The 60948-nt window shown below is 40.2% G+C and overlaps 1 protein-coding gene across 1 annotated transcript; it reads right to left on the bottom strand.

The window, feature by feature from the left end:
* Positions 1–978: 978 nt before the first annotated feature.
* On the bottom strand, positions 979–54020 carry slc30a7 (solute carrier family 30 member 7). Its single transcript, XM_048538832.2, has 11 exons — positions 53883–54020; positions 53603–53704; positions 45908–46021; positions 44936–45023; positions 37087–37213; positions 30150–30296; positions 28108–28164; positions 27767–27902; positions 6580–6670; positions 6324–6473; positions 979–3665 (listed from the first exon to the last, which is right to left on the bottom strand). The coding sequence occupies exons 1-11, from the start codon at positions 53960–53962 to the stop codon at positions 3618–3620; spliced, it is 1140 nt and encodes a 379-aa protein (XP_048394789.1). The 5' UTR covers positions 53963–54020; the 3' UTR covers positions 979–3617.
* Between the last annotated feature and the right edge of the window lie 6928 nt (positions 54021–60948).

Here is a 60948-nt window from a genome sequence, read left to right as displayed (position 1 = left end):
TGGAGGAGGTGGAGGGCATGGGTGGCGTCCCGGACATAGGTGGGGTGTTCCTGGACTAGGGGGGAGAAAACAGAATGGTTTGAGAGAAGATGTTTTGGTGGTCAGGGGTGGTGGGATCATGATCGAGGAGCAGGTGTCAGAGAGTTGGCACATGGCCTCAGCTATATAAAAGGTCAATGCGCCATACCATTACTGCGACCCTTGATCTGCAGGTTTGATAGTGAAGTTAGGGTTGGAGCAGAGGGCAGTGCTTTTCATTGGGGAAGAGGTTGAATTGAGTTGAGTTCAGTTCCGGCTGCAATTTGGACTTCTGTTTATTTTGGTGCAAGTACACTATGCTTTCAACCTTGCCTTTTCCCTTTCTTATTTTAAACTGAGTGCGACAATGCTGCAGTCATGACCCCTGCATTGGAGCTCACTTACTCCATTTTATTATCTCAAATCAAGTCTGCCCCCTTCCTTAGAACATCAATATTCATCTCAGCACTCCCTTCACCGGTGTCCCAATAATTACAAAAGATGGAAATAAATGAGAAGTATGAATAAATTTATCTACAGATTGTACCTTCGTATTTATTTTTCCTTGAACAACTTGAGAGAGAACTGCTGTCTCAGTACAGGCACATTGGACAGTCATAAGAGGTATGTTCATTTTTATAAAAAACAATTTTTAAAGTGGAGATGGGACAATTTGTTTAACTGACAATGGAAACAACGCATACTTTTTCAAAAATACTTGCATGGTAATAGATTTATGGCGCTTAACTACATTATGTTACACTTCCTGAGCTCACAAAGTGGTCACAAGTTATTGTCCTAACGTTAAGAACAGTGATCCCAGAATTTCAGTAAAAGTATGCGATGAAATAATAGGGAGTAATGTTCTGTCACTTAGCATTAGATCAGGAGGAGCTGGTTAATGCTGATCATTCCTGAAAGGGAAAATAAAATGAAAGCTTTAAAAACTTGCACAAGATGTTGTTGTCAAAATATTTATTATGCATATTTCCATAAGTCTGACAAGTTGATTGAAAAGACAGTTTACTGTAGAGACTTCACTTCATAGTTGTGCGTACTTCAAATCGCTTTGGTGAAATTTACAAGTCTTTCAAATTATCAAAATACTGTACTGAACCTCTTCAGACCTTCAAGAGATTTATGATATTTAAAATCAATCGAAAAACTACTGAACAGCTCAAGACCTCCAGGTGGGATTTCAGACAGTCCTAGGTTCAAAGCTGAGAAACTGAAAAAAAAAGTCTGACAACCCTTCTTTCAAATAAAATAATACAACTCTCTTCTCTCCTCAAATGCCCAATTAACTTATGGGTAGAGGCAAAGGCTTAGTACAAAACAAAGACCCCTCTGATTTAACATTGGAAATGTTCCCAGAAGCAGCAACAATGCATTCTACACCCAACAGAGTAGCTATTTTGTATAAAGAGAACAGCGACAATTCCCTCTCGAAACAATATAAAATACTTTTGCTTTGATGCAGAAGTATTTATTTATTGACGTTTATCAGATAATGTTACCCTGTATAGGAGTTATTCACATTTTGGGAAGTGAACACTCAACTTGCAGTTTGTAAATTGAGAGAGACAGACCCGCAATGACGTGAACCTCAGCAAATCACATAATTGTTTTACAGATAAAGTCTGGGCAAGGGAGGGAGAAGGGAATATCTGTGCAGTACCATTAATTTATCCTGCACAGACATACAGGAAGTGATTACAGCTTGTGTGTAAACAGTTAAATCATTACCAAGGTTTCTAAGCTGTAAACATTTACCTTGAACAATGCAATTTGGTAACTGGTGCAAGATACCGCTTCATATTCCAAATTCATTTCCTTATGCAGCTGACTTCACCAAACAGTTTAATTGCCGGATGAATTTGAATAATTTACAGTAGATTTCGCTCACGGTTGAAACCGCTAAAACAAAAAAAAACAAACAGTCTGGTTTCTAGATTGCAAGCAGACTGCAGTTTTTTGCTTTGCAACTCACTATCACTCACTTGTGGAATTCTGACATACTCCAAGTCAGTGATACAGGGGCAACACAATTCTGGGCAATTTCTCCTGATGGACCACTGGGCACTGATTTTTCATTAGTCTTCTCATCATTACTTTGCAACTTAACCCCTAAGTTCCATTACAACCACAGTGCTCCCACTGCCTCTTTACAGTTACAATCTATTGAAAAAGAAACCAGAGATTATCCAATCTCTTGCTGAGACCAAAGAAATCTACACTTGGTTAGTCTGCAATACCTGTTTAAAGTAGACCAGCACAAACATCAAGAAACCATTCACTAAATACATCAACTCACAACATACCCATTCCTTCTGGCAAGTGTCTGGCATAATAAAAAAGTTCCCTCTTTTAATCTAAAGTTAGCTAAGCAATTTATAAATGTGAACAGAAAAGGCTGGAAATACTGAGCAGGTCAGGCAGCATCTTTCTCAGTTTCTAAAGGTCACCAGCTGAAAGCATTCATTGTTTCTTAATGCACAGAAGCCATCTGGTCTGTTGAGTACTTCCAGTACTTTATCTGTTTAGATTTCAGATTTCCAGCATCTGCAGAATTTTGCCTTGTACAGCTAGTTAACAAAGCCTCCCCCCTTAAGAGTTCAAAACCATAGTTTTACTGAATTTTACGCAAGAGCAGATCACCTGCAAACAAACAGTCCAAATAGGAGCAGAGGACTTTTTTTTTTAAAATCTTAACATTTTACGACAGGAATATTTGTTTTCTGATAAAATCCACTGTGCATGGATCCTCTGCCACACTGTACATTTTCAACCCCAGCCCAATCCAGGATGAATACACAATCATACATGTGTAAAACTGCCACGATGCAAGTGGAATTTATTTTATCCATCAGCATATAATGAATAGCATGAGTATGAATGGTGTTGAAAATATTACCGGTATCCAACCACTACAAAAAAAGGATAAGGTTGCTCACATCCCAACATCCCCTCATTTCAAAAGAAGAACTTAAAATCCGTGAGAACCATGCTGATCACCATGATGCTCACTACTGGTCAATGATTATAAAATATGTCCCAATGAGTCCAGCATCCACTCTCTATTCTTCCAATATTAATTCATGTCCACTGGAAAAAAGGCACTTCAGAAACTGAATATGGTTCATCTCATTCAACATGTATAGTGTACAACAAATTAGAAAATAATCGTCATGGAGTAGAATGACAGTCAGGACAACAATATTTACAAGAACAGGAATAGAAGGAATTGTGGGAACATATCTGCCAAACGGAATGCAGGATTGTGCGAACACGATGCTTGGCTCATCATATACCAGAATGCTGACTGGGCTATTACTCCTTGAAAAAGTCAAGATAAAATAAGACACTTCAGGTCTAGACATAAAAGGTGGCTCCAGATCTAGTGGGTAGTGATTATGCAGATTACTTCACTGTTTCTCAACTCTTTTAGAGAAGAACCTTCCACAATTGCAAATAAATAGTTCTCGGTTTTGATATCAAGCACACTGTATGGTGGTGTTTCAATCCAGCAACCCAACAGCAGTTAAATCCATTCCTTGATCCCGGCACCAAGGGCTTGCACTCAAGTTTTTAAGACAATCTTACAGAGCTGCAAAGTCAATCTGGACGTAAAGCTGTCTTACTCCTGCCTGCAGGGGAGAAAAAGGGAATAAAAATGTTTGTTTACTCACCCATCAAAATGAGCTAAAAGTGTTTTTATTCTCATCAACATTTCTCAACATCAGTAGATTACTCAATGCTTCCTTTTTCATTTAAACAAACACAATTTCATAAAATCATAACCAGAGTGCTGTGAATGTAAGTTTCTATGCTAAAAATTTTACACTACAGCATGTTCTAGTACACGACTGGTATTGTACACAGTATGTTGCGGCAGCATGATCCTGTGTACTTGCTTTGGAAACGTTCCACTCAAACACAGTCAATATCTGTGCATCGGAGAAGACAGCGAGTGGAAGACAGCATTAAAAGAACCTTCTTATGCACTGCCTAACACTACCAGCCAACAAAAGCACAGCAGAGAATAAGCTAGAGTTATCCATTCCATTTAGAAAAAAAAACAGAATTCATAAAGGAAAGAAAGAAAGTTAAACACTGCAGCCAAATCATTTTATCTAGTTAAAATCTATATAAAATCAAGATATTATTTTCTTCATCATTGCCACTGATCGCACCATGGCATCCAGTGGACAACAAAACTGGTCTCATTAATGGTGATCCATCGTGATTCTTGTAGAAGCTAATTTGTTCACTTGTGTTCTTTACAGATACAAATCTACCATCCTTACCAGATCTGGCTGATATCTGGACTCTAGACCAGCATAATGTGATTGCCTCTTAACTACCCTCTGAAATGGCCTACCACGCCAATCAGTTCAACAGGAAAGAACTAAATTCACATCAGCCTATCAAGATTTAAAACATTACTGTCAATAATTTGACGCAAGTACCAGTTTGTAAGGGGGGCCTCCATTCACAACATAAATGGACTTAAGTCAAGTTACTTGGGAAGCCCATTAGACATGGACAATTGCAGCTGCATTTAAACAAATACTTCCAAAACTAGGTATATGCTTAAAGGAATTATATGGAAATGTAAGCTACTCTGAAGATTATAAAAGCAGTTATAAGATTGTCGAAGGAACAATTGAAAGGATGATACAGTGATGATAAAGTCTTTAACAGTTAGCTTGCAACCAAGAGAACCATCAAATACTGATGGACGTGTTTAGTAAAGCTTAAGACGTGATCAAACTTTTAAATGGTACACTACACTGATCTTCACTACTTAGTAATGAGTCACGTTAGACAGAAGTAAGGCTATGACTGAGTGAGTAGACATGTATGTAGAATGGTCCAGCCAGAATTAGGGTTCTTAAAATCAGTCCTTGGACCATGTGGTCTTCACATATTTTGAGACTGTGCTAAATTGGAGATTGGTTTGTGTAGCTAAATCCATGGCATTTATACTGGTTTGCACAGACCAAAGAGATGCGTGGGCTTAATTTTAAGAAGCCAAAACCCGGAAAGTATAGATTCATTAGTTTAAATTTACTTAAAAAGTAAGGTGCTGAGAGAACTTTTGGAAACATTTGTGATAACTGAGAAAAAGCAAACGTTATTAATCAATACGAGCATAATTCCTGGAAAGGAGATCCGAACTCAAAGCAAGTGCAATCTCCTTGAAGAAAAATTCAAAGCTTGTGAATGGTGAAAGTTTGGTACACCACAAAATGCCATCAAAAATGCTGATGAAAAATGATATTCCTTCTTGAGAAATTAGTGGCCAGTTTTCGGATCTCAAGTACTTCAAAGATGCCTACAGAAGAGTTAATCAATTAATTCTGCTTAAAAGCAGGTCATCGCCAGGACATGCTTGAGGAATGTAGAAGATTGTGTGGTCATACTTGTGGTTTTTAAAATAATGAACACATCAGAATCTTTCCACAGCCAGTTGGGTGAATTGATGGTGTGTGTAGGCTACATTATGTTGTGGTGGAAGAATTGGGATTTTGTCCTTTCTCATCTACATAAAAGAACAGCTACCAGTGTTACTGATATGGACATTATCACAACTTGCACCAACACCTGCACTCAGTCATTTCCTACTTGACCTCACTAACTAAAACCAGCCCAAATCTCCAAACATGTCAAACATAAGAAACTGGTGATATTTTTCCTCGCCCTTTGTTGTGCACTATGCCCATTAAACTAGGTTTAAACACATCAGGTGTTGAATAGCCACCCAACACAAAGACCCTGCAGAATCAGTGAATATCACAGAAGATCATTAGCACATTTTAACATTCTACTGTAACAAACCATAAACTAATATCTGTTTTAAAGAAATACTCCACGATAATAGGTTTGAAGCAATGTTATTATTACTCTATATAACTGACTCATTAAAAGCTGTGTCAAATCCAAACAGCAACCCCATTCTCCTAAATAAACCCTCAACATTCTTTTCTGCTATGCTATAGAATGGCTACTTCCAATGAATTTCAAATGAACATTCAATTGTGAGTTTATGTCAGTCTCCACAGCCAGAGACTCCAAGCAAAACTAAGTTTAATATACATTCCCTTGGTCGTACAAATGACAGAAAATTGTGTACAATGTCAGTAAGAAGAGTTTCCCAAACAAGTAGTTTACATTTTATGAGAACCTTAAAAATTTTGCATAATAGAAATAATTATTAAATAGTCACTGGCAATTTCTGAACCTTGTAAATTGGTAAAGAGAAACATTCATGATAGAACAGCAGAAATAACCTCTTTACGTACCTGAGTGAAAATATTGTGTGTTTGACTCAAAATCCATCGTGCATCTGCATCAGGTGCTACCAGGAGCTTTACTGTGCCGATGTAGACTTCACTACACAAGGTCCAAAAGTGAGGATCAATTATACTATAAACTCCTTGCAGGTGTTGAACCTGGAAGAATAAATGAGAAAGAAAGATCAAGAGTTCCAGTTTAGTCTAATACTAAATGCACTTTTTCCCCCCGAAAATACTGCACATATAAAGGTCTTCTACCTACCCGCTGATAGCACTGGGGCAGTACGTGATCCAAAGCTGGAGGAGTACGTTGCATTAAAATCCCAATGGATTGCTTTAAGAGTGGAATAACACTATCAGAAAAAGAAATATTATCAGAAGAACGATCTTGTACAACAGCAAGAAATTTTACTTAGTACATCACTGACTTAAAATGCATCATTACACATGAACTTCCACAACAATTTGCTTTTATTAATGTGGTTCCAGCACTTCCTCCTATCCTGAAATTTGGCAATAGAGAAAATTAATGACAAGGGAAAACCACAGACTAACATGCATTTAATGAACTTTAACACTCAACCTGATCTAAGGATGGATTCATTGTCACTGTTTCATTCCCTACAAACTTTCAGTTGATGTCTATTCACTTAAAGCAGTGCTGAACTCTCCTGGCCACAATACACATGGACTTTATTAAAATTATAGATATGTGTAAATTATAGATTTATGCAACGCCACTGGTATCAATGCAAGATCATGAAATTATTATAGGATACAACTTCTTTTCTGAGGATTAATTAGTGCCCAATAAAAGCCCTCAGAAATAATAAAAAGCCCTCATTATCTGGCCCGAATTGCAAGGATTCATTTGGAGGTCTATATTTCTTCCGTCTTGTAAAATCATCTAATTGAAACTGGTTGAAATTTCAGGCACTGTAATCTGGAAGAATACAAATGTATCAGCTCTCAACTAGGTGCACTATGCCTTAAAAAAAAAGCAAAGCCAAAGAAAACCAGTCTCTTTAGAGGTTCAAAGCAGTTAGCAGGAAGACACAATTTAAGAGGCTTAGAGTCACCAAGCATTTTGAATTTGATGTGCTAATCACAGAGGTGGCAGACAGAAGATTATTAATAGATTTTGATAAGGTTTCACACAAATTGTTACCAATAAAATTGAGATGAATGGACATTGAGGCAACTTGTGGGGCAGTTAAGAAACTAGTTGGGAGGAAGGCTGTAGAGATTTTAGGCATAGGACATTTTGAAATTGACAGATGCTGAGAAATGATGTCACCACTGTTTGGTACTGGGAGTCCACCTTAAAAAATGTCAAAGACAAAGACAGAATGTAAAATACACAAAAAATAACCAGGATTTGGATAGAGAGATGTTGCCCATTTTTGCAGAGCATATTCAGCTACAAAGTATGGTAAAAGGGGAAAGATCAAGAGGAAATAATGTAAAAATATCTAAACAGAATGACTGGACTTGTGTGATGCAGTGGTAGTGACCCTAGTTCAGGTTCCACCTGCTCCAGAAATATGTAATAAACATCTCTGAATATATGGATTCAAAACATTTCTAAGTAGAATGTCAACATTTCAGGTGTGGTGGTGCTCACCTTAGATGCAAGAATATTAAATCAGAAGGATTTTAAAAAACTGGTGCAGGGATTCTAGCAATCCAAGCTATTAAAATCGTATCCAGATTTGAAAGTGTGAAAAGCCAATAAAAGAATATTACATATTTAATTCCTTGAGTACATAAAATGCTACTGTCAAAGTCATGCAGCACAGAAACAGACCTTTCAGTCCAACTTGTCCAGGCAGACCAAATCAGACCAATCTGATCTAGTCCTATTTGCTAGCATTTGGCCCATATCCCTCTAAGCCCTTCATATTCATATACCCATCCAACTATCTTTCAAATGTTGTCATTACATCCACCTCCACCACACCCTCTGGCAGCTCAATCCATATACAATCACCCACTGCATGAAAATGTTACCCCTCAGGTCACTTAAATCTTCCCCCTCTCACCTTAAACCTATGCCCGTTAGTTCTGGACTTGCCCCAGCCCTTGGCTAATGACCTTATCCTTGCCCCTCATGATTTCATAAACCTCTATAAAAGTCACCCCTCAGCCTCCGACGCTCCAGGGAACAAAGCCCCAGCCCATTCAGTCTCTCTCCTTCACTCAAACCTCCAGTCCCAGCAAAACCCTTTTGTAGCTCATTTCTGCAACCTCTCAAATTTCACACTATCATTCCTATAGAAGGCCAACTAGAGTTGTACGCGGTATTCTAAAATAGCCTGTCCAATGCCCTGCACAGCCACCGCATGACACCTCAACTCCTGTACTCGATATTCTCATCAATGAAGGCAACTGTGCCAAATGACTTCTTCACCACCCTGTCTACCTGCGATGCCACTTTCAAGGAAATATGTACCTGCGCCCCTAGATCTCTTTGTTCAGCAACACTCTACAGGGCCCTCCTATTAACAGTGTAGGTCCTGTCCTGGTTTGCCTTACTAAAATGCAACACCTCACATTTATCTAAACTCCATCTCCACTCCTTGGCCCAGTGGGCCATCTGCACAAGGTCCCATTATACTCAGATAATCTGCGTTACACTACCAATTTTGGTGTCATTTGCAAACTTACTAACCACACAAAGTTCCTATATTCACATCCAATTATAATCTAATAGCATAAAATATATACTTTGAACTTTCTCTGCAGTAGCATCAAATTGAGAGTCTACGAAAATTTCCAATTTGTTTTCAACTTGGGAATTGGAATTATTATTAAAGGGGCAGGTAAAAAATCTCTCAAAATGTTCCTTGGGCTTTATCTGAGTTCCATACAGAACAAGCAAAGGTTTGGTCCCTAGCGTCAAGACAGAATTTTTGCCTTAATAATATTGTAAAAACAGAATATGCAGACATCAAATTGCTGTTTGGTGGTGGTATGTAGATGCATGCAAATTGGCTGAAGCATTTTCTACATTATAACTGTGATTATACTTTAGAAGTTCTGACTTAGCTATAATGTGCTTGGAGTTGTCCCAAAGCTGTCAAAGCACAGACTTTGATTAAGCGAAGGGTTATTGATTTCAGCTTTAAAATTACCAAGTGATCTAGCAACGATAATCGTTTATGGAAAATGTTTCTAAACTTCTATCACTCACCTTGATTAGAATATTTCCTAATTTCAGTTGAAAGATTTGCTGTAACGTTTAAACTACAGCCTCTAGTCCTAGACAACCCAAGCAGGAGAAAAAAAAACACGTAGTACCAACTGGGTGGATTAGAACAACTTATTATCATGAAATTTCAAATCAGGTCTAGGGTAAACAATCTCATTCATGCAATCTCTCTCTTAACCATTAGGATCCAGTGATCATTCTGTTAAATCTACCTTACACTCCCATTATGGCCAACATATCCATCACAAGGAGATCTTTAAGGTCTGACTAGGTTGAAGCAAAAGTTCCACTGCTTTTATTCATTCTTTACAAAATCACAGAATAAATGGGACTGAATTGAAACTTATAAAACACCTTTAGATTGGAATGAAAATTTATTGTAAAGTTTCATCTCAAATTTAAAGACCAAATCTCCTTTTCAACGGTAATCTGTGATCTTTAGATCCCTTTATAAGTACAGACTGGATAAAAAGCTGGAATATCAGCCTCTCTACAAGTAGGCATTATATCCAACTCTCTCATCTACAGATTTAAAAGCAACACTAGTGGTCTCTATACATGCCATGAACCACGCAGGTCAGAAGCTCAAATGCTTCACATTCCATAAAAACAAACTGAAATTTATTCTTAGTTCTAATTTGCACTTTATATCTGCTAGATGTTTTGCTCAATTACTTCTATTTTGCAATAGATTCTCATCTTGTAAAACAGGAACTTTAAGCAGCCAGTCAGCAGAAAATATCTTTAAATTATTTGTTGGATTTGATCCAAAGCTTAAGCTTAATATCATAAATAAAAAATATATAAAGAATATAATTGTTTCGCATACAAGTGTCAGACATATTTATAACCAAATGGAATTAAAATTAATTTCTCCCATGCTCATTAAAATCTATTGTGAAACAAGGATACAGTCTTATATGTTGCTCCTATCTATCTAAACAGAGTAAAAACATTCCATTCTTACATATTTTGTTTTCCCATAATTCTTCATGGGTGAATTAAAGCCAATGCTTAATTTACTGATACATACATAAATTTCACAATGTGATAAATGAGTGCCATTGAATCGACACTTGTTCCAATCGTATTGCTGTAAATATTTAACGGCAAGTGTTCAGTGCTATTTGATCAGGCAACTAACAGTCAGTGCCCTATTGCACTTAAGATCCAGTCTACGTTCTTTGCATCAATCTTATGGGAAAACTTGCATTACTGGTAACGATGAGTACATTGCAAGTGGAAAGACAGCCGAGTTTGAATCATGACTGAATCGACTGATTTTAGTTTAGTTTTGACCTGATATCATAATTTGTCTAATAATTTGTTAATGCTATTAAAATTCTGATCAGTTCAATTATTTACGACTATAAGACTAAGTTATATAGCTGAAAGAAGTGTGAAATACAGGGGTAAGTATTACATTTTCATGCAAATCTGGTGGTGGTGGTGATGGGAAAACGGCATTGAGATAGAGGAGTAGCCATGATTATGTGAATGGCAGAGAGTGGCTTACTCACACTCCTGTTTTCTAGGTTTTAGAACCACCGGGCTCCATTTCCTTTTAAAGCAGGCAGGTTGACTCAGGTATTGGGAAAGTCAATTGCCTATTTGAAGGCACTGTGTGTGTATGTGTGTTCTGCTGTGAAATTAAAGCTGTAAAAAGTTAGTACACAGGACCTTGTTCATTACCAACAGATAAGACATATGCAGTATGTCCAAGTATGTTATTTTCATGGTGACATCTCAGCCAACTTCCTATAACCTTATACTGTCTAATTTTTTTCCTCTAAACGTTTCTCTAATCCTTTTACTTTTACTGGGAGTAGATCTCTGGTAGTCTTCCTCCCCATCTTTCTCCTATCTACTGTGCATGAAGCTTCTGCTTATCAATGAAATGACCAGAGATGAGCAAAGGAACCTCTGCATGGACACTGAATGCACTGTTTGAATTTGGCTTTACCATGTAACTACACCACTGGGAACACTTGCTTGCTTCTCCCCAGATTTACAGTTAATCTTTATATGGAACTCCTGATTTATACCTTTTGCTGTGTAATATAAAACAGGACCACTGTACAACTTACAAGCATCTAAAGAATTCCATTACAAGTTCAAGAATTGCAGGATTGATTGAATATTTCCTGTTACCTTAGAGTTATTTTTAGTGCCACAGAGATCACAGAGGAAATTATGCACCAATATCAGAATACATTTAAAAACAAATCCAAAAATGCCACATTGTTGTCAAAATGTACTTGACCTCAGTAATGGTTCCAGAGATGAGATGGTGAACTTCTTTGTGTCCACGGTGGGTTTACTGTACACTTAATGTAGGATCTCCAAGTTGACTTACTTGAATTTTGCTATTTGCCAAAGAATACAAACTTGGGAAAAAGCTCCTCACAGATCTGGGATACTTCTGCATTTTTCAATTTCTGCTTAGGAGATAGTGATGAAAGCTGATGCCATTAGATTTATATGGTTGAAGCTCAAACCTGTTGACAGAAATCTTCTGCACTACCTAATATACAGAAGTTAGTTTGCTGCAGTGTCTCAAACACAATTACGAAAGGACACAATATTCAGAATTCTTAAGAAATAGGAATTTTTCTTACGACAATATCTTGTGGTTTCCAAGTCGGCAATGCCAGTTTAACTCATTTACCGCATTTGGCCACACATCTTGTACAAATCTCATGACAATAACACAGACTGATCAGAGAAATTAGAAAATTCAGTCCTTCTGTTGACAAGCTGTACTGCAAAGTAAATCACTGTTATCAGACATCTAATGTTACGTCAAAGCTTTCTTCATGAGTTTTTTTTTTGAAAAGTCAGTTGTTTTGAAATGCTGGGCTGTTACTAATTAGCAAATATACAACTTTAGTATACATTGTGAAGCTAATGATGCACATACAAGCATAGATTAAATGTGGGAGTGTGCCCTTATGCCTACTCTGTCATAGCTAATCTAAATTTCTTTTTATTCACTCATGGATTGTGGGCTTTGTTGACTGGACCAGCATGTATTGCCTGTATCTAGTTGCCTTTGAGGGTGGTGGTGAATGCCATCTTTGACAGCTGCAGTCAGTGTGCTGTAGATAGACCCACAATGCTATTAGAGAAGGAATGCCTGAATTTCGATCCAACACCACCGAAGGAATGGCAGTGTATTTCAAAGTCAGGATAGTGAGTAGACTGGAGGTTTTTCACATGTCTACTGCTCTTGTCCTTCAAGAAGGAAGGTGGTGGTTTTGGAGGCTGCTAAGGAGACTTGCTGAATTTCTATAGCTCATCCTATAGATAGCACAACACTGCTGCTTCTCAACCATAGTGCTTCAGAGAGTGAATGTTTGGTTGCGGTGCCAATCAAATGGGCTGCTTTGTTCTGGATGATGTCAAGCTTCTTGACTGTTGTTCAAACAACATTCATCCAGGCAAGCGGGTAGTATTTCACCATACTCCTGACTTGTAGATGGACAGACTTTGGGGAAATCGAGGTGAATTACTTGATGCAGTGTTCCTAGCCTCTGACCTGCACTTACAGGGTCATTATTTATATGCTGAGTCAGTTGAGTTTTGCTAACCCCCAATGGTTGCTCCCCTTGTCCTTCTAGATGGTTGAGGTTGTGGGTTTGGTAGGTGCAGTCTACGGATCGTTGGTGGTGAATTTCTGCAGTGCATCATGTAGCTAGTACACACTGCTGCAACCGAGTGTCATTGGTAGTGGAAGTGGAGTTTTGTGGATAGGGTGCCAATCGGCGGGGGGGGGGTGGTATTGCATCATACTCTTGACCTGTACCCTATAGATCGTGGATAGGCTTTGTGGAGTCAGGAAGCCACTTACTTGCCACTGTATTCCTAGCCTTTGACCTGCTCTTATAATCTACTGATATGCAAGGTCTATTTGAAATTTTGGAGCAAATGGTAACTACCAGGACTTTGATAATAGGGGATTCAGTAATGGCAACAACATTAACTGTCAAGGGGGTGTGGTTAGATTGCTTCACGGAGGTGGTCATTGCCTGGCACTTGTGGTGTGAATGTTATTTTCCACTAGTCAGCTCATCTAGATCTAGTTGATTTTTAACTTTGACTGCTTCAGTATCCGAGGAGTTGCAAATGGTGCCGAACGTTGTGTAATGACTGGAAAATACACCCAAGTCTGATCTTATGATGGAGCAAAGTAGCTGAAGATGGTTGGGCCTAGGACACAACCTTTAGGAACTCCTGCAGAGATGTTCTGGAGCGAAGATGACCGACCTTCAACAACTACGACTGTCTTTCAAAGTGCTAGGCATGACTCCAACCAGCAGGGTTTGTCCCCCTGATTCCAGTTTTGCTCGGGATCCTTAAATGCTACTCTCAGTTAAATGTAGCTTAGAAGTCACCTCACTTTTGGAATTCGAGATAATGGGAACTGCAGATGCTGGAGAATCCAAGATAACAAAGTGTGGAGCTGGATGAACACAGCAGGCCAAGCAGCATCTTAGGAGCACAAAAGCTGACGTTTCGGGCCCAGACCCTTCAGCTGAAGAAGGGTCTGGGCCCGAAACGTCAGCTTTTGTGCTCCTAAGATGCTGCTTGGCCTGCTGTGTTCATCCAGCTCCACACTTTGTTATCACTTTTGGAATTCAGCTCTTTTATCTATGTTTGAACCAAGGCTACGAGATCAGGAGCTGAGTGGCCCTGGCAGGACTCAAACTGAGCATCACTCAGCAGGGTATTGATGAGCAGCGTTGATAACAACTTCCATCACTTTACTGATGATTAAGAGTGCACTGACTGGACTGTAATTGGCTGGGTTTTGTGTACAGAACATACATGGGCAATTTTCTACATCATCAGGTAGATACCAGTGTTGTAACCGTACTGGAAGAACTTGGTTAGGTGGGCAGCAAGTTCTGGAGCACAAGTCTTCCACAGCATTGCTGGAATGTTGTCAGGACCCATAGCCTTTGCAAGGTCTGCTATCTTCAACTGTTTCTTGATATCAAGTGGAGTGAATACAATTGTCTGAAGACTGTTATCTATAATGCTGGGAGGGAGCGAGAGGGGGAGGTGAAATCATTCACTCGGCACTAATGATGAAGACTGTTGCAAAAGCTAAGCCTGGTCTTTTGCACTGATATATTGGACTCTTCCACCTCAAGACGATGGAACATTCGTAGATCCTTCTCCACCAGTGAGTTATTTAATGGTCCACCATCATTCATGACTGGATGCAACAGGGCTGCAGGGCTTAGATCTTTTTGGTTGGCTGTGGGATCATTTAACGCTGTCTATCACTTGCTGTTTGGCATGCACGTGTCCCGTTTGGTAGCTTCATCAGGTTGACACCCCATCTTCAAGTTTCCTGGTGCTGCTCCTGGCACGTCCTCTTGCACTCTCCACTGAACCAGGGTTGATCCCCCCCCCCCCACCAAAGGCTGGACAGCAAGGATTGAGTGAGGGATACGCTGGGCTATGACACTGCAGATTGTGTTGGAGTACAATCCTGCTGCTGTTGATGGCCCACAGCGCCTCATGGATGCCCAGTCTTGAGTTGCTAGACCTGTGCGTAGTACCACACAACATCGTAGAGTATTCTCAATGTGAAGGTAGGACTTGGGATTCCACAAGGACTATGTAGTTGTCAATCTTACCGATATGGTCATGGACAAACACATATGAAGCCATCATCAGATTGGTAAGGATGAGGTCAAGATTGTTTTATTCTCTTGCTGGTTCTCTGTCCAACTGCCACAGACCCAGTTGAGTAGTTGTGTCCTTTAGGAGAGGAGCCAAGCCGCTCCTGGCGGTGAACACTGAAATCACCCACCCAGAGTACAGTTTGTGCCCTTGCTGCCCTTAGTGCTTTCTCTAAGTGTTGTACAAAATTAAGGAGTACCAATTCATCAACTGTGGGAGGACAGTACATGATTATCAGCAGTAAGTTTTCTTACCCATGTTGAACTGATGCCATGAGATTTCATTGTGTCTGGAGACACTGTTGAAGACTACCACGGCAACTTCCTCTCACCGTGCTGATAGGACAGGATACATCCAGGGATGGTGACAGTGGTATCTTGGACATTGTTATCCTCTCAGAATCCTCCCTTCTCGGAATGTTTTCGCTGCTGTCTTTTCCAGTTCCTCGGCCAATGCTGGGTGGTCTGTCCAGTTTCATTCCTTTGTTGAGACTTCATTGCGATTGATACTTCCGAAAGGCTTCAGAGCCATCTCAGGTGCAGCTAAGAGTCAACCACACAGCTGTGGCTCAGGAGTCAAATGTAGGCCAGACCAAGTTAGGATGGCAAATATGTCTCTAAAGGACATCAATGAACCAGTGGGTCTTTCTGACAATTGACAATGGCTTCATGGTCATCAGCAGATTTATAATACAGATTTTTTTCCGCACTGTGGCAGGATTCAAACCTAGTTCAGAACATCAGCTGAGTTTCTGGATTCATGGTCTAGTGATAACAATCACTAAAAAGTCATCTTCCCTTAAAAATCCCTCTAAATCACCTTGATGCTTCTTTACATCCTCTGCATCACTTGCAAACCCACCAAGGTTATTTCCATTTACTCTGGAATTCTTGTGAATATCCTAAGGAATGTACACTGTAGGGATTCTATTATTCCAACATTCTATGAGTGCAACATGAAAAGCTTTCACAAAATTTGCCCTTTATCAGCAATGCTCATGTTCTGCACTACCAGGTTTACCAACACCACTGGCCCAAATCACAAACTTTCTTGGGCCAGTGAACATGAGAAACCTGATAAGACAATGATCGTCAGTTATTTTCTGTGAACTGGCCATACATGATGTAGTCTCTTGAAACGTTGTCAGTGTTGCCTCTATATGGCCATTTTCACAACATCAAGCTGCACACAAGCTTGTCAATTCTATACGTATTCATTATTCCCTTTTCCACTAACATATTAAATGTTAAGATTATTAGTTTGCTTGCTTTAGCATTTTCACTGAATTGACTAAGCAGTTGTGTCTTACTGTTCAGGGGTACATTTACAGTGCATCCTTTCAATAACATTTATTTCCTTTAAGTCTTTATAGATCTCTGTCCCATGCAACCTGATTATTATTTCTACATTTTGCTTTACTCTCTCTCTCTACCACACACCTCCTGCCCACCGTGATGTCAGAGCAATGTGATCAAACCAGTACTGGCCACCATAGTGTTGAAACACGCAAGACTTTTTGATTACCAAATTGCAGTCTCCTCTGTTAAGATTTAAATGCAAATCTCAGAATAGAGTCTGTGAATAAACCTTACTTTGGTCAAAAATGCTTCAACATATTGAAAGTGTGAAATTCAAAGACATTTTAACACCAAAGGCTTAGCATTGCAATAATTCCAATATCAGTAAATATCAAAGTTCACATGTAAACTTCAGGAGTTTTAAAGAAGAATTCGAACATACTTTGGGAAAATAATCAAAATGATTACATGAGTTTCACTTTACCATTTCTGTGAATGTACTGACACCAGATGGCTGTTAATTTTCTTGTACATCAATACTTTTTTGAAAAGGAACATAAATTATGCAACAACAATTTTAAAAAGTAGCTAATATTACTAAAAGGCATAACTGCTGTAAACTGTGTACTTATAACAATTTGTTAAACATTAATCTTTAGCCAACTGTTAAAGATAAATAACGCGGTCATTTATTCCAAACTGCAAAAACACCGATATTTTTCTCACATTGAAAAAGCCTATTGCCATATAGCACAGGCTACAGACAAAAAAAAACTTGCAAATCTGAGAAACTGGGTGTTGCCCAACCACTAAACCACAAAAGGAAGTGTTTTTAAAATTTGTGTATTGTAGTTAAAGTTCGGGAAGTCACAAGTAAGCTTGCAGTTATGAAACTTATAATTCTGTAAAACAAATGAAGTTCTTCACAACAGTGCAAATGCAATGACTGAAATTTGGTACCATTATAGATTTTTATTTTGAAATACAATTTCTCTTGCCTTCTAGAATCAACAAAGTCCAGCAATAAAAACCTAAATTACTGAGCTTTAACTGAAATCAAGACCTTTATCAAAATGTATAGGTAACATCACAATCAGTGTGAACTACACAATCAACTCTGCCTGCAGTTAGAAATGCATTTACAAAACTGCAGCCCCTCTGATACTAAAATATTTTGCATTTATACAATAATTAGGACTATAAAGTAATAATTTACAGAAAAGGATTCATTCGGTTCATCGTGTCCAGCAATTCACAAGTTGGACTGTCTACATTCCAGTTTAAAAAAAGCCCATCTTTCATACTAATTCTATTCCAAACAATACTAGGGTAACTGAAATTCCCCTGTTTTTGTATTTTCTCAGACTTTGTTATGGTCTTTTTCACAGAATCCCTGGAATGTGGAAACAAGCCCTTTAGCCCAACAAGTCCACACCGACCCTCAGAGGATCCTACCCAGACCCATGCCCCTATAACCTAATCCACACACCCCTGAACACTACGGACAATTTAGCATGGTCAATGCACCTAGCCCGCATGTCTTTGGACTATGGGACGAAACCAGAGCACCCAGAGGAAACCTACACAGGCACGGGGAGAACATGCAAACTCCACACACCATTGCCCGGGGGTGGGATTGAACCCAAGTCCCTGGTACTGTGAGGCAACAGTCCGAACCACTGAGCCACATCATGCTGTCCCCTTAAAAGGTTTGACTGAGTGGGTGCTGGGTATAAGTTTCTCTTGGCTAGGGAGACTGGAATTCGGGGTCTGAGTGCCATGGGCCCAGTTACTGAGTATTCAAGACAGGTGAATAGATTTTTGGTATAAAGTAGAAATAATGTGAATTATGTGGGGGTGAAAGAGAGTAGCTTACTGAAGAGCAGAACATACTTGAAGGGATTAATATCTTTGATCTCAATTATGTATGAAATTCATTCAAAGCCAAATAATATTAATCCTTAGCCTTCTATACTTTTCTAGATCATGTAGATTAGGTGACTTATAGGGGGAATAGGTCTGGGTGGGATGCTCTGGAGGGTCAGTGTGAACTTGTTGGGCCAAAGGGCCTGTTTCCACACTGTAGGGATTCTATGAATTTTGTATATCAAGGAGATCACTGGCATTCTTCTCACTTCAACTCTATACCCCTCATAGTACTAATTGCCCAACTCTGAATCAATCTATTGGCCTTCAATGCACTCACTCTCTCTCAAAAGGCGAACACAATTACTTAATTACAATACTCCAGGTCTAATTTTACTAGACCCTACCTAATTGTGATAAAACATTTTCATTGATGCTGTTATCATATTATGATTTATAGAAAAGTCAACACATCAACTGCCTTCCTAAATGCTTGCTGTACTGGCACGTAAAAACTTTGAGATTAATGAACAAGGATGCCAATAAGTCTGGGTCTGACCATTTAAAAAGTATTCTGTATTTCTATTCATCCTACCAGACTGAACAATTTAACACAGTATAAACAATGTTCCACCTGCCGCATCTTCCCCCTCATTTAGTTTATTTAAATCCTTTGCAGCCATCTTGTGTTCTCCTCACAGCTTACTTATCACCTAGCTTTGCATCAACAAACTTGAATGTGCTGCATTTTATAAAAGAGCACTTTCAATGAATAGGTCATACAGGATTCATCACTTCGGTCTGTACTCAACGCCAAAACTGCTAAGGGAACATTAGTATCTAATTCTTACATCATTTGGGTCTCTACCTCTGACAAAGGCATTTGAGTCAATTTGAAAACAGTTGGACATATTTCCCACAACGTTGTTCCAACCTACTTCACATGACAGACAGCTTCAAATCCGTGTTGCACGAGCAGTGCTTCTTACCATTCAGGCACCAGGTGCCCAGGAATTTCACTGACTTTGTTTATATTGGTTTGACTTCCCCAGATACATGTGCAATCAACTCTTAGCAGAGGAACTACAAGTTTCATTCCAAATCAAGACCACAGTATGATGTGAAACTGCATAACATTTAGAACAATGCTAATTTATAGCATTAGTAGAAATAGCACTTTGTGTTCCACTTTTTCCAGTCTTCAAACTCAGAATTTGAATCTGGAATTACATTTTCTTATTGCTTTTACATTTAAAAAGAACTTTTAAGACTGGAAAGCTTTTCTAAATTTTGCAAAGTTAAAGACAAAAAGAAACAGACAATGCAATAACTGTCAAATGGCTATTAAAACTGGCAAATACATAACATATTAAAAAATGATGCTGGGCTGGCAGCATCATAACCAAAAAGTTGATCATGTATCACAATGAGGTTGGATGTGTTTTCAACTTCGACTTCTTCTCTTTAAAAAAAAGCCAGAATGTTTCAGAGATACATAATTCAAATAACGAACACCGAGTTAAAGGAGATCTGAATCGGTTCTTGAATGTGGAGGGTTTAGGAGGGATATCGGCCAAATGCTGGCAAAAGGACTGGATTAATTTAGGATATCTGACCAAGATGGATGAGTTGGACCAAAGCATCGGTTTCCGTGCTGTACATTAACGTGGCTTTGAGACATTAGGATGTACGTTCAATTGGTTGGTTAAGTGGGAACTTCAAAAGTCTTAAAAGGAGATGGAGACAGAGGTAGGAGAGAAATTTATAGCCTGGGACCTATGAAACTGAAAGGATGGCCAGCATTTGTGGAGTGGAGGGAAGGTAGACACACAATATGTTAAAGTAACAAATTCTGGAATTCACAGAAATAAGGAGAAAAGAAGAAACAGTAGAGTTTAAACTCCACTGCATAATCAATATACTTTATAACCATTTAAGTACTTTTGCAGTGTAGCCTGTTGCAATGTAGGTACACAGCTGTGAACATAAGCATGGCAAGGATCCAAAATAGATGTAATCAGTTAGTCAGTGATAATGGGAACTGCAGATGCTGGAGAATCCAAGATAACAAAGTGTGGAGCCCGATGAACACAGCAGGCCAAGCAGCATCTCAGGAGCTCTCCTGAGATGCTGCTGGGCCTGCTGTGTTCATCCAACTCCACACTTTGTTATCTTTAATCAGTTAGTCAATTTTCCATTGTACTGGCTGAGGGATAAAATGTTGACCAGGTGAGAATTTTAAAAACTTAGAAGTGCGAGTGCCAGGAACTAAGTCATGACAATGGATACATGGCTGTGGTCACATTATAATGTAAATATTATAGTTTTTGATGTACAAAGGTTACAGATAAATGGTTACTTGAACTGCCCATGAATTTGGCCTATCAATGAGTGACACTTTGCAGAAGCAATGTTGTCTGACCCAAACTTCAGAGGCAGGATCTTTTTAAACTGTAGCAAAAACACATATGGACCAAAAGTCTTGTTTATATTGATGTGATTCAACTGTATCTGTACTATAGGAATCAAATAAATATTCATACCTTAAATTTATGTTCCAAATAATACCATAGGCTGCTCAATTATGACTAGAATACAGGTTTAAACAAGAAAAATGTGCCAAACTGAAGTTTTCATAGAGCCAACATAGAATAATCTCTCTTTTATGCAAGGAGACTTTCAACACCATACATGATAATGGAAAAAAATTTAAAAAAACATGAAATTTCAAAGGTTTGAATCAGCATTCTGGCTAATGCCTCACACCATGTCATTTCTCACTTCACATTATAGATTTCTATACATTCAAGTCATTGACTATTTGGAAAATCTGTAAGTAGCTACAAAATTAAACATTTCGTGCCCCCACCTCTGAGCCAGCAGGTGTGGGTTCAAGTCTCACCTGCTCCTGTGGAGTGTAATAAGTAAATTTATCATTCTCTTCCTTTCTCCATTATCTCCTGTTATATATCTACCTTTCACTCAAACAATAATGATCACCTTAACCATAGTGAGTTCCACATTTGAACCATTTTGAGTAAAAAGGGTTGCAATCTGAGTTCCTTACAAAAAAAATGCAAGAAATAAAATAATAAAATTTAACTGCCAAATTTTCCTAAAATGCAAGAGGCTGGGTTTGAAGCTCAGTTGCCTATTAGCTGGTTATTTTCATTAAACTTCACAAGAGGTTTAAAAATTCTAATGAGCATTTTAGTTGGCTAAATTGAGTATTTCTGAGAATAATGTCATTTTCTTTGCTTATTCCAGTTGCTAAGCTCTCTGTAGCCCCTTCAAGAAATAAAAATGCTGGAAAGCAGCACAAGAAAAATTGGATGCTACACCAAAGAAACAAAGGCTTACAACTTTACAAGGCTTTGTGAGGGGTAGGTCATGCCTTACAAACCTTATCGAGTTTTTTGAGGATGTGACTAGAAAGGTTGATGAGGGTCGAGCTGTGGATGTGGTGTATATGGACTTCAGTAAGGCATTTGATAAGGTTCCCCATGGAAGGCTCATTCAGAAGGTCAGGAGGAATGGGATACAGGGGAACTTAGCTGCTTGGATACAGAATTGGCTGGCCAACAGAAGACAGCGAGTGGTAGTAGAAGGAAAATATTCTGCCTGGAAGTCAGTGGTGAGTGGGGTTCCACAGGGCTCTGTCCTTGGGCCTCTACTGTTTGTAATTTTTATTAATGACTTGGACGAGGGAATTGAAGGATGGGTCAGCAAGTTTGCAGACGACACAAAGGTCGGAGGTGTCGTTGACAGTGTAGAGGGCTGTTGTAGGCTGCAGCGGGACATTGACAGGATGCAGAAATGGGCTGAGAGGTGGCAGATGGAGTTCAACCTGGATAAATGCGAGGTGATGCATTTTGGAAGGTCGAATTTGAAAGCTGAGTACAGGATTAAGGATAGGATTCTTGGCAGCGTGGAGGAACAGAGGGATCTTGGTGTGCAGATACATAGATCCCTTAAAATGGCCACCCAAGTGGACAGGGTTGTTAAGAAAGCATATGGTGTTTTGGCTTTCATTAACAGGGGGATTGAGTTTAAGAGTCGTGAGATCTTGTTGCAGCTCTATAAAACTTTGGTTAGACCGCACTTGGAATACTGCGTCCAGTTCTGGGCGCCCTATTATAGGAAAGATGTGGATGCTTTGGAGAGGGTTCAGAGGAGGTTTACCAGGATGCTGCCTGGACTGGAGGGCTTATCTTATGAAGAGAGGTTGACTGAGCTCGGTCTCTTTTCATTGGAGAAAAGGAGGAGGAGAGGTGACTTAATTGAGGTATACAAGATAATGAGAGGCATAGATAGAGTTGATAGCCAGAGACTATTTCCCAGGGCAGAAATGGCTAGCACGAGGGGTCATAGTTTTAAGCTGGTTGGTGGAAAGTATAGAGGGGATGTCAGAGGCAGGTTCTTTACGCAGAGAGTTGTGAGAGCATGGAATGCGTTGCCAGCAGCAGTTGTGGAAGCAAGGTCATTGGGGTCATTTAAGAGACTGCTGGACATGCATATGGTCACAGAAATTTGAGGGTGCATACATGAGGATCAATGGTCGGCACAACATTGTGGGCTGAAGGGCCTGTTCTGTGCTGTACTGTTCTATGTTCTATGTCTATGTTCTAACTTAATGTAACAGGTAGAGGCTTAGATAACAAATGAACATTGTTTAATTTGTTCATAAAATTAACCTGCACTGGTACCGTCTTTCTGGTTCCTTGATTCTCACTCTTCACCCAACATCCTTAAAAGGGATTTACTCCAACATTGGTTATTACAAAACTGCCAACATTTCACAACCCTATCAACGGCATTCACAAGGAGTGCATAAAGAAAGAAGATCCAAATTACAGCACTCTGCTCCTTTGTGCAATAATTGCTGCCCACTCATACAAACATGCCCACAATTTTACAGGAAAATTCTTTACACTATCACATCATATCCTAATTAGCCAAGTTGGGAACTGCTGCCCTCTATGCAGGAGAACACTGGAAAGATACAGCCACTGCACTGTGGAACAGCTGAAAGTCATTTGTGTTTTGAATCAGGCCTTACTCCGCGTATGGATTTTAGTTTGGCTGCGAACAGGAAAAAAATTGCAGTTGGAATGTTGAGGAGGGGTGAGAAGAAGGTGGGAGGATTATTTGGTCAACACTTGCTAATGAATTAATTTTTAAGGTAGAAAACTATACATTACAAGCAAATATCAGCTTCTTAAAATAGTTTTTACTTCAAATTAAAAGAAATATTTCTTTTCAGAATCCAATTACAGATGGCTCTGATGGCTGAGCAAAGGGGAAGAATTGTATGGAAATTAGGTCTCCCCTATGTGTTATTCCTGTTTCAGAATCTGCTCTAAAAAATTAATCAGATTGATTTATTTATTTGACAGCGAGCGCAGGCCTGCCTGTTTGCATGAATGTGTGCCTAAGGGGTTGGGGGGTGGGGGGGTGCAGACAAATTGCTTAATTAATTCCAGGTCATGAGGTGGAGTACAAATTTGATTACTTTAAATTTTACCCTGATTTTAAACAACTCAACAAATCAACATAAAGGCAACCCTAACTTCATATGAGTTGCTCATGCTAGAAAAAGAAAAGACACCTGTACAACAAGGCAGAAAATACATTAGATGCGCACAGAATTCGGGAGAATACGGTTTCTGCCAAGAAACAGTAGCAGTGGGAATCATGCATTCATGAATTTCTTAAATTTAAAGTGAGGCAGTTTCAGTCTAATATTTATTTTTAAATTTCAACAGGAGTACTAGTGTTGTTTATAGGGTTTCAGCTAATTAGTTGAATATTAAGGATTTTTGATGTTTGTTTGTACTGAAAATCATCTGGAAGTACAATTAAAATATTCTGGCTCTTTCAAACTTTTCCAAAGATGGTTTTGATTTATATAACATGAGTATGACGAACTGGTCAACAATGACTTTGGCATTGCACATTAAATGAACTTGACTTGTTTAAAATTCTTACAATGTTATGTATGCAACACAAGAAGGCTGGGTGACATTACTAAATTCCAGGCACACGATGGGGATACATCAAGTTAAATGCAACAAGTTAAATTTAAAAAACAACAGCCTTATTTTTATTGGAAAATAAACAGTCAAAAAGTTATCTGAAATCTAATGGTTTTTGAACAAGTTTCTGATAATTCAGTAAAGTTCAACTTATAACTCTCAATTTCCTAAGAATTTGCAAAGTATTTCACACCAATTAATTTATTTGGAAGTTTTTCCCATTCATAATAGTACAGCAACCAATTTCTGTACAGTATGAGCCTACAAATAGTTAAGTAATTAACTTTAGTTCTACTTTAGGCAATCTTGGTCAAAAGGATGAATCTTGGCCAAGCCACCAATGACTGCATACTGTTCAGATTATTCAGAGATCTTACATGGCTACCTTCATAGCGTGTTTGGGCTTCAGTTTAACATCTCCTTGAAACAATTTCTGAAAGTACTGCATTATAGTGTTGAAACAGTGCAGCATCAACCTAGACACATGCTTAATTCTAGGAAAGGAAAATGAACAACATCCTTCATCATCTGCATGAAATCATAGTACAGGTTCAACCTACTTTAGAAGGCAAGAGATTGGAATAGTAGACATGTAGCCTGATCCACCATTCTGAATGACATGGGCTTTAACTCCATGTTCCTGCCTGCTCTCCATATTGATTAATTTCCTGTAACATCAGGAGGTCTGTCTGTATCAAGATTAAATGTATTTAACAGAACATCCACAACCCTCTGGAATTTTGAAGTCTGAAGGTTCACAACCGTTTGAATGAAGTGATTTCTCACTGCTCTGAAATGATCAGCCCCTATCCTCTAATTGTGCATCCAGGTTTTAGATTCCCTGACATGAATAATTAATCCACTGGTGACCCCTGACAACTTGTAGGAGTCTAAATGTGGCACCTGTTAATCTCTCCTCTATCCATGCTAGTGTATTAAACTAACCATGTTGCCTTACCTTGCTAATTAACTTTCTATTTGGCATCTTACCAGGTATATTACTTCCACTGGTGGTTCTTTATTTACACTTCTTGATGCATGCTCAAAAGAAAACTAAAATCTGTGAAGCAGAGTTCCCTTTTGTACAATCATACCAACTTGTTCTAATCTTATTACGTTTTCTAAATGTATTAAGACAATCTTAAAAATTTCCAACTGAGCTGAAGTGTCACAAAGAGGTTTAAAGTTCAATGGTTTAAATTTAATCATTGCACAGACATGGCTACAAGGTGATCAAAGTTGGGAAATAAATATTCCAAGGTACATGATATTTCAGAAACATTACAGAATAAAAAGGAAGGGTAGCATCTTGATAGTAAAAGGATGGCATAATAACATGGGAGAAAAAAAAAGAGATTTGGTCTCAGAATGCTATTAAGTAGAATTGGTATGCATGCAACTCAGGAACAGCAAGGGTCAAAAGGAGTCAAACAGTACAAATTAGGCTGTTCCCAGAGCAGAACAACTGCCAGCAACAGACCAGCAAAAGATTGACTATGTCAATACTTTCGAATAGACCTCAAATCTAAGCATTTCAGTCTAAGCAGTAAAATATCCCCACAATTCTAAAAATCAAAATATTATTCTCCCTTCTCTATACAGATGGAATGGATCAGCGGTGTGTTTTAAAAGCTTTGCTTTTATTTTGACAAGCCTTAACCTGAGCACCTCCTAGTGGTAATAGCCATTTTTGCCATTACAACATTGCTTTCCTGCAGTTCTTTGCGTATAACTTAAATGCAGGAACAGAGAATTGCAGTTTGTGGTAAATAATAGAATTGGAATGTGTTTATACTTTATACGGTCATGATAAAAATGAATCAAGGAACTAAGATTGGATACAATATATAAACAGTTTCAGCGAGAAGTGTCGCAGAGGTGAGGAGTATGTCAGAAACTGGAAGCGTCATGGGAAGGAGAACTGTAAATCCTGGATCAATGAGGAAGGCAGCCCTCACTATCTCAAGAGAAATGATTCAGACATTGGGAATACTGTTTAAAACGTGGGTGGAATATAAAGAACTATCGGAGAAAAAAGGTTGCTAACATTTGGGAATACTTCGAAGTTTGAGGCCTGACAGTAACAGCAGGCAGTTTACAAGGTTAAGTTTATGTACTTAGTACAGCTATGGGAAACCTCTAGATCTGGAAGCATTGGGGCAGGAATCACAATACCAAAGTAATGATTTGCCTTAATGGCTGTGGGTAACAGAAGCTGCTGGATAGAGAAGCAGAAGAATGGCTCGAACAGGGTTAGAAAAACAGAATTTTATCCCAGCTTCATTTGGCCTCCTTCAAATCCTTAATATGGCCTTAGTGTTATCCTTCCACATGAACTGAAAAGGAGCTTTAAAAGGATTTTCTGTGTTTGCAGAAAATTGACAAATGGAATAAAAGTTCCAAATTACTTGAAGTAAATTAACATAGTGGCCAGCACGTCAGGAGGAAAGCTATTTCTTGGTCTGAGGTGAGAATGTTGATGGCATGAAATTTGCTGGGAGGCCTATAGGCCGGGTGGTGGTGAGGAATGCTCAAGGTTTCACAACAAAACAAGCAAGGAACACAAACCAATTGGAAATCATGAAACTGATGTAGAGGAAATCATAATTAAACATTTCTGGAAATCAAGGAAAGCACACACACAAGTTAAAATTCATTGTGAAATACATAAGGTTTAATAGCTTTCTCAGCACATAAATTTTAGATACTGACAAACACCATTCAACAAATGGTTATTAAAAATGAAATAAACAATAGAAAAATCAGTGATTAAACAAAATAGCTGGAACAAGCAAATCAATATTCCTTCCTACTACTGTCTCTGCCCTTATAACTGTTTACTGACTTTGACTTCTACAACAATTTACTTTTCAAAAAGTTTTGCGCAACGTTTAATACAAGTTAAACAAAAAAGTAATGGAAGTTGAAGGTCAAATATCAAACGTGGATGGGAATAGAGGGCAGAAGAAAAGAAGGGCAGTATGGAGGGCAATCCAACTGATTTACATGGGAAGATTCGAGGATCTTGGACAGCAAAAGTGTAGGGCAATAAGATTCAGTATCTTTTACTCAGTGCTAGAAAACATGCTATGGTGATGGAAAGAAGTGCTTTGTGCATGAATCTCATGGCAATAATAAAAGAATGACAAATGTTTTAGCTGAATTGTGTCCAGAGAGCACGCCATGTCCCCACCCCCCATAAACTTCAAGTGTATTTAGTTAGCTTGTCATCGTTAAGGCTCTTGTCCTATTTAATTGCATTCGTCACAATTTGATTTCACTGTCCTGCAACAACTCTCAAAAATATCCAACAATCTACAAGAATAGCAACCTCAAGTTACTCACCTTACTCCTATAAGGGAGGAAATCAACATAGAGCAGATAGGATCTGCTATCATAAGGCCATAGTTCTGCATCAGAAGGGCAGATATTATTACACCTATACTGCCAAGTGTGTCTGCAACAATATGCAGAAAAACTCCTATAAATGAGAAAAATGAGATGAAATTATTTACGCTCCTGTGCAATACCATTTTTGATTTCAAAATATTGTGGAAGGCCTCCTACATTTTGAGATAGAAAAGCAAGTTCACAATAGTCCCTGACTGCGCATCAGTTTTGTAATAAAGAATAATAAAGTCAGCTTGAGTTAGTGACAATTATGACAAAATGATCAATTCACAAACCTTCTAAAATCTGTTTATTGGATCCTTTTGCTTCCAGTGTATCACATTGGTAACTTTCTGCACAGAAAAATATGGTTATCTACAGTTAATTAAGGACAACTCATGCATTGATAGAAGACAGTGAGTTAAGGATAGTTCTCTAACTTAAGAGTTTTGGAATATGCCAAACAGCATATTTTGAGGCATGTAAATCCTGATGTCTATTTTCTTGGCTTATAGCAATGACATGTCAAAAAAAAATTAATAATAATAATAATAATAATAATAATAAATATATTATTCCTTTGTGAAACAATCACACATAACTTTAAAAAAATCAATAAATGTAATCAAAGAATAAACTGGCCTCTACCTGTGCACTGGTGACCATGACTATCAGCAATTGCATATTACTGATCACACAGCTGGAGTAAACTACACTTAGGAATAATGGAAAGGGAAAGAAAGTTCAGTTAAAATTGTAAAATGAGAGGAAATGGAGTTAAATTTTGCTCTTGGCTGTTAGTACCAGCGGTGTACTTCAGACTATCAACTTCCGAAGTGTAAATACCATTCCAGTAACAGGAAGATTAAGAATGGGATTATTTTATGCAAGTGGTTCACAAATGCACATAAATGGAGAGATGTTTTTACCCTCATCATTTTCTGGGGTGAAGCATACAAGAACTGGATGCCTTTCCATTGACGTAACGAAAATGAACATTGATAAAATTACAAAATGGTGGAAACGTGTTGCAAATCACCAGCTGTAAACTATATACTTAGCCGTCACAAAAAAAGGCTTTCCCAAACAAAGTGGGTAGGATTTGGAATGCACTGTCTGAGTGTGTGGCAGAGGCCAAGTCAATCGAAACTTTCTGAAGGGAATTGGATTGTAATCTTTAAACAGAAAAAGGAAAAAATTGCAAACCTTACAGGGGAAAAGGCGAGGAATTGACACAAGGTGAAATGCACTTTGAGGTCCAGCACAGACATGACGAGTTTAGTGGCATTCCCCTTGCAACCATTCTATGATAATTGTTAAGATACAATTTTACCCCTTCTGGTTTTTAAGACATTGGGTTGTGCTGATATAGGATTGTGTGTGGATCATCAATCTTCCGAAACTTCACCTATAAAGCCGTTTGTTATGTATAGTTAGGCAGTTAAGATCAGAAGACCATTCAAGATAGATTTTCCCCAAACACTTACATTTCGCATACTCAAGACAATGATCAAGAACAAGAATCTGAGCCAATTTGTCCACTCCCAGGTTGTAGGTAAGTGCACAACAACTAGAACAAACTGTGCTGAACAAAATCAGTGCAAACACCTGTGAGCAACCCAGAAAGCAGCAAGATCTGTATGACTTAGCATCCCATCGTGTACTTATCTATTGGGCCATTAAGGAATTTAAAGCTACATTCAAGTTCAGAGACAAATACACCAAGTCACTTCACAAGATGTCTTCGTACTGTATAAGATTACTAAACCCAGTTCATGCATTGATTTAGGTACTAATTTTGTGGGCCTCCAGCAGAGAAAACTGGATTCACACTTCACAAAACATTAAAGAGAAGCATTTTAGTATGATAAGACTATTAAAAGAAAGTTTTATCCTAGGTTGTGCCTGTATAGGAAGACCAAAGTAATGATGAACCTACATAAAGTCAGAGTTTACAACATTGGGCTTCAAATTAGTGGAAGGATTTAAGCAAGAATACAAATCAAAAGGAGTCTCAGAAGCATGGGAGTAAACCAGGTAAATAGGATTAGAACTATTTGCTCACAGAGGTCCCCTAGTCAACATTTCAGAAATCACAGTGCACAACAAACACAAAACCATTTGTTGCTTCAACTGCACTTCATAAGCATCAATTACATGATACTTGACACCGAACAAAATAAACTCATTTTAAGACATGTCTTTGAAAACATTACACAATAGTATAGATGAGATAATTAGGTCATATAACTGAAGATAAATCAAGGATAGAAATCAAATAATTCATCGACAATAAAGCAGCCATGAGTCATTATTGAACTTGCACTGCATAACTCACCATAACTGTGCTCCTGAGAATGGGAATGTCCATGGCTATGGCTACGTAAAGATTTGTGCCCATGACTGTGCCCATGCTCTCCATGACTATGTCCATGATTTAGTCCAGGAATTCCTCCATTGAAGAGTGAGTGACTATGGCCATGACCTAATGCAACAAACAAAACAGACTAAAGTTGTTAAAGCTCAGTGGTTTGTTTACAGCCTTGCATGACTGTGCAAACTCCACACAAACATTCGCCTTGTGTCTGCGTGGGTTTTTTCCAGGGGCTCCAGTTTCCCCTTCAAAGACCAAAGGTGAGCAAGTTGGGTGATTGGCTATGCTATATTAATGTACAGACTTTGTGGGTTAGCCATGATAAATGTGGGATTATGGTGATCGGGTGAAGAAGGATGCCTCGGTCTGTGTAGGATGCTCTTGGAGAGTCAGTATAGAATCAACAGGCTGATTGGTCTTATTCTGTGCAGGAGGATGACAAGTGCATTTCTGGACGTGAGTTTGCTCGCTGAGCTGGAAGGTTAGTTTTCAGATGTCTGAAAACTAACCTTCCAGCTCAGTGAGCAAACTCACATCCAGAAACTCAACCTGAGCTACAAATCTTCTCAAAACTCGCTAGTGCATTTCTCTTGATTCTTTCACTGGCAAGTCCAGATAAAACTTGTGGCCCATCCCCAATTGCTCCTGAACTGAGTGACTTGCCAGGCCATTTCAGAGGATAGTTAAGAGTTAACCATATTGCTGAGTTTGGAGTACAGGTCAGCCAGATCAGATAACAATGACAGATTTTATTCCCTAAGGGGCATTAGTGAACCAGAGCATCAATTTACAAAGATCAATGACAAGTTCATAGTACTGGTGAGATTAGCTCTCAATTCCAGATTTAATAACAGAATCTAACCCATGCCCCAGAACTTTGACCTGAGCTCCCTGGATAGTTAGCCCAGTGACAATAGCACTATACCATCACCTCCAGTCTGACTGCAATGTGATGAGCTTTATACAGATATGGTTGTTGTTGCATGCTGGGTGGATCTGGCATTACAAACGAACACTTGCCTAGCTCTAGCAGTAAGTCATATTTCTTTACAAAGTTACTTACAAAGTTCAGGTACAACAGCTCAAATGGCTTGGTAAGCAAATCATTGCCTGATGTACTCAGTCACTATGAAAACAAAATGCTACACCTTCCAAAGTTGTTCAGTGCTTTGTAAACTGTTCTTGGCTTTGCTACTTTAATAAGATTTATTCCCCTCAAACATTGCGCAATTAAAATTGCTGACTGGCTGCAAGCGTAGCTACTGTTCATATGGTTTTAGCCATCTACTTAGTGGAAATGTACCACTACATGTGGGTCAAACTCTCATTGTAGTTAAGCCACAGCTTGTCAATGAGCTCAAGTGACAACACAGTGACTCCTGCTGGTACACATGTGGTTGTTAAGTCCGAACAGGTTCTTGTTTGTAATGGGTGTTACTGGCTAAGCCATTGTTTATTGCCCATCTCTAATTGAACTAGTTGGAGCAAGTGATGAACAGAAGTCTTTGGGAGTGTAAGGCCATCCATAGAGCTGTTCGAGACAGTGTTTCAGGATTCTAGCCCAGCCACAGGATGTAGAGAGGTCAGACAAGTGAGCCAAAGCAAAATCCAAACTGAGTGCAAGTGAGCAGGTCAACAAATGCTACCTGACTACTGCAATCAATAATTCCTTCTGTCAGTCATTTTGCCAAAAAATCAAAACCGGACGGATGAGACAATAATAATTGACACGGTTGGAATTTATCCTGCTTTTTGTGGGCAGCACACAACTGCACAGTTTTTCACTTTTTCAGGTACATGCTAGTGCTGTAGCTGTACTGGAATATCTGGAGCACAATTCTTCACTACTGTGGCTGGAACATCCTCAGGGCCCATAGCCTCTGCAGTACCCAAGGCCTTCAGCATTTTAATGATCATATGGCATGACCTGAAGTGGCTGCGGACTGGCTTTTACAAGGCTAATGGCTTGCATAGGAACAGAGAGGAGGCAGAGATCGAACATACATTAGGCATTTCTGGCTGAAGAATTATTGCAAATACAGTAGGTTTAGATTTTGCATGAATATGCTGGGTTTCCTCATCAAGTATGGGGATATTTGTAGACCCTCGTCCAATTCAAGGGGAGACGTGGACATTGCTGGCTCATCAACATTTATTTCCCACCCCTAGTTACCCTCGAGGAGGTGGTGGTGAGCTGCCATCTCCAACCACAGTGGTCTACAGGCTGTATGTTAACACACAATGCCCTTTGGAAGGGAATTCCAGGATTTTGATGCGGCAATTTCTGGTTGCAGCAGCAGCGCGAGCGGGTGCCTGTCGGGAAGCCGGTGAGTCACGGTTTTTGAATCTTTAAAAAGCTTACCTCGTGAATAGGCGGAGGGACGCTGAGCAGGAGCCGACACGAGACTGGTGAGGGAGTGTGTGAGGTAATATATTTGTGTGGTTGCATTACTCAAAACGCTACCCGGGTAGCGTCTCCCACCCATCCTCCTCCTCTAACCGAAAAAAAGGTTGTGTGCGCCTGATTGGTAAGGTAACAAGTTTATTTTTCATTCTTTATTTTTTAAGCCTTGGGAATTTAGAATAATGGGAACGAGGTCAGGGCAGATGAATGTTCCTCCTGCAGAATGTGGGAGGTAAGGGTCACCACTAGTGTCCCTGCTGACTACATCTACAGGAAGTGCACCCAACTCCAGCTCCTTGAAAACCGCGTTAGGGAACTGGAGCTGGAGCTGGATGAACTTCGGATCATTCGGGAGGCAGAGGGGATTATTGAGAGGAGTTACAGGGAGGTAGTCACTCCTCAAGTACAGGAAAAAGGCAGATGGGTTACGGTCAGGGGATGGAAAGGGAACCAGCAGGCAGTGCAGGGATCCCCTGTGGCCATTCCCCTCAACAATAAGTATACCATTTTTTTTTGGTGGGGGGGGAGACAACTTACCAGGGGAAAGCAGTGGGGCACAGCTCTCTGGCACAGAGTCTGTCCCTGCTGCTCAGAAGGGAAGGGGTAAGAGGAGCAGAGCATTAGTCATTGGGGACTCCATGGTTAGGGGGACAGATAGGAGGTTCTGTGGGGATGAGAGAGACTCACGGTTGGTGTGTTGCCTCCCAGGTGCTAGGGTGCGTGATGTCTCTGATCGTGTTTTTGGGATCCTTAAGGGGGAGGGGAAGCAGCCCCAAGTCGTGGTCCACATTGGCACCAACGACATAGGTAGGAAGAGAGACGGGGATTTAAGGCAGAAATTCAGGGAGCTAGGATGGAAGCCGAGAGCTAGGACGAGCTAGGTGCTAGTGCCACGTGCTAGTGAGGTGAGGAATAGGGAGAGAGAGGAGCTAAACATGTGGCTACAGGGATGGTGCAGGAGGGAGGGTTTTGGATTCTTGGATAATTGGGGCTTTTTCTGGAGTAGGTGGGACCTCTACAAGCAAGATGGTCTTCACCTGAACCAGAGGGGTACCGATATCCTGGGGGGGAAATTTGCTAAGGCTGTTCATGTGGGTTTAAACTAATTCAGCAGGGCGACGGGCACCAAAATTGTAGTTCGGCTATAGAAAAGGTTGAGAGTAGGGTGGTCCGAAATAAAGTTTCAGGGAAGCAAGATGGCACCGGCAAGCAAGAAGTTGGATTGAAGTGTGTCTACTTCACTGCCAGGAGCATCCGCAATAAGGTGGGTAAACTTGCAGCATGGGTTAGTACCTGGGACTTCGATGTTGTGGCCATTTCAGAGACATGGATAGAGCAGGGACAGGAATAGTTGTTGCAGGTTCCGGGATTTAGATGTTTCAGTAAGATCAGAGAAGTTGGTAAAAGGGGCGGAGGTGTGGCATTGTTGGTCAAGGACAGTATTACAGTTGCAGAAGGGATGTTTGGGGACTCGTCAACTGAGGTAGTATGGGCTGAGGTTAGAAACAGGAAAGGAGAGATCACCCTGTTGGGATTTTTCTATAGGCCTCCGAATAGTTCCAGAGATGTAGAGGAAAGGATAGCAAAGATGATTCTCGATAGGAGTGAGAGAGACAGGGTAGTTGTCATGGGGGACTTCAACTTTCTAAATATTAACTGGGAACACTGTAGTTCGAGTACTATAGATGGGTCAGTCTTTGTCCAGTGTGTGCAGGAGGGCTTCCTGACACAGTATGTAGATAGGCCAACAAGGGGCGAAGCCACATTAGATTTGGTACTGGGTAATGAGCCCGGCCAGGTGTTAGATTTGGAAGTAGGTGAGCACTTTGGCGATAGCGATCACAATTCTGTTATGTTTAATTGTCCCGCAACTTTCATGACTGGATGTGGCAGGATTGCAGAGCTTGGATATGATTCTTTGGTTGTGAGATTGCTTAGCTCTGTCTATCAATGGCTGCTTATGCTTTTTGGCATGCAAGTAGTCCGGTTTGGTAGCTTCACCAGGTTGACACCTCAATTTAAGATGTGCCAGGAGCTGCTCCTGGCACACCCTCCCACACTCACCATTAGCCATGGTTGATGCCCTGACTTGATGGTAATGGTCAGTGAGGGATATGCCAGTCCATGAGGTTGCCAATTACACTGGAGTACAATTCTGCTGCTGTTGATGGCCCACAGTACATCATGCGTGGGTATTCTTGCATTGCTAGATCTGTTCAAAGTCTGTCCATTTAGCCATGATGTGGAGTTGCTGGTAATGAACAGAGTCGGGCAAATTCAGAAATCACATAACTCCAGGCTATAGTCCAACAGGTTTTATGTGAAAAATTGAACTTTTGGAGCATTGTTCCTTTGTCACCTGAAGGAGTAGAAAGCTTGTGATTTCTGCTGGACTATACTTTGGCGTAGTTTGACTTCTGACTTTGTTCCATTTAGCACTGTGGTAATACCACACAACATACTGGAGGGATCTATTTGTTTATGGGATTGCTTAGCCGTGTCTACTGGATACTGCTTCCACTCTTTATCACCCAAGTATCCCAATGATGTAGCTTCATATGGTGTTGCTGCTCGCACGCCTTCCTGTGCACATAACTGACATGAGTTTGAGCCCCTGCCTTGATGGTCATAGTTGGATGAAGCATATGTCTGGTCATGAGATTATAAACGGTAGTTGAATATAATTCTGCTGCTACTAATAGTTCATAGCATCTCAAGAATGTCCTTTTGAGTCCTAGATTTGTCTCCACTTAGCACAGTCAACATGCAGGATGGATAAAGGGTTGCCAAGTGATGTAATGTACTTAGAAAGTTCAGTTTTGAAATCTAAGAGCTCAAGGCAATAGAGTTCAGTGATTTTTGCATGGATTGAAGATTGGCTACAGGAAACACAATCAGGATTAAATGCATTTTGAAGAAGGGTCACTGGACCCAAAATGTTAGCTCTGCTTTCTCTCCACAGATGCTGCCAGACCCGCTGAGACTTTCCAGCAATTTCTATTTTTGTTTCTGTTTTCTAGCATCCACAGTTCTTTGAAAATGAACCATTTGTAGTTCTCTATTTCCCATCTGGACTTAAAAAAGAAGTCTAACTCAGTCATTATGCCCCCATTGCTCTCTGGGGAAGGAACTGCCATTAGCGAGTAAAAAAAATTCTCACAGTCTTAAATAGGGGGCCATACTTTTAAACTGATTCCCCAGTTCTAATCTCTCCCATAAAGGGGCATTCAGCTGCTATTACACAATCCCTTGGAAAAGGGGAAAACTGTTTTGTAGTCAGGTTTGTCAGAATTGAGATATGAAAACAAGCTGTGAACAGGATACAAAGTGTCTGCAGCAGGTTAGGAGTTGGCAACAATTTGGCACAGAGTATAACGAGTGTGTGTTAACTTGGCAAGATGAAAGAATAATCTTTTAAATGGAGAGCAAATGCAGAATGTTACAATGCAGAAGCATCTGGATGTTCTTGTAAATTAATCACAAAAGGTCAGGATGCAGGTACTGCAGTAAGGAACGTTGGCTGTATTGCAAGGGGAATGGAATATGAAAGTAGGGAAGGCTTGCAACAATTGTATCAGGCATTGGTAAGAGCATGCCTGTACAGTTTTAATGCCCTTTCTTGAGGGATGTACTTTCAACAGAAGCAGTTTAGGGTTGATTCTTCAGAACGGGAGGTTGTCCAGTGAGCAAGGGTTGGACAAGATGGCCGTAAACCTGTGGGAGTTTAAAAGAATGCAAGGTAATCTTATTGATTCTAAGGGTTTGACTCTGGGGATGCTTCGTTACATGTAGAAGTCTAGCACTACAGGCTGATTTACAGTCAGTTACTCTTTATTGTTTTGTTTGTTATCCACAACTAAAAAAATGGAAGGAGAATATCTGTCAGAAAACAGATACTGAAATAGAGTATCAGCATTGGTATGGGACAAGAAACAAGGAGTCTTATTTCATTGTCGAGTACAAACTAACCAAAGGATGAAATCTGTAATGTCTCCCACTGGCACAATTAGTAAACACAAAAGACAAGCCAAGAGTACGTATGAAATGTCAGCAAGGACAAAAAGTAGCTTAACTACACACCATGACCATGAAAAATCCTCTGGACACTTTCTGACCTGGTTTGTTCACAAATAACCCATGCATGGGCTATGGATCTTCATACAAGAACTCAAAGACTCAGCACATCTACTTGTTGATTCAGGCTTCCGTTTATCATCACGCCCACCACATATGGTTTGGGTGGGAGGAGCGGGAGCCCGGGGTATAAGGTGGAAAAAAACGATAAAGAAAAAGCATGAACATGAGAGAGTCAGCATTGACAAATTTTTGGCTCCAAAATATTAAATGTAACCAAACACCTCAGTCTGAAGGTAATACCAACTGCTAGTAACTTTCTAAAATATTCTACCCTACGATAGGGTCTTAATTATCAGCTTAAATAAATTAACAATATGATACTTACAGGGTTTCTACAAGTTCACAGATTTGGTCACTTACCACCATCGTGAGAATGTCCATGTCCACCATGTTTAAAAACAAAAATGCCAACCAAATTCACCAGAAACCCAAGCACAGATATAGATAGCAGCCGGTCGTGGTGCACTTCAGGAGGTTCTAGAGCTCTCTGAAAGAAAATATAAATTCATAAATTCAAAATTTAATTCTAAATACTTGTCAACTCCAGTCAGAAATGTAAAGATTTTTTAACTTTTAGTAAAGGGCCTTTTTTTATGGTTTGTGGATCAGGAAGAAGTGGTGGTACTTTCCAGAAAAACTGTTAAAAGTTCTGTTTTGTTGTTTATACATACACTGATGACATTCAGGTCTACATCCACCACCACTTCTCTCGACTGTTTTTCAATTGTCGCAACGCTTGCTGCACGTCGAGAGGAAACTTCTCTCATCCACTCAACCATTGAGTAGGACAAAGATATTATTTTTGGACACTGCAATAAGCGCCACTCCTTCATTCTTTTCCAAATTAAGTTTCAAAGGTTGAACCAAATATGGTTTCATATCCAAATCAGGACAAGCTTCAAACCAGAGTTCAATGCCTTCATTATGACCACCTATTTTAATAGTGTTAGAGCCTCACCCAGGTCTTGTTCCTCTAGACATAACTATTCCAAGGCATTTGGTGTTTGCCTACAACATTCCAACTTTTTTGAAGTTGAAATCATCCAAAGCTCTGTTGCCCTTACTCGCACCAACCTCAGTTCAGCTGTCACTCATAGTTGCTGCCTTACTGAGACTTCTGGTCAAGCAATGCCTCATCCTTGCTTTCAATTCCTCTGATTTCACCGGCTCTTCATCTCAGTAATTACTTTCAAGCCACGTGCACTCCCCTGCCCCCGCCCAACCCCAGACCATTCTGCCTCCATAACTTTCTTCCTTTCAGACCTACCACTTTGATCAATGTTTTGGTGGTGTTGCATGTCTCTCATGTTGTTGTACAGGAAGCTGTAAGTTAATCAGATAATAGTGACTAATAACTATGGGAAGAGTGTCCAGTTCCTACTAAAATCTCTTTCCTGACAACCCTTCCACTCTTCATTCCTTTACAAAGTGTACCACACCAAAAGCAAGAGCATCTTGCTCTTATTTCTTCAAACTGGTCTTCTCTTGATCATTTCATCCTAATACGAGTTGGTTATTGCTACACAATTTGCTCGAAAATTCACTTATCTGGCTTGATGTCAAATTATTTTATAATGACCCTGTGAAATGCATATTAAAAAGGTGTTAAGTATAAAGGTCGATGTTCTAATTCAAAATCTACTTGCTGCACAGAAAAAAAAAGCCCGCATTTTGCCTCTATCTACTGTGTTAGCCAATATATTCTTCACCAGATGCCCAGTATTCAAAACAGGGTCCAACAATAATTTAACAGTAATTTTCAGTTGTCCATTAAATGTTTTACTTCTGTACTTGGACTCCTGCTTCTCACCATTTCGCAAATGCTTAAGCCGAAAGTGGCTCAGTTCGCATTTCTGCGCACTACTCCATTTCCCAGGGTTATGCCAAGCAGAATTACCTTTTGCCCAGAGCTGGGAAATAAGTTACCAGGCGCCAATTTTTCATTATAAAAAACTTGTGTGTTTTGGAACTGTAAAGTGAACACAGAGTGAAAGTAGCAGCTTGTTTACAAAAAACAAACTGTTTTTTGCTCATGAGGCCAGGTCTGAAAGTTAATTGCAGGCTGTTTCTTGTTTAAAGCATGTGCTATAAAATGCTTTGAATACAGATAGGCTTTCTGATCTAAAAAATGGCAGATATCGCATGTTAGGTGGGACCTAAGAGAGACAGACAGTCTAACAAAGAGAAACCAGAGTGTGACTTGGTTTTTTTGTGTTTTACATCAGAAGGATCGTGCCAGTGAAAACTCCTGGCCAGATGTTTGATTGCTCTCTGGTCATTCTCTCATTACCAACTTACTGAAACTCAGAACAGAATCTGTTAAAAGAATTTAATGAATATTCCTCAAAGCCTACTGGAAGCTACCTGCATGCACTGGTGTTTTCGGAAACCGAGCAAGACATAATCCTGCGTGCCAGGGGTGTTACAGATCATGGAGTCAGCTAAAGGGAACTAGCCAATTACATCTCATTCAGAATCATGGAGTCACACATCATACCCTTCAGTCCAACTCATCCACACTGACCATGTTTCCCAAACTAAACTACTTCCACTGACCTGCATTTGGCTCATATCCCTCTGAACTTTTCATTTTTCTTTCCAAAATGTCTTTCAAATGCCCTAACTCTACCTGCACCTATTATGTTCTCTGGCAGTTCCACTCCACATACAAACCAGCCTCCATGTGCAAAAGTTGTCCCTCAGCTCCCTTCTAAATTTTTCTCCTGTCACCTGAAAAAAATTCCAAACACTAGGGAAAAGACCTTTGCTTTTTACTTCACCCATACCCCTCATGATTTTATACATTTCTATAAAGGTCACCCCTCAACCTCCTATGGTCCAGTGAAAAAGTCCCAACTTATTATAAATCTTTTCTACACCCTCTCCAATTTAATAATATCCTTCCCACAACAGGGCAACCAGAAATGTACACAGTAGTGCCAAAGCTGTGTCGCCAATATCCTATACATACGCAACATGACATCTCAACTTCTAAACTCAATGATCTGACTAACAAAGGCAAGTGCACCAAATGTCTTCCTTAACACTCTGTTGCCAGTTTCAATGAACCATGTACCTGAACCCCTAAGTCTCCGTTAAACAATACTCTCCGGGGCCTTAACTTTAATTGTGAAGTGCTGCCCTCGTTCATCTTACCAAAATTCAACACCTCACACTTGTCGTCTAGATTATACTCCATCTGCCACTCCTTGGCCCATTGGCCCAACTGATCAAGATCCCTTTGTAATCTTACATACCCTTCCTCACTATCTACTATGCCATCAAACTTGGAGTCATCCACAAACTTAGTAACCATGCTTCCTAAATTTTCATCCAAATCATTTCTATAAAAGACAAACAACAGTGGATCCAGTACTGATCCTCACAGAACACCACTGGTCACAGTCCTCCAGTTTGAAAACCTATCCTCCACCACCACCCTCTGTATCCAATCATCAAGCCAATTCTGTATCTATTTGTCAAGCTCTCCCTGAATCACATGTGAGCCAACTTTACTAACGAGCATACCATGCAGAACTCTGCTGAAGGCCTCGCCAAAGTCCACACAGATGTCTACTACTCTGCCCTCATCCATTTTCTTATCACTTCCTCCAAATAAAAAACTCAAGTTTGAAAGACATGATTTCCCACACACAAAGCCACACTGACTACTCCCAATGAAGCCTGGCCTCTCCAAATGCATGTGAATCCCATCTCAGAATCCCCTCCAACAAGTTATCAACCATTGATGTCAGACTCACTGGTCTGTCATTCCCTGGATTCTTGTTGCATCCTTTCTTAAATACAGGGAGCTCTCCTTTAAAGTGTTCCAGCAATGCAAATTGGCTATAACATGATTGATGAATAAGGGAACAGTATTTAACATAATCCCCAGAATATTTAGCAGTAGAGAACTGCAACAAAGTGAAAACAACTGTGGGAGATACTACCAGTAAGCAGGTGATGTGATCATCAGTGACTAAGTTTTGTTGATGTTTCTGACAGGTAAATGGTCTTGCCCATGAATGCATTTAGCTGTTGGTGCCTGGGCAATGCTGTTGGCAAATGGCTTGTTATTGTTTCTAATAGGTCTTTGCCATGGATGGTGTTCATATTCATTGGAGAAAATCCCAATCAATGTTATGTGATGCTGCTGGAGATTAGATAATGGTTCTTGGTCACTGGATTTTACCGCTGGGTTTTTTTTTGCTGCGGAATCATGTTAGTCTTGAGCACTGGGTGATATTATTCCAGGGCATGTTTGATACTGCTGGAGTTTTTGTGCTTATGTCGGAAGCTGGATACTGTTGGTGACCGTAGGCTTCATTTTGCTGTCGAGCCAACACTGTCTGTGGTAGTTTAGACTTACTGCTGATAGGTGATTAACCCTGCTGGCAGTAGCAGAACGTAGCTCTGGGCTTGCTATTCATGATCGTGACTGGACGGTGAAGAATACCATTCAACTTTGGGTGTGAATGTATGTGTTGTGGTGCGTGGGAGGTGAATCTATGGCTGCAAAGAAGAATCTGTAAATCTGCTCGTTACTGTCTGTTTCTTTGAACCATGATACTGTTAACTGTAAACTGAGCTCTGTCGCTTTATTAACTGTCCCACTTCTATTGAACTAATAATGCTACTTGCGACTGGATGAAGGTCTGCCCCTAACCCTGCTTTTCCCATAGGGCCTATGTGCTCCCTATTTGCTCCTGATATACTTGCAGAAGCTCTTTGGACTCTAACTTTACCTGCAAAGTTGCTCACATCCCCTTTCAGCCCTCCTGACTGCCCTAAGAATGCCCCTCCTCCCCTTGTAATCTTCAAAAGATTATCACATCCCAGTTGCTGATACCTGACATATGCCACCTCATTCTTGACCAGAACCTCAATATGTCTATTCACCCATTATTCCCTACTCCTACCAGCCTTACCCTTCACTCTAACAGGAAGATACTGCTTCTGAATGCTCCTCCCACTTGAGTGCCTCCCACTTACCAGTCATCCTTTCACCTGCAAACAATCTGACTCAATCAACTTTTGAATGTTGCTATCTCATAGTCAAAATTAGCCTCACTCCAACTCAGAACTTTAACTTTTATACAAGGCCTATCCTTTTTCCATAACTACTTTGAAACAAATTGAATTATGGTCATTGGCCCCAAAGTGCAAACACTTCAGTCCCTTACCCAGAATTATTTCCCAAAATAATATCAAGTTTCACTCCTTCTCTGGTACGTACACCAATATATTGATAAAGAAAAATTTCTTGAACACATTAAACAATTTCTTCCCCATCCAAGCCCTTAACATTACGGCAGTCTCAATCTATGTTTGGAAAATTAGTGCTTTAATATTACAACCCATCTATCCTTATCTATATGCAAGATCTCTCTACAGTTTCCTGCTGACCAAGGGGCAGGGGTCCTTTTGTCAAGATGATAACCCATTTCTTATTTCTAAGCTCCAGTAAAACTATATGGGTGGACAATCTTCCAGGAATATCCTCCCCAAGCACAGCAACAATGGTTTCCCCAATCAAAAACACCATTCCCCCTCCTCTCTCTCTTCCTTTTCCATCCTTCCTATAGTATTTAAACCTTAGAAAATTAAGCTGCCAGTCCTATCACTCCCTCAGCCACATTTGTGATAGCTATAATATCCCAGTCCAATGTTCCCATACATGCCAAATTCATCCAGCTTACTGGTCAGATCTCTTGCACTGAAATAAACAGTTTAATTCAACAGTTACCCCCTTCTCTTACGTGCTCTTGTCTGCCTTATCCAATACAATTTCTCACTTTAACTTCCAAACCATCCTCAGCATTCTCCCTATTCTCACTATTGCTTAGGATCCCAGTACCTGACCTCCATAGTAGTTTAAAAGTTTCCTTTGATTTATCCTCCAATTCTGCCTGTTTGTCTTTCTTTGTGTGTGAGTATGCTAAAATCAAGGAAGGTTGGGTTTAAAATCATAGAAATTAGATTATGTTCTGATTAAAAATTTCCTCTGCCAAGAACATTATTAATACTTGTTAAATCTTTTGTATACTAGTGTCTGGTACTGGTTATTCAAAATCTATTTTGGAACCATTGGGGTCAACTTTGAGGATCACTAAACATTTTTTTTTAAAAAACTGTGCTGCTAATGCAGGAATAGGGAGGCTGATTTTATGTGGCTGCACATTCAAATATCAAGTTCTAGAGATAAAATTGATTTGTTTCTGTGGGGCATCATTGGCTCTTATACTTTAAACACAGTTTTAATAAAAGGTGTCTCTGTCCTTGTCTACCATAGAGTGAGCTCCACCAAACAAGTCTTATTCAAGAGATATAATAAAACCAGCTTAATTTTATAAATATAAGTTCTTTTTTTAAATCCTGCAGTGATCATAATCAGGTCAATTAGCTGACCTTCCTCAATGCAAAAGACAGAGACTGCAAGAGCAAGCAAGCGCTCAATACAGTGGCTGTATTGTCTAAAATGATTCACTAGCAGATTATTCCTTACCCCAGTTAAGTTAGAAGTTAAATATAGGAAGCTCTAAGAAGTTTCAGAGGGTCAGCCAAACAATGTTTTGCCACAAGTTTCTACGGAGGCAGAGACAACAAAAAAAAAATTCACTAAAAATGGTTTTATATATTTAACCTTTTCAAGAGTAGAAAGTGAGGTTAAAGTAGACAACTTTAAAGAGAAAAGCATTGGCACACACAATACAAATTATTCTGTTCATGCTGTAATTTCTAGATTCCTGAATTTGCTCAATGGTTAACTCCTTTGATAGTGCAGTGGTGATGGTAGATCCAACTATCTTCCGAAAAAGGCCAAACTACCGCTGCAAACCACCTTAGACCCTAACTCCCACTGACCCAAAGAAATAAAATTGGTTTCACCTGTACTCAAAACGGATAAGGCAATAAGCATATAACTGAGATATATCAGATAGTCTCATGTGTATCCTAAACGTGCATTATAGAGCTATGAGCTATCTGCTTTCAACTAAGGTGGAAACTACCAGTATTTTTAAGTTGGGGGTGAAGTAGAGAAAATAGCCACAGTTTCAGCTTCTGATAATGACGACATTTAGAGTTGGGCTTAGCTATGACACATGTTATAATCAATAGCTCACCCACACTTGCTGCCTAAAGTCACTAAAAACCTTAAGTCCTGTAGGGGCATATGATCACAAGCAAGTTGGTAACATCTTCAAGAGAATAAAATGGGAGAGAAGAAAAATTGGAGATCACTTGAAAATATTGGAATTGAATCTCTACAGTGTGATACAAGGTGGCCTAAGGCATCACCGAAATTCAACTCCAAAGACAGGGGTTAAATCACGTTTTCAAAGCGCAGAAACACACAAAGATCACTTCACCAAGCAACTGATGCAAATCTCATTCAACTCAAACTGACACTTGAGTCAGGAATTTTACAGCATGGAATGAGGCCCTTTAGCCCACTGTGTCCATACCAATCATCAGACACCCATCTAAGCTAATTTTTAAATAGATTTCCCAGCCCTTGGACCATAGCCTCATATGCTATGGCATTTCAAGTCCTCATCTAAATAGCTCTTGCAGGATCTTGCCTCTACCACCCTATTAGGCAGTGGGTTCAAGACACACACCACTCTGGGTTTAAAACAAAAATTTCCTCAAACCCCCAATCAAACTCCTGCTCCTTACCATGAAAGAGTGGCCCCCGATTGCTGACCCCTCTACGAAAGCAAAAGTATTTCTTCCTATCTACTCTGCCAATGCCCCTCAGAACTTTGCATTCCTCAATGTTTTCTAAGGCAGAAACATGATGTTACAACAAGATCACTCAACTTTAAACACTAACTCTATTCTCTCGACAGATGCTGTCAGACCTTCTGGGTTTCTCCCATCAATTCTTTTTGGGAGTCTTCCAACCTATGAAGGGTAGCGTAATTGCTGAATCATTCCCCAGCTCAGGCAACATCCTTGTGAATCCCTTCTGCATCCTCTCTTGTACAATCATTTCTTTCCTCTAAATGAATATTAACCAATGCTTTTTCCAAGTCCTTTTTTCGCTTTCCTAATTTATATCTTCAAGCAGCCTCCAAACTTTCTGTACAATTCTACTGTTTTGAGCTTTTGGCATCCTTTATCCAGGTTCCTTTCTACCCCCCACCCCCCACCCCCTTTGACAGATAGAGCTGACGTATAGTCATAATGCCTTTCACTGACCAACCTCTATTCCTTCTGAGAAAATGAAAAAGGCTGTGAAGATCAGAAATAATCCATTCACAAATCCAGCCAAAACTTCTGCTCGCACATATCTGCCAAAAGAAAACAAAATACAATATGAAGGAATAGTATAATCATCTTGTTACAACATGACCAAGAACATCAACTGGTTTCTTCAAAATTGCTAAACATAATTGTTCAAAATAACCAGACAGTGTAAATGATGTCTTTCCTCTAATAGTATATTGTGGCTTGTACTATTTTGTAATTCATCCCTTTATTGTCTACACATTACTTGCCTCAATCATGGCAACCCAAGATACAGTCCAGGCTCCATATTCATTTCTTATAGCATGTTTCCCCTTTATCTACCAAATGTAACCATTTCCTGATCCCAAATTTGGATGCACTTTATTGATAATAACAGACTAAAACTCCATGCAAAATTATGATATGTAAAAAGAAAGGCTCTGTCAAACTGTCTCATCTGTGATACCCACAAACCCAAATGCTTTTTCAATTATCAACAGTGACTCAAACGATCACAGAAGCTATGGTCAGAATGGAAGCTACAACTGTAGACGTGCATGTGATTGGTGAAAACATCATTAATACATTTGGGCAAAGAGAAGCATAAAAATTATTTTTAAGAAGGAAAAGCAGCATCAACATATATGAAGGTGGGATCAGCTAAGGGGAGGAGGGAAGATAATAAATGTCAAATTCCTGTTTTACTTTAGACAGAAATAAAAATAAAATACAACAGATCTATGGCTTTTGCAGATAAATAATTGTAAGAGTTTAAAATTTATTCACAATTAAAACAAACTTTAGGACAGTTTGTGATTCAGTCTAGGACAGACAGTAACCTTCCCAAAACCATGTCAGCAACTGGAAAGAAAACAGGAGGGGACTGATTATCAAAAAGAAAAAAAACCGCTACTAATCAAACATCAATAAGACATCATGCTCTTACCCATAGGAAAAGGTATCATTCGACCGCCACCTGGAGATCACAGATGCTGCCAATCCAGCCAGAAGGGCAGTACAATCAAAGAACATATGGAATGAATCTGAAATGAGACCTAAACTAAAGCACAACAGATCAAAGTCAACACATTTCCAACAGAACTCCAGAGTTAATATGGTACAATTCCATTTGAGTCTCAAGTCTATTTCAGACTGTAATAGACCAGACCATCCATGTAGATACAGCCAACATAGGGAGAACAAAGAATAAAGTTCGGCATTGTCAGTATGAGGAGATGCCAAACGAGCAGAACATTAAAGATTGTAACTTCTGCATTATTACCCAAGACACATACAAATTGGCATATGGCAAATGAGATGACAGACAGTAGCTCGAGAGTTCTTTGACTCAAAGACTTGGTGAGGGAAAAGTGGATACCAGTGGGGCAGTGGCAGCACTTGTGAAGTGGGACTGTACTAAGGGGATAACATCTACCTGAACCATGCTGGGGCCAGTGTGCTTGCCAGCCACATAATGACAGAAGTAGAGGATTTTGAAACTAAAACTAAGTACTGGGGCAAGGATCAAACTTGGGAAGTCAGGGTAAATCCAGAGGAAGATAAAAAGTAAATTTGCCAGATTCCTACTGGACCATAGGGCTGCTTTCTCTTAAGTCCTCTCATGACTTATTTTTCTACCTGTTGTGTCATCAGCAAATTTGACAATCATGCCTTCTGCCAGTTTTAGCTCCCTTAAGAAAGATATACTGTCAAAGTCAGTCCAGAGAAGGCTCACTAGGTTGATCCTAGGTGTGGAAGAATTTTCTTAGGAGGAGAGATTGAGTCGGTTGGGTTTGCACTCATTGGGGTCGAGAAAAACGAGAGGAGACTTTACTGAAACCTACAAGATTCTCATGGGGAACTGACAGGGTTGTTTCCCTTTCTTGGAGAATGTAGGGCCGGAGGACATAACCTCAGGAAACGCCCATTTAAGACAAAAGGTGAGGTGGAATTTTTTCCTCTCAGAAGTTAGTGAATCTGTGGAATTCTATATCACACAGAGGGCTTTAAATGCTGGGGTGTTATGTATATTCAAGGCTGAGACGGACAGATTTAGACTCATTAAGAGAATTAAGTGTAATGAAATAAAGGCAAGAAAGTGGAGTTGAAGATTATCAGATTAACTGTAATCTCATTGAATGACAGAGGTGGGCTCAATGGACAGAATGGCCAATTTCTGCCCCCATATCATTCAAATGATTTGCAAACGTCAAGGTCCCACAATTGTGGAAAGCCACTCGCTTCATCTTGCCAACCTGAAAGAACCATTTATGCCTACTCTGCTTCCTGTTAGCCAGCCCATTTACAATTTATGCCAAAATATCATTCCCTATACCATGACCTTTTATTTTCTGTAATCCTTCTTGTCGCATTTTAACAAATGCTTTCTGAAAAATCCAAGTGCAGTATAACCATTGGTTCCCCATAATTCACAGCACATTTCTTCCACAAATCACGCCATATTGAAAGCAGTTTCACATTTGACCACAAAATCTTGTCGTCAACTCTGCTTAAATTACCTTGAACTGATCTAAACGCCATCCTAAGTCCTTTAATAATAGTTGCTAATATTTTCCCCAATTACAGACACAAGCTAACTAGCCTGTACCTTCCTGTTTACTATCAATTAAAGGTGAAAAAAGATGTCAGAGGCGGATCTCCATGCAGCTAACTGCTCCCTTAACTTGCTGGTATGTCACTTATCCCTTAACCTATTGGGCTACTTCAAAAAACACAACATGGTAACATATATAGTAGACTTAAGTGTCCCGCACTGGACTCTGAAGTAACAGAACAGGTTAAACCTTTGCCCTGAATGAGAGAAAGAGAGTTGGCATCTCAAATCCAACATGGCACCCCTTCAGTTTTAGACTCCCTTCCTTTCTCTCCAGAAATTCTGTCAAACCTGCTGAGTTTTGATGACACTGTATGTTGTCTCAGGGCAAGTCTTCAAATTCAACGAATAAAATCTGGAATATGATGCAAACTCTGTGATGGTGACTACAACTACCATAATTGATTGTCATAAAAGCCCAGCTGGTTTAGTAATGTCCTTTAGGGAGGGAACTCTTATTGGTTGGCCCCACACGTGACTCTAGACCTATAAACAATGTGGTTGACAAGGGGAGTGCCATAAGGATCCGTGCTGGGCCCTCAACCTTTTAAAATTCACATCAATAACATATACATGTTGTAATAACATATAACAATAACATATTGGATGAGTATATGGACATACATGGAATAGTGTAGTTTGGATGGGCTTGAGATCGGTATGACAGGTCAGCACAACATCGAGGGCCGAAGGGCCTGTACTGTGCTGTAATGTTCTATGTTCTATATACAATGGGAGCAAAAGCGTGGTATTTAAATTCACAACTGACATCAAGGTAGGTAAGAATGTTATGAAGAAGAGATAAGAAAGTTGCAGACAGTTATAAATAGGTTGAGTGAGCATTTGGCAGATGGAGTACAATAGGAGAAAATGTGAAATTGTCATCTTTGGCAGGAAGGATAACAAAGCAGAGTACTTGTTCAGCAGGAAGTGAGTTTAGAATTCGGAAGAGTAGAGGAATTTAAGTGGTCGAGAGCATGAGTCTCAAGAAGTTAGCATTCAGGTGCAGCAACTGACTAATGAGATGCTATCCTTTATTACAAGTGGAATTGAACACAGTGAGGAATGTCACATTTCAGTATACAGGGCATTGGTGAGATAATAGAGTTTTAGTGTCTTTATTTAAGGAAGATCTAAGTGTCAGATCACAGGATATTTGCTGGATTGATACCTCGAATACATGGATTGTCTTATGAGGCACGGTTTAGTTTATAAGATTTTGAATGAATGGTCTTGTTTTAATATTAGAGATAGTTTACTTTTTTTTGAAACCTTGGAGGGTTGTGAAACTTTTGGAGCACTGTTTCGCAAAGTGATGGAGATAGAATTGTTGAATATTTTTAAAACGTGAGTGATTAGGTTCTTAGGCAAGAAAATCAAGTGCGATTGGAGTGTGGAATTTGAAACACAAACAAATGATCAGCTGCGATCTTACTGAATGGTCCAGAAGGCTCGTGGGCACAAGTGATCTACAATTACTGTTTCTTCTGTTTGTATTTTCCCCTCCTCCTTTGAATAACAGTTTGCATACCTCAAATAAGGCAGTTTTGAAAAATTAAAACCAATGTATCAACTATCCTACAAGTCACTTCTTTTGAAACCTTGAAATGAAATTCATCATGACCTGGTCACTTGCTAGCCTGCAGTTCTAACAATTTAGACCACAGACTCCCTACAGTATGGAAACAGATCCTCTGGCCCAACAAGTCCACACTGACACTCAATATCCCACCCAAACCCATTCCCCAATAACCCACCTAATCTACACACTACTGAACATTATGGGCGATTTAGCATGACCAATCCACCTAGCCTGCACGTCTTTGGATTGTGGGAGGAGACTGGCACCCCCAGAGGAAACCCACGCAGACACAAGGAGAACGTGCAAGCTCCACACGGACAGTCGCCTGAGGGTGGAATCGAACCCGGGTGCCTGGCACTGTGAGGCAGCTGTGCTAACCACTGAGCCACAATGCTGCCCCAATTTACTCAGTGCAACTTCTCTGATGGTCGTAATTTTCCTGAGTTTCTCCACCTCTTCCATTTTCTGGAATATGGCTGATTTGGGATGTTCCTGGCATGGGGAAGCGATGGTGCAGTGGTATTATCGCTGGGCTGTTAATCCAGAGACCCAGATCATGTTCTGGGAAACCGGTTTAAATCCTGCCATAGCAAATGATTGAATTTGAATTCAACAAAAATATCTGGAATTAAGGGTCTAATGATGACCATGCAGCCATTGCTGATTATCGGGAAAAAACTCATCTGGTTCACTAATGTACTTTAGGGAAGGAAACTGCCATCCTTACCTGGTCTGGCCTACATGTGACTCCAGATCCACAGCAATGTAGTTGACCCCTAACAGCTCTCTGGGCAATTAGGGATGGGCAATAAATGCTGCCTAGCCGCCATGCCCTCAACCTGTTAATGAATAATGAAAAAAATCTGCCAAAGTGAAGATTGACACAAAGTATCTGGTCAACTCACCCATGTCATATTATTTTCCATTACCAATTAGCCACACTCAGTTTATATGTGACCAATGTTACTTCACTAAATTTTTTTAAAAACAATTCAAAAACTCATCAGAGATAATGGGAACTGCAGATGCTGGAGATTCCAAGATAATAAAATGTGAGGCTGGATGAACACAGCAGGCCAAGCAGCATCTCAGGAGCACAAAAGCTGACGTTTCGGGCCTAGACGCCTAGGCCCGAAACGTCAGCTTTTGTGCTCCTGAGATGCTGCTTGGCCTGCTGTGTTCATCCAGCCTCACATTTTATTATCAAAAACTCATCTCCTATTTTCATATTTCCTTACTGTTTTTCATGTACTCCCATTTTATCCTCAACTTTTTGATCATTAATTTGAGGTGTTTTACATACTGTCCAATATTCTAACCCGTCACCTGTCCTTGCACAATTACAGGACATGTCTTGGCTTTAAGATTGATACTATTTTCAACCTTTCTAGTTAACTGCAGATGATTGATCTGTTCCTTATAACGTGTCTTACTTTTTGTAATTTATTTATTCTGGAATATCCCCTCAAATTCTGCCACTACATCTCTGTTGACCTATTCTTTAACATGATTAACCAATTCGTGTCAGCAAACTTTAATTTACGAAAGTAACATAAAACAAATTTCTAGAAATTCAGCAGGTCTGACAACATCTGTGGAGAAAAAGCAATTAACATTTTGACCCTTCTTTAGGGCTGATTTTATGCCCTTATTACAAAAGTACGAAAACAGCCTCTCACCCTGAAACTGAATGAAAAGTTCAATGATTAATGGCTGTTGCCACCTATGGGTGCTTTCATGATCAGATTATTAATTAACCCTATCTCATGGCACAACATCAGGTCCAATATAGCCTGCCTCTGAGTCCAGAAGGTACTGTTCTAAAATCTTTGTGTCAAAAAAAACCTATGAAGTTGTCAATGATGCTGCCTTTGTCTAGTTTACTTTTCTAGCTAAACACATCAAATCTTTGACAATTATCACAACAGTAAAGTATTAATAAATATTTTGTGCAATATTGGGCTCCACGAGATAGCACCTAGGCTTCAACAAGAGCACAAAACTGGAATACCATCTGTACACAGAATTATGAATACCAAGGGAAAACTGTTGGTCAGTTATTGTAACATCTATCATTGGGAAAATGCTAGCCTCTCTTATAAAGGATGTAACAACAGAATATTTTGAAATATCTAATATGACCAAGCAGAATCAGCATGGCCTCATGAAGGGGGAAAAAAAATCAAGCCTAACAAATTTAGTGAAATCCTTTAAGGTTACAAGGAGGGTAGCAGTGGCTGTAATACATTTAGATTTTCAGAAGGCATTTGGTAAGGTACCCCACATTAGGATAATGTGAGTGACCATGGTGTTGGAGGCAGTATATTAGCACGGATAGGATAAATCAGAACACAGATTTTTTTTTGGGGGGGGGGGGGAAAAGAGGGGTAGGAGGCGGTAGGGTGGAAGAATGGTGATATGTAACTAGTGGAGTGCCAGAGGGATCAGTGCTGGGGCTACACTATTTACAATAAACATTAATGATTTGGATGAGGGAAGTGAATTACTACAGCCCGATTTGTGGATGACACAAGCATACAGAGGAGGAGAAGTGGAGAGGATAGCACAGAGTATACAGAGGTAGATGGACATGTTATGTAAGATAAAGTGTTGAGCTGGATGAACACAGCAAGCCAAGCAGCAGCTTAGGAGCACAAAAGCTGATGTTTCGTCCTAGATTCTCCAGCATCTGCAGTTCCCATTATCTCTGGACATGTTATGAAAGTGGACAAAAACATGGTAGTTAAATATTATGGGGATAAATATGCAGTTATGCGTTTTGGCAAGATGATAAGAGGAGTGAACATTATTTAAATGGAAAAAGACTGCAAAATTCGACAGGGCAGAGGGATTTGGGAGTCCTAATGCAGGAATCACAAAAAGCTAGCATCCAAGTTCAGCAGGTAAGAGGGAAGTTTAATGGAATACTGGCCTTTATTTCAAAAAAAAGGAACAGAATATTTAAAAAATGGAGAGACCATGCAAAACAGCATTGTGAACAGTTTTGGGCCCCTTATCCAAGCAAAGACAGACTGGCATTGAAGACAGTCCAGACTAGGTTGACTCCAGGAATGGAGGAACTATCTTAAGAGGACAGATTTAATATGCTGGGCCTGTACTCATTGGAGTTTAGAAGACTGTGCGGTGACTATATTGAGGAGTACTTAACAAGGTAAATGCAAAAAGGTTGTTTCCCCTCATAGGATCAGCAGATCACCAGCTATTTCTGCAACATTTTGCTTTTCCAGTTCAATTCTAATTATATTTGTGGTAAATAGAAATAGTTATCAGGAGTTAAGAATAAAGGGCTACAAAGCTTAAACAAAAGAAATCCAGATGAAGGAATAAATTAATTTCTGGGTAGTGGAATGCACATACAGTATTAATGGATTATGGCAGAGAACTATATTGTGTTAGCTTGATCAATGGATATCAGAGCAGCTTGTTAAATATGGATTGAACTAGTTGAGCTCAATGGCCTACCTCTATGTTAATGTATACACTTGGCAAACAAGGAAGGAGACATAATCTGGCACCTTTGAATCAATTGGTAATATCCTTTCCTTAAATGCTGTGGACTCAGTCCAACTCCAGGAACTTAATCAGATGGCTGGGCTAACATTTTAAGTGGAGCACAAAAAGAATGTTTCATTCTTTCAGATCAGATATTAAACCAAGGCCCCATCCGATCCAAGATAAACATGAATTATCCTTAATACTCAAAGACCAGAAACATTCTGCATTGTGTACTGGCAATTATTTACAGTCCAGAGCAATACCACAAATAATAGGAGATAACAAGGTGTTAGAGCTGGATGAAGACAGCAGGTCAAGCAGCAGAGGTGCAGGAACGCTGACATTTTGGGCCTAGACCCTTTACCACAATTAATATCACTGTTTCCCTGTTTAGTGGAACTTTTGCTGTGCAACAATTTGGCAGCCAACCTGCTTGTAACAACAGTAACCACCCTTCAAAAGTATTTAATTGATCCAAGCTGTTTGGGACATCTTGAGTTCATTGATCCCACAACCAAAACAAATTAAAACCACCATTTAGTTTACTGGATTTTGGTACGCACACAGTCAGTTTGGTTACCTTGACTGTCTACATTACACTAGCAGTGAATCTGTTATAATAAGCTCTGGAGCATCCGTATAAAAAATCAAAAACATGAAAAAAATGTAAGTTATTTCTTTCACATCTGACCACGATCTCTCAAACAAATATACCAGACCCAAGTCAAATACTGTGTTCCGACACGATCGGCCCAGACACAGGTCAGACTGATTTGGGAAAGGTAATACTTCCATTCTTCCATTCCTGGCAGCGGTCGGTGCGCGGGAGGGGAAATGCCATAGCGCGGTGGTGTTTTTCCCCCACTTCCTCCTAGGAAGCGCGACGTGGCAATGAATCGGGGCCGGGCCCACTCTCCCCGGCGCCTCACCTGTTGCTCCAGATCCCATACAGCAGCTCGACGAAAGCGAAGGAGAGATTGAGCATCAGAAAGAAGAAGAGGTTCCGGGACGTGGAGTCCGACAGGATAGACCTGGCAGGGGGAGGGAGGAAGGGAACAGAAAGGATGTCAGCGGAAGAGACTTAAGCGGCGCGGCCCTGCCCGGTACCCAGAGCCCGGGCCACGGGCCAGCTCCTCGGCGCATGGCCCGCCGCTGGAGGCCGCTCACTCTCATCGTGTCCAAAGGGCCATCCGTCCCCTCAACACCCACCTAAACCAACCCGAGACCTTGCGCAGCAGGTTGAGTCGAGGCGGCTTGTACTCATCGTCCTTTATGGAGAGGGGTAACATGGTCGGTCACAGCCGCCGCTCCACGGCAACTGCACTGATTATCACTACTTGCCGCAACTTCCGGTCAATGCCGTACAGTGTCCAGGGCGCAGGCGTAGTGCCGTACCATAGAGGCTGAGCTTTAGAACAGTCAGCGCCGCTGTGTTTCATTCATTCCTTACTTTATGAATGATGGTCCAGTAGAAATGCAGTGGGGCCATGAATGTAACATAAACTTCTAGCGCGCATGGTATTCCTTGAGCTACATCATAGGAAATAGAAAAAACATAAATTACATTTTTCACAATGGTGAATATAATCTTTTGGGGAAAACAATTGCGAAGAGTAGAACCAGCCATGTTTCCCCAGGATACAGCGTTTTGATATTTTTATTCTTTTTTTTTACATTTTGGAATGTACACTAATGGAACAATCAAACTAAAAAGTAATTTATTTTAGAATGTTCTTGTGTGTACAATATTTCAGTACTTAGACTTCAATGTTGCACTATTAGGAGAGAACATGCCAGACCTACATCTGCAATAGAAAAAGGTCCTGCAGAATTGTCAAAAGGAATAGAATGTTATGAATGCAAGACCCATCACTCTACCATCAACACAGTTCATCCCCATGATAAAATTACAATATATAGGCTGCAATCATTTATAATGGTCATTGTTGTATAATTAATACAATTGTAGCAAAGTTTTAAGTTGTAAACTAACATGGTTAAACTATTAACTTTCTAACGTGATTCATTCCAGTAATGCAGCCATTTCTGAAAATGGCAACATTTATTGTCCACCTTTAGTTGCTATTAAGGAGAAGTGTGAGGCCAACTGAAAATAAAAGGGTTAGAGTAGCATCTAAATAGAATGTAGAGGAGGAGAAATTTGGGCTTTCCAGAGAGAAATGATTGAAAATTTCCAGACAGGCACAAAAATAATTTAATAAGTTAACAGACTTTTTAAAATCACAATTGAAATAAAAGTAAAAGTTATGCTCTTCTGGATGTGAGTTTGCTCGCTGAGCTGGAAGGTTAGTTTTCAGACGTTTCGTCACCATTCTAGATAACATCATCAGTGAGCCTCCGACAAAGTGCTGGTGTTATGTCCCGCTTTCTATTTATATGTTTAGGTTTCCTTGGGTTGGAACCTAAACAGATAAGTAGAAAGCGGGACATAACACCAGCGCTTCGTCGGAGGCTCACTGATGATGTTACCTAGAATGGTGACAAAACGTCTGAAAACTAACCTTCCAGCTCAGCGAGCAAACTCACATCCAGAACTTCACCCTGAGCTACAAATCTTCTCAAAACTCGCTAGTTATGCTATTGTTTATATAGTCTTTGTTGGACCCCAAGCATTCATTTCTGGCCATTACACTACAGGAAGAAGTTTACAGTACAGATTCAGCAGAATGATAATAATGCTAAAAGGGTTAATTTATGCAGTTTAATTGTATTCACTTGAGTTTATAAAGTTAATTAAATTTTCAGTCATGACTGAGTCCAGAAAAAGGGACAGTAACTGTAAAGAGATAACAAGGTGTAGAGCTGAATGAACACAGCAGGCCAAGCAGCATCATTGAAGGAGGAAGGCTGACGTTTCAGGCCTAGACCCTTCTTCAGAAATGGGAGAGGGGAAGGGGGATCTGAAATAAATAGGGAGAGAGGGGGAGGCGGATAGAAGATGGATAAAGGAGAAGTTAAGATAAAAGAGAGAACCTTGTTATCTCGGATTCTCCAGCATCTGCAGTTCCTATTAACTCTGATACAATTTTAACCCCACTGCGAAGCCTTTACTAAGGATGCCTACCCTGAAGAAGTTACCCTTCTCCCTCCGGACAAACCTCAGGGGATCTCTCTCCCACTGCAACTCTCTCGTTCTCCCTACCTTCCCACCTACACTCACCTTTACTGGCTCCATCCCCACCTCTTTGACTTGTCTGTCTCCCCTCCACCTAACTTCTCCTCTATCCATCTTCTATCCGCCTCCCCCTCCGTCCCTATTTACTTCAGAAACCCCTTCCTCTCCCCCATTTCTGATTAAGGGTTTATGTCTGAAAGGTCAGCCTTCCTGCTCTTATGATGCTGCCTGGCCTGCTGTGTTCATTCAGCTCTACACCTTATTATCTTGAATTCTCCTGCATCTGTAGTTCCTATTACCTCTGATACAGTAACTGAAAAGTGTGACTTGTCTGCCATAATGGAAGGTATATAGATTTTCACAGAAAGGTTGGTAGATATAGAGTCATAGAGTCACACAGCACAGATACAGACCCTTTGGTCCAACCAACCCATGCTGATCATAACTCCAAACAAAACTCGTCTCCCCTGCCTGCACTTGGCACATATCCCACCAAACATTTCTTATTATGTGCTTATCCAACACAGTCGGGAGCTGGAGGAACTCAGCAGGTCAGGCAACATCAGAGGAGCAGGAAAGTCTATGTTTTGGGCCGGGACCCTTCACTAGGACCTATCCAAATGTCTTTTGTACATTGTAACTGTATGTCATCCATCACTTCCTCTGGAAGTTCATTCCACACACGAACCACTCTATGAAAAAAAATTCGTCCTCATAATTTGAACGCTTCCTCCCACATTGCTGTTGTGACGAGGCTGATAGAAAATTCAAAAAGTTAAATTGACTGATTATTGTTACATAAAATTGCAAAACCATGTTGGTTGATGGAATTAAGCAATAGAGCAACAATTATTTAACTGAACATCCGAACAGCTTTGATAGTTTGAATGCCTACTTTCGTTCCCATGTCCTTGGGTATGGCTTGCCAGATCATTTCAGAAGGCAGTTCAGGGTCAACCACATAGTGTGGAACAGGAATGACATACAAGCCTGACCAAGTAAAGATATCTGATTTTCGCCCTGTATAGTATACTGGTAAATCAAATGAAGTTTGATTGCAATTTGAGAGTTTCATAACCATATTTGCTGATACCACCTTTTTATTCTAGAAATTTTAAACTGAACTCAAATTCTCATGGCCAAAGTAGAATTTGCACTCCTACTCTCTGGATTATCATCCCAGGCCTCTGGATTACTAGTCCTGTTTAAAGTTTTTGAGAAGATTTGTAACTTGGGTTGTGTATGAGGTTGTAGGCTTGCTCGCCAAGCCAGTGTGTTTAATCACTCTGCTAAGTAACATCATCAGTGCACCTCCGGTGAAGCATTGGTATTCTGTCTAGTTATTTATATGCCTCAGTTTGCTAGGCTGGTTGGCATTACTTCCGATTGCATTTTTCAGTGGTTTCTATATCGAGTCCAGTTCGATGTGTTTGTTGTTGGAGTTTCAGTTGGAATACCAGGCCTCCAGGAACTCCCTGGCATTTCTCTGTTTGACTTGTGCTGTTATGGACATGTTGTCCTGGTCAGATTTGTGTCCTTCTTTGTCTGTGTGTATTGAGACCAGTGAGAATTGACCATGTCTCTTGGTGGCTACTTGGTGTTTGTGTATCCTTATTGTCAGTTTTCTTCCAATTTGGCTAATGTAATGTTTCTCAAAGTCCTTGACAAGTTTTTTTTATATTACATTAGTTTTACTGGTTGTGGGATTGGGATCCCTTATGTTCATCAGTAGCTGTTGAAGTTGCTGTGGTTGGTTTGTGGGCTACCCTGATACTTTTCTGCTCCTGAGTAGTCTTGTGGTCATCTCTGATATGTCCCTGATGTACAGTAGTGTGACTAGTGTGTCTGGCCGTGTTGTGTCTTCTTACTGTGGTTTGTCACAGAGGTAATGGCAGATACTGCTATTTGGGTATTCGTACCTTTCAAAAACTCTACATAAGTGCTCCTGTTCTGTTTTGCACAATTCCAGGTTGCTGCAGTGTGTTGGCCATTTGAATAATGTCCTGATGCAGCTCTGTTTATGGGTGTTGGGGTGGTTGCTGGAATAATTAAGCATCTGGTCCGTTTGTGCAGTCTTTCTGTTTGTGCCAGTCTGGAGTTCCCCGTTGTTCTTACGTTCTACTATTATGTGTAGCAAGGGAAGTCGGTTATCTTCTCCTCTTCTTTTGTGAATTTTATTCCGGAGTGGTTGTTGTTTATGTGTTGGTGGGTTTCTTCTAGTCTTGTGCATTTGATAATCATTACGACATAATCTACATAGAATTAATTGAGAAAACAAACATTTACATTATGGAAAGCCAAAACGGCAAATCATTAAACAAGAGACCATTCGCTCCACCCAAGAATTCCTGAACACCATCAAAAACACCAAGATAGAAGAGGATGAAATAATGGTCTCCTTTGACGTAACAGCCCTGTTCACATCCATCAACATCAACCTGGCCAAAGAAACACTGACTACACTATTAGAAGAACAGAAGACACATACACCAGACACCACCAACCTCATCAGCAAGGACAACATCATCAAGCTAGTGGACCTATGCCTCACCACCCACTTCACTTTCAATAACAAAACCTACAGACAAACCAACGGTACACCCATGGGATCTCCGAAATCAGGGTTCTTAGCAGAGGCAGTAATGCAGAGACTCGAACAAACAGCTCTGCCAATCATCCAAACCAAACTTTGGGTCCGCTATGTGGATGCCACCTTTGTCATCACTAAACAAAACAAATTAGAGGAAACCTTCAAGACCATCAATCATACCCTTACTGGCATAACATTCACAAAAGAGGAGGAAAACAACAACAAACTGCCATTCCTAGATGTCACAGTAGAGCGAGCAGCCAATGGGGAACTTCAAACCAGCATCTACAGGAAAACAACACATACGGACCAAATACTGAACTACAGGAGCAACCATCCCAACACCCACAAATGAAGCTGCATTAGAACATTATTCCAATGAGCCACCACACACTGCAGCACAAAGGAACTACGTAGAGCAGAGGAAAATCACCTATACAGCATATTCAAAAAGAATGGGTACCCTATGAACACAGTCCGCCAATTTCTCAGCAACAAACCCAAACAAACAGACAAAACGGGCTCAGAAACCATAACCACGCTCCCCTACATCAAAGACATTTCCGAAATGACTGCCAGACTACTCGGACCCCTTGGCATCAGGGTAGCCCACAAACCCACCAACACACTAAAACAGCAGCTAATGAACTTAAAAGACCCTATACAGACAACAAATAAAACGAACGTCATCTACAAAATACCTTGCAAGAACTGTGACAAACACTACATTGGACAAACTGGCAGGAAGCTAGCCACCAGGACACATGAACATCAACTAGCCACAAAACGACATGACCCACTATCACTCGTATCCTTACATACAGATAAGGAAGGACACCACTTTGATTGGGACAACACATCCATCCTAGGACAAGCCAAACAGAGACATGCACGAGAATTCCTAGAAGCATGGCATTCCAACTGGAATTCCATCAACAAACACATTGATTTGGAGCCAATCTACCATCCCCTGAGAAAAAGAACAGGAAATGACATCACCAACCCAAGGAAAGCTAACCAGATAAATAGAAAGCGGGACATAACACTAGCGCTTCGTCGGAGGCTCACTGATGATGTTACCTAGAATGGTGACGAAACGTCTGAAAACTAACCTTCCAGCTCAGTGAGCAAACTCACATCCATTAAACAAGAGAAATAAACCTAAATACTTTCATGACTAGGAGACCGTAAGGAGTGTAGATGCTGGAATCCAGCTTCAATAAAAATGGAACTGGACAAATACAGCAGGTCAGACAACATCAGAGGAGCAGGAAAGTCAATATTTTGGGCCAAAACCCTTTGTCAGGACTGGGGAGAGTTAGGCGAGGCCCGAAGTAAATAGAAGGAGGAGGGTGGAGCTGTGATAGATGGATACAGGTAAGGGGTTATAGTGATTAGTTAGTGGGAAGGGTAAAGTGAATAGCTGAGTAGGAAGATGGACAGGTTAGGACAGGTGAGGGAGGCAGGACATGGGATAAAGCTGGGCGTAGAGGGATTTTGAAGCTGGTAACTTCATTCAGGCTCTTTGGGCGTGTAGTCCTTGCACACCTAGATCCCTCATAAGGATGGCCTAGAAGCCCTCTGCTCCTTCCTCTCCAGTGGGCCAACCAGTCCCCTTCATGTGACACTCTCATTGGCATAACTGGTCCTCACCCGCAATAATTTTTCCTTTGATTCCTTCCACTCCTTACAAACCAAAGGGTTCCGTGGAACAATCCTTCTTCCACAACTACACCAGCACCATCCCTCACCTCTTTCTTTGTTATATTGATGATTGTATCAGTGTTATCTATTGCTCCCGCGAGGAGCTCAAGCAGTTCATCAACTCTGCTAACACCTTCGACCCTGCCCTCAAATTCATCTGGATCATTTCTGATAGCTCCATCCCCTCCCTGGACCTCTCCCTCTCCATCTCCTGAAACTGATTCACCACTAACATCCATTTCAAATCCACTGACTCCCACAACCACCTTGACCACACCTTCCCTCACCCATCCTCCTGTAAGAATGCTATCCCATATTTTCAGTTCCTTCCCCTTCGCCTCATCTGTTCCCTGGATGAGATATTCCACTCCAGGACATCCCAGATATCCTCCTGTTTTAGAGCCATAGTTTCCCCACCTCTGTAATTAAGGATGCCCAACTGCATCTCCCCCATTTCCTGCACTTCTGCCCTCAAAGCCCCCTTACCCACAACAATAAGGATAGGGACCCCTAGTCTTCATGCACCAGCCCATCAAACTTCTGAATCCAATGCATCATCCTCCAAAGTTTCCGCCACCTACGCTCAGACCCCATTCTTGTTCACTTTCTGCAGGGACAATTCACTTTGCGACTCTTTCATCAGCACTACATAGCCCACCAACCTCTCCACCACACCCGGTACATTTCCCTGAAACCGCAAGAGGTGCAAAACCTGCCCCCACACCTCCCCTCTCACCTCCGTCCAAGGCCCCAAACAATCCTTCCTTCAACTGTACCTCATCCAACCTAATTTATTGCGGCCATTGTTCCCAGTGTGGTCTCCTCTATAATGGGGAGACAAAATG

The sequence above is a fragment of the Stegostoma tigrinum genome, chromosome 8 (genome assembly GCF_030684315.1).
Source record: "Stegostoma tigrinum isolate sSteTig4 chromosome 8, sSteTig4.hap1, whole genome shotgun sequence".
Lineage (NCBI taxonomy): Eukaryota > Metazoa > Chordata > Chondrichthyes > Orectolobiformes > Stegostomatidae > Stegostoma > Stegostoma tigrinum.
This window is presented reverse-complemented; position numbering and strand designations above follow the sequence as displayed.

Coding starts and splice junctions, on each gene's coding strand:
- slc30a7 (XM_048538832.2), bottom strand. CDS start 53,962: ATGTTACCCCTCTCCATAAAGGACGATGAGTACAAGCCGCCTCGACTC. Junction 6,474..6,579: donor TGCCCCAGTGCTATCAGCGG/GTAGGTAGAAGA, acceptor TTATTCTTCCAG/GTTCAACACCTGCAAGGAGT. Junction 3,666..6,323: donor CACACAATATTTTCACTCAG/GTACGTAAAGAG, acceptor TCTCCCCTGCAG/GCAGGAGTAAGACAGCTTTA.